Below are 72,089 nucleotides of genomic sequence, written 5' to 3'. Positions count from 1 at the left end.
TCATGGGAAAATGCTCATTAGAATGTTAAGAAAAGCAAGATTTGAATCTGTGGATGGTGCATACCATCTCAAGCCTATAAAAAAAACAAAACAAAATAAAGCAAATTCATGTAGACATAGTCATGAGAAAACCAGAAGGGAATATACTGATATGCTAGTAATTTTTATCCCTGAAAGTAGGGTTATGAGTGATTTTCATCATTGTCATCACTGTTTTGTTCTTTCAAGGAGTAACCTGAAATGCATGCATGCTTACCATCCATGTCACTTTCACACGTAATTTTCACCTCTGGCCACTGGCCCTGGGCCCCCAGTAGAAGCCTTTACAGCCTTCTTGGCTGTCACCTGCCACCAGCTGCAGACTGTTTGCTGCTGAGCCAGACTGAAGATCTGACAGCTAGAAGGCCCTGCTGAGCACACTGGCACCCACCGTCCTTCTTGGAAGGGATCTGGGCACCTCTGTATCAACCACAATGCCTGAGGAACCAAAGTCCCCAATACCAGACCCACCACAATGCCTTGGAGCTGCCCTAAGGTCTCTTGCCCCCTCCTGGGGCAACAGATAAGCCAGGAGGCCAGAGGTTGCAAATACAGACATCCCCTGTCCCTTGTGAGAGAGCTGGACTTCCACAACACAGAAATGACATCACTGTACTTAGGTTTCCAGGTTACAGCAAGCACATGCTCTAACACAAACCAATTTTAAAGGTGTCTTTTGTGGAACTGAAAGAACATTTTTTTTTTAATTTTTTTAAACTTTTATTTATTTATGATAGGCACACAGTGAGAGAGAGAGAGAGGCAGAGACACAGGCAGAGGGAGAAGCAGGCTCCATGCACTGGGAGCCCGACGTGGGACTCGATCCCGGGTCTCCAGGACCGCGCCCCGGGCCAAAGGCAGGCGCCAAACCGCTGCGCCACCCAGGGATCCCCTGAAAGAACATTTTTAAAAGGATCTTTTTGGCTTTATATCAGGGAATAGCAGGAACATTCCTCCCAGGAGTCTCTTAACTAAATAAATGAGGCCATAAGAGGAAGAGTTGCTATCATTTTACATTTCAATGGAAGAAGAGCACCCTGCTGTTAATTAAGGAGGGCTCTGTGTGTGTGTGTGTGTGTGTGTGTGTGTGTGTGGTATGCCTGTACTCCATGAGTTCCCAAATACATTTAAAAATGAACAAAAGCCAAAGTGAAGCTATGAAATGTGTGGCATGTTTTAAATACACATTGAGTTTTTTATGGTGACTCTGAGTAACATCATTTGGAGATTATCTAAAAAGCCTAAAATGCGTGGCCTGCGGGACCCAACAGGCCCCTGTCCTGCAGAGTTTCCTTAGAGTATTTGGGACCCTGGGAGAGGCCCATGTGTCATGGGGGAAGACACTGCATGAATTCCCAGCTGCAGGGACCAGATGGCAACAGGAGGACGGCCACAGGTCTGGGAGTGCTCTCAGGCATCCTGAGCCCGGGCACGTTGGCGGGGTGTTTCCCACCCTGGGCTGACCCACATGTGCTTAGAGGGAAGAGAGCAGACCAGATCGCATGATACAGACCATGTGGGCTTGACTGCACTGATCTCTTGAGCTTGGAATTTCCCCTCTGGGCATGGGTAGAGCCAAGTGCCAACCCTCCCACGGTACCAGAGCCAGAGCCCCGCCACTGCAGACAACCCGGGAGCTCCACGCATGGGAGCAAGCTTTCCCGAATCCCCAAGCGTGAGATTCAATTAGCTTTATTGAAGTTACAGAGCACAGCAGTGGTTCTACTTCTACTCTGTGGCCCCTGCCTGTCATTCTCTCTGGTGGCCACAACACTGCACATCCCGGTCACAACAGCTCAGAAAGCTCCCCAGGAGGATGGGCTCCGGCAGAGCCACGGGGCGTGGTAACCACAGAACCTGGCCCCCAGAGCCAGTCCTGCCAGGAGGGCACAGTGGCAGAAGGAAAGGGCATGGGGCTGCTTGTAGGGTGCAAGCTCTGCATACGGGTGGGGTTTGCAGATACCAGGGAAATTTCGTGCTAAGGTGGTAAGCGTGCAACATGTGGAGCAGCGAGAAGGGCTGGGCAGGCTGTGTCTGGGAGGCCCTGGCCGGCCAGAGCAGCTGAGGAGGGGAACAGTTGTAAGCACACTTGTGAGAACATAACATTTGCAGCTGGCCTGTTTTCTCCTCTCATCTCTCATGGCCGCACCCTCGAGGCCATCGCAGGCCCGCAGCTTGGCAGGCTGCTTTTAAACTTGTATCGCAGGCAAACCCTCACTCCCCTAGCCCGAAGCAGCTGCCCACTTTAGCACATGTCTTATCTAAATCTCAAGATGCTAGCTCAGTTTTGATAGACGGATAGGAACCATATTTTTGGCAGTTGTGCTAATTCATTTCTGGTAAAGTAGTAGCAGCCACCCCTGCTCCTGCTGCTTTCCCGGGCAATTCTTTCCTTTCTGTCTTGTGCCCTTTGGTGAGGCCCCATGAACGTGAGCCCCTGTGTCACCAGCAAGACAGAGATCCCAGAGCCTCGCTGCCTGTCCCTCCAACAGGGAACGTTCTGAATGATACCTGAGGGTGTATTTTTGTACCATGAAACTCAGGCCCTGGGGGTGATGGGCTGGACCTCCCAGGGGAGCCCAAGTGTGGTCTGAAAGTGTCACACAGTCAGGGTCCCAGCACCCTCGGGGGACCTGGGTCATCGTCAGATCCCTCGAAGCCCTCCATTAAAAATAACAAGGCTCTTGCGACCCTCCACAATCTGGCTTCCACTGCTTTGAGGGGGTTGGAGAAGTAAGTGGATACAAATGGGAGTCTGAGTCACCAGGCTTTCTTACCTAAGCCTGAGATCTGAGGTCAGCTGCAGCCCAATGGTGAGCTCATCCACGCTCCCTCCCCCAGTACTGTGGCTCCACTAAACCCACACGACACCCCTCAGCTCTACAGAGGTGTGTGCGTGGAGCACACTCCCTCACTGGGCTGGGCTGCCCTGTGGCTGCCCTGGCCCCCGGGGAGCCAGGAACCTCCAGTTCCCAGCTCCAGGCATGTTCCTTCCTCCTGAGCCCCTGAAAGTGCTTTAGTGTAGGTCCTTTCCCCCAGGGCTCACTCTCTGATACAGGAACGAGAGAGGTAAGTGCAGTAAGCTGCTGGGAGTACTGCTACCCCTGCCCTCCCTGCCCGGGACAGCTTGCAGCAACCCCTCTACAATCTCCCCTGCAACAGAATGTGGCCTCAGGCTTGGAGCAGCCACGGCCTATCCCTTGGAGCAGAGGCCTCTTGCCATTTCTCCCTGTGGGTTGTGTTAGTCTGGGAAGGCTTACTGGAAGAGGAAAACTATTTGGGGAAAACTATTTGGTGAACTTGAAAAGGTCCTAAAGAGATTGGCAGGATGACCTGATTTGGGTCCACTCAGGGACCCTCTGGAGCCAAATGTAACTGTTCTTTTCCCTCTTTTATTGGGAAAACCAGGCCTCAGGGTATAAGGAGAATATGTGTTTGGAGGCATAAGAAGCAAATTACTTGCTTCCTGGGTTTTCCTGTTCAACCTTGAAGGAGTGTCTTTGTAGATCAAAAGGAAAAGAAAGGCCCTAGCCAGAACCCTGCCCTAGAGGTCACCTGCAGACACCCCTACGTCTGCCAAGGGCTCAGTGTGTCTGCCCCGCTCTGCTCTTTGGCCTCTGGAGGGGGTGGGCCACAGGTGATGGGGACCTGCCTCCTTCGAGCAAAGTGTACACTATCAGGGCGGGAGCTGGTGAGTGAAGGTGCCAGCTCCCTGCCCCCCACAAAGCTAAGGCCTGTTAGTGGCAGGGTGTCTCCCAGGACCGGATGGGACTGAGCCTCAACTGCCCACGGACACCAGCAGCTCGTTCACCCCACTTTGTCATCATTCCTTTCCTCCCGCTTCCCTCCTGACCCTCCTCCTCCCCAGGCTTCCCAGTCCTCTCCTCAATACATGGAATATATCGCCTGTCCCCAGTGTGAGCTGTCGGCACCTCTTTCAGGGGAACAGAAACTGAGACCATGGATCATAAGGATCTCCTCCCAGTTTCCCCTGGGACCAAGGCAGGAGGAACGCTGAGGACAATTAGACTCCACACCGGGGCCTTCCCTGTGCTCTCCTCTGAGGGTGAAGCTGAGGCAGAGGATAGCGAGGTGTCTGACTCCTGAATTACTGCTGAATCTTCTGACCCTAGCATCAGAGGGTTGGGTTGTCAGGCCAACCCCTGCCCAGCCCTTGCTTCCCGAGGAACCCTGGGGAAGCCCGAGAAGGAGCCAGCCTGCCTGCTTTCCTCTCTGGGACCACTGAAGCCAGGTAATCAGGACTCCCGGTGGGGTTTCCCTTATTCAGCCTCTCAGCCCCTCCATCAAATCTGAAAAAGAAAGAGTTCTCACAAGAAGGGTGCACTGGGGGAGTATCATGTCAAGGCCTTAGGCCCGCAGCCCTCTGCCCTAATGGAGGGTTGTGGTGCAAAACTGAACTGTCATCACTTGCAGTGTCCTGGCTGTGAGACAAAGGAGGTGAGCAGCTGTTCCAGGTTCAAGGAAGCCAAAGGGATGACAGCAAGGACAACATGCCCTGGGAGCATTGTAGGCATAATTGCTGAAATCTGTAAGAGGTTTGTAGATTAGCTGATAGGTTTGTATTGGTCTTCTTTGTAGTGAGAGAACTTTCATGTTTTTAGGGGACACACATTGAAGTATTTAGGGGCAAGGGGAGGGAAGAGACAGAGAGACAAGACAGAGGGAGAGGGAGGGGGGCTAGCGCTTCACTGGGGAACATGGGGAAGCCTCCATGCAGGCAGCAGTGAGGTGGTGGGGGCTGGATTTTATTTTTTAAGCTTACTCATGAAGGGGCTCCTGAGGTCCAGGGGAAAAAAATGGCTTCCCCCACCCTAACTGGGCTTCATGGCGAGGGCCCCATACGCCAGAGCTCCCTGCTATGCTGGCAGCAGGGAGGCAGGAGCGGGCACAGGGAAGAGAACATGGCCTTTTATTTGTGGCCTCGTTAACCTTTACTGCAGCCCCAGGCCTCCGAGAGGGACTCCCTGGCAGCACGCGGTGGCTGGCACAGGCTCAGGGCCCCGCTCCTCTCATCTGGGGATGAGCCTCAGACATGGGGGCAATTGGCTCTTTCCCTTCCCAGAGCCCAAGGTCAGAGCAAAGTGAGGGAGCAGCTTGGGTTTGAGGGGAGCTCCATCATCCCCACCAAAGCCACTTACTTTCTGAAACGCCCTCAGTGGAGGGCTTGGAAGAGGTCAAAGGATCAATGTGCAACAGGGCTGTTGTTTGAATTCAGTAAGGAAACAAGGCCCATTCTTTCCAAGTGAGCCCCAGGAAGCACAGGTAGGCTTCCTGCAGAGGTCACTGCCCCCTCATGTGTGACACAAGGACCCCACCGAGGATGCTGGGGGACCCGACCCCACCCCACAGTGTTCATGTCTTGAGCCTGATTTCCAGCTTCCTCGGAGCAGAGCAACGCGTGTCACCACACAAGCCAGTGACTGGACCCCATCAGAGGGCTGGTGGTAGTTGGTACCTTATGAACCCTTCTAAGGACCTGGTTATCCCTCCGTGGTGGGTACAAGTTAGCCTTGGTGATGGGACTAAAAATTCTAGGATAGGTCCTCCTAATTTAGCAATGCCCTAAGTAATCTCATTAGTGAGAAGGGTGTGATCCCGCTGCTTTCTGGAGATCAGAAACTTTAGTTCTTCCAGGTCTGGGAGGCAGAGCTGCAGAAACAGGACGTGCTCGTCACCTGGAGTCAGGGGAGTTTCAGAGAAGAGGCCTTGTGGGTAGCACAGGCCCTGAGTGCCGTGCTGGACATACTACATGTCCCTACCCGTCCACCCCAGCCATTCTGGACTGTATTCACGGGACCAGAGTCCTGACATTCTGTCCCACGTGGCATCTCTGTAAAATGGGTATAATGACCACATGGCCTGGAGAGCTCAGTGCATTCATTCACACGAAGAATCGGCCATGGTACTGACTTGGGGTGAGCCTGGAGTGAGTTTGGGGTGAACCGTGTGCTGGTGCTGTCCCTGTCCGCAGGTACAAGCACATGGCTGGCCCCTTCCCTGGTAGGACACAGCAGTTTGAGTCCATCCGTGGGAAGCAGCAGGTAGATTCTCAAACGAATGAAGTAGCAGGAGCTGCCTTGTCATTCCCAAACATCAGCCACTTGCCTTCAAGCCAGGGACATCACCCTGCCGCAGTAGAAGCTGAGTTCTGGAATAACGTGGGGTCCACTCTCCCCACCTGACCGAATGCCAGGGCCCACACTCTGGGTTTTATGCTGAGAAACCTGAGAGCTGTGAGCTGCTTTCTACCAGCCTCTTTCTTTGCGACTCCCTGGCCCCCCGAGAAGGTGCAGATCCCCCTAGAGCTGGGGAGCCCTGTGTGAGGTGCTCTCTGCTGCCCCCAGTCTCCCTTTTACCTGGTTCCTCCCAGACATTCACAAAAGAGAGTGCCTGGGAATGTGTGCGAACGGCTTTCCCTCATCTCCCTGAGAAGGCTCTGTCATCCTCCATGCAGCTCACGTCCTTTTGCATGGATTATCATCCTTAGCTCATAGCATCCCTAAAAGGTTGGTGCTAAGCAGAGGTAAGATCTTAAAATTCACCTTAATTCCTTGTCTCCAACCGTGGAGCCATGTCCTAAAGGTCCTGTGTAGGTCCTTCATCAACAGTACACTCACCTTGGTGCTTTTGGCACAGGGATGACATAATGCTCCCCCACAATCTTGATCCTCAGAGCTTCATCATGGGGGGAGAGCACAGGCCTCTTTCTTTTGTACGGAGACAACAGGAGGTGGGGCTTGGCTCATGGCTCCAGATCAGCTTTGTATGGATACACTTTAAAAAAACTATTCCCATGTCCAGTTATGAAAAGCACTTGCAACAGCTGAAGGGAAGACATAGCTGCCAAACTGAGCCAAGCTTCCCTTAACTTCCAGTGCCCAGCTCTGGTCTGGCCTCAAGCCCTAGCCTTTATCCCTTCCTCCTATTTGCTAATTCTAGAATATACCATCTTTCCCCCATTCACCTCAGTATGCGCTGTGCCTACTCCATCTTTCCTGGACTTCCTCCAGGCTGCTTGTTGGCCTGGAAAGCTCCATTCCATGTCTAACTTTGCAACCCTGCCCATCCTTTGAGGTTGACCTCCATGTGCAGTCCACACCAACAATGTTGGAGCTAATCTTTTTTTTTTTTAAGATTTTCTTTATTTATTCATGAGAGACACAGAATGAGATGCAGAGACATAGCAGAGTGAGAAGCAGGCTCCCTGAGGAGAGCCCGATGCAGGACTTGATCCCAAGACCCCAGGATCAGGACATGAGACAAAGGTAGACATGGAGCTAATTTTTAAACCATGACTCCTTCCTTCCTCCCTTCTTTCCTTCCTTCCTCCCTTTCTTCCTCTTCCCTCCTCTCTTTCCTTCCTTCTTTCCTTCCTTTATCCTTCCTTCCTTCCTTCTTCCCCTCCTCTTTTCTTCTTTCCTTCCTTTATTCCCTCCATCTTTCTTCTTTCTTCCACTCTTTTTTTTTTCTTCCCCTCTTCCTCCTTCCCTCCCTCCTTCCTTCACAAAACACTTATTGAGCACCTAGGTGGGCCACATACATATGACACACGGAGCAGCAGGGTTGGGACCCTGCCCTCGGGGAACTTGTGGCTCAGCTGGAAATGAAGTCATGTGCAGCTAGATGTGAAATACATATATCACACAGAGAAGTGAACAGCTACAAGTAGTCAGTGAGATGGAAGAAAGGAACCAGTTAAAATGCAACCACAGGATCTGACTTAGTGTGAGGATCAGGGGTTTCCTGGAAGAACGACAATTCAAGTGAGGTCCTGGAGGTTGTGTACCAGTTAAATACTCAAAGAGAATAAGAGGACTTGAAGGACAATCCTAGCACATTTCTTCAATTCATTCATTCATTCATTCACTCATTTATTTAATCACATGTCAGTGCTTGCTATATGCCAAGAACATCAGAGGGCTGGCGAGAGGCTGGGGAGAGGCAGCTAGTGAACTTCAAACCGGTGCATGGTAAGACTGGAGAGGGTCTCAAGTCTTGCAAGGCCTACAGGCCAAGTTAAGGGTCAGGGTCTGGATTAGGAGCACAATAGCAAGACATTCCATGGTTTTAAGTAGAGGCTTTTAAAGATCAGATTTATGTTTTGAAAAATGTTTCCATGAGTTGGCTTCCTAAAGAGCAGACCCTGAAATGGTGCGTGTGTGCAGGAAGCTTTTCAAGGTCTTGGGTCCTGGATACTAGGATCTGGGATCAACACCTGTGCAGCAGCATTTGTTAGAGGAGCTGGACCCAGGGCCAACCCAGCCCCGCCCACCCCCGCCATGGAACTCCAGACCTGGCATGGCCCTTCAAAGCTGTCCCCAACTGGGGCTTTCCTATGCTCACCAGTCACTAGATAGAAGCTGTGGCCTACAGGGGCTGTGACTCTGGGTGGAGTGACTGTCAGCTGATGTGTTTGGAAGGGTCTGACAGCAGTTCCAGCAACAATGGTAATAAGTCCTGTACTTTCTCAGGGGAATCTGGCCAGTTCATCCCAGCATCCACCACAATACTGACATTATAAATCTACCAGCCATGTCTCCTTTCTGACCATTTGTTTATCTGTGGTCACTAAACTCTCATGTAACATTTAATTATTGGTTGATCTTCCTTCTCATCCCACCATTTACATATATTTCTCCTTCAGAGTGTAGACCATCTCTTAGGCTGAAATGTGGAACCCAGCCCACGGTCCCTCCATTACTCCTTGGTGAGTGATGCATTATAGTTCTGATCAAAAGATCCAGATGACAGTTTGCAAACCCAGAATAACACAGAGCCTCAGCCTTTAAAAGTAGCTGCTTGTGATTACTTACTGAATGATGGATGTGGAGCAAATCTTCCAGCAATGTCCTAATATGTGACTTTTTTCATAGTAAGCTTTCCCCATGAGCTAAAGAAAAATCTGTTGCAGGATCTTGGGCAAAGCCACCAGGCCCTACACTTCCATCTCCTTAGGTCTCTCCCTTGTCCTCCTCCACTAGCTCCCTGACCCAGGCCCCCTCTGAGCCACCTCTTCTCCATGTTTGATGTTTTACTGGACTTCCAGGAGAGCCATAAACACAATGCCAGAAAAATAAAAAGCTTAGTATGACAGTGTAGAGTCAGCAGATATGGGACCCAAAAGCATGGAATATCCTCTCAGGCAGTTAATTTAGGATAAGAGGAAATACCTCTTTTTCAGGATCTCACAAAGGCCCTCCCCTTCCTCCCACATTTGCTTCAGTGATCATTACTTGGGGATTTATAGTTCTTTGTGCCTGCCAGGACAGTAGCATTCTTCCATATTGACTCCTTGTAGTTACTTATTTTTCCCTCTTTTAAACTGAGAGCTTCCTTTCCCTGGACCTGCTCTGGGATCCATCACATGACCAGCAAGCAAGTCCTCAACACAGCAAGGTCCAGAGAGACTCCCAGGAGAGGGCAATTCTCACCACATGAGACTGGTGTTCAATGGGTATTCTTAGGCCCCATGACTCTGAGGGATGGTTGTATAAGGGCATTTGGGAGACTGCAACATGAACTGTTGTTTGGTCACTCCAGGCTATTATTCCCATTTCCCCTGGGAAAACATACAACTCTCTGTCTTGACACCTATTTGCACCACATTATTCCCTAGTGTGTAAACTGCAGGTGGGTGGGCATCATTTCTACCTCAAATCTGTGCAGAATGTACCTTTGGGTCACTGGGTACATGCGACTATATTCTAATGCATACTAAAATCCAATAGCATATACTATGCCCTTAGCAAGAAACAGCTTAATTATGTACTGAACTCCGTGGTTTAAAATATTTATAATATGTCTAAAGAAAAGCAGAATAAGGAATAGACTTTGAAGAACTGGAATTTTTTGAAAGAACACCTAAGCAAGCAGTTCAAGAAAGACTCAATAGGGAAAAGTGTTTAGAAAGTGCCACAAGAGGGGCACCTGGGTGACTCAGCGGTTGAGCATCTGCCTTCAGCTCAGGGCATGATCTCGGGGTCCTGGGATCGAGTCCTGCATTGGGTTGCCTGCCGGGAGCCTGCTTCTCCCTCTGCCTGTGTTTCTGCTTCTCTCTCTGTGTCTCTGTGTCTCTCATGAATAAATAAATAAATCTTTAAAAAAAAAAAAAAGAAAGAAAGAGAGAGAGAAAAAGAAAGTATTCACAAGAAATCCAGCAGGTGTCATTCCAGGTTCTGAACCTGAGGACACCCAATAAAAGAGGACACCCTCTGCCGGGGGTGGACTGGAGAGACGAGGGTCTCTAGGTCCTAGCAATTTTTGTCGGTCACACTGCTAGCACAGTTTACACAGGCAGGACTGAGGGTGGAGAGTCAGCACTTGGCTCCTATTTTCTGTTGATGTCAGGATTCTCTTGCTTTGTAAATTGAATGTAGATCCTTAGATAGTTTGAAAATTAGACCTAGACAGGAGGTCAAGGCACCAGGGTCATTTAGCCTTGAGAAAAGAAGACTGATGGGCGATCAGATGACATTTTCCAATAGGAAAAGTCTTATTGTACAGATGGTGACCAGCTGTTCCATTTATGGAGTCAGGGTAGACATGGGGATTAGGTTTAGACAAAGACTGCTCAGATTGGAGGCTCTACTGGTGCTGGAGGGAGAACCCACAGGGACCTGTAATCTCCTTTCCAAGAGATAGAGGCTAATGAATAAGACTATTACTTGTCTATTTTTTAGCCTTTGTTAATAGAGTGTTCTCTGAGACAGAGCCTAGCATTTTATGGAAGCTTATTGCAGTATGTTGGAAATATTTATTAAACAGAGGATTTGAGGATACATATGTGCATGTTACATTCAGGAAATTTGCCCGATTGTGAATGGTTATGAAGATATGAGTGAAGAAGCCAGCCCTTTCTCCTCTTCCATCTCTGAATTGCACCTGGTTTCCATCCTCAGTGACCCCGTTCACTCTGCTGATGCCTGTGTGTTTTAATATCTTTACGAGTTCCTCTTTTCTCCTTATGATTTTTAAAAAACAACCAGAGGGCAAGACTTAACAAAGGCCAGGCCTGTGGGAATCCCTGTGTCCCACTGTGCTGAGAAGTGCTGGCAGCTGCTGGATACTTATTAACAACTTCCATTTCATAATAGGCTTGGGGAGAAAGCTCACCAAAATTGTAACAAGAGCACATTTGCAACATTTAAAACACTCACCTAGTACATAGTTGGGCCATTTTAAATTTTACCCTAATAAAGTAAGTTCAAATAGGATATAATATGAAATTTATAAAATAAAGTTTATTTTGCAGAATGCATTTGACAACAGAGACAAGAATGTTTGGATACAGTGTCTCCAGTTGCCTCTCCTTGCTCTGTCTGCTGGAAGGATCACAGCTGGGCTTCCCTGAGAATAGACATGCAATAACAAAAATTTGTTTCATTTTGCTCTTTATGCTTTTTCAGCAGCTGTTGAAGACACTGACCCACTGTAATGTTAGTTTCTCAGCAAAATAGAAAAGGAAGTTAAAGAAAATTACTTTTACTGCTTAAAAACAAAAGTATAAATTGGTTTTAGAGAAAAAGAAAAACGAAACATAAAGGAAATTTTTGTGGGTGTTAAAAAGTTTAAAAAAAATAAGGAGTGAGGGAAAATGAGCTAGCAGAGGCAAGGTGAGCTTGCAGCCCCACCTATGATATGATAAAGATGTAAAAGTCCACAATTTTAAAGAATCAAAACATAACTTTATAGGTCATACCTTTTTTTAAAGATTATTTATTTATTTATTCATGAGAGACACACAGAGAGAGAGAGATCACGCCCTGGGCCAAAGGCAGGTGCCCAACCACTGAGCCACCCAGGGGTCCCCTATAGGTCATATCTTACAACCATATGTTCCATTAGATCACTCGGTATTTTTCTCATTGAGTTTAATGCTATTTTCCCCTTCAAAAAGAACATTTTTCTTTTTATTTTTGCCCGTATCCAAAACTTCCAAGAATACTTAGGAAATTTTTTTTTTAAAGTTTCTCCTGAAACCTATGACAAAGAAAACCATGACAAAGAAATTGCTCACAATTCGATGACTGCAGGGAAAATCCTAGAAGGGATGGCTGTACTGTGTTCTTGTACCAGCTATGGGGATTTCAAAACAATCCAGTAGTGGAACAATAACTGAGAAAATCAACTCTCTGAGCTTACCATCTGTCCTCTCCAAGCTCAGATTTTGCAAACATCTAGCTCAGAGAGTCCACACCAGCTAGCCAATATCTTTATGCAATCTACTTGAAAACAAAAATGGCAAATATACCAATTAATACTTTGCAAATAATGTTTCTTTTACTTTAGACTTTAGCTCATGAGCTTATTCTGAAGGCAGTGCAGAGCTGGGTTTTCTAGTGGTGAAACGCCCACAGCAGTCACGATGGGGCTTCCAAAGAAGGGGCAGCCTGGGTGGCTCAGCGGTTTGCTGCCGCCTTGGCCCAGGGTGTGGTCCTGGAGACCCGGGATCGAGTCTCATGTCGGGCTCCCTGCGTGGACCCTGCTTCCCCCTCTGCCTGTGTCTCTGCCCCCCCCCCTCTCTCTCTGTGTGTGTCTCTCTCATGAATGAATAAATAAAATATATATATAAAAAAGAAGGGCTAAATCATCCTTCTCCCACCTGCTGAGCCCTTAATACCTGGTTATCACCTAATACGGTTTCTAATTATATAACAAAGAAAACTAAGACTTTATTCTCTGAGCATGGAATGCTAAAGACATAGTGTCAATTCAGAAAGAAACAATCATGAACTTGTAACTTGGCTTCCCTAAAAAAATAACAATACTATATTCCTTGATCACCACACATTTTACAGGGTTTGAAACACTGGCGAATGATATCCATTCTATGGTGAACATCAAGATCAAGATGGAAGCCGATCAAAATTTTACTCCATATGATTTATGTCTTTATTGGTTGGATTTTTAAGGTCTCACATGGCAGGTTTTGGTGTTGATAAAGTCCATGTTTGTTCTGACTTGACTCTCTGCCCTGGGGGTTACGTTCTGAGAAGCAGGATTTTGTTTAAACCCCTTGCTTTACCCACCTTCAGAATGCAAACAAGGGGCTGTTTTCCCTTTCTCTTTGTCCAGCAGCTGAGAGTTTATCTTTGGGGCTCTGTATAGCTTGCTTTCAAGAAGCCACATACATACTTGGACTCATTCTCCTGTAAGCCTAAACTTTTAGCATAAAACACTCTATAAATTGGGAGATTATTTTTTCTTTGAGAAGATGCAACTAGGGCAGCCCCGGTGGCGCAGCAGTTTATCGCTGCCTGCAGCCCAGGGCCTGATCCTGGAGACCCGGGATCGAGTCCCACGTCGGGCTCCCTGCATGGAGCCTGCTTCTCCCACGGCCTGTGCCTTCTCTCTCTCTCTCTGTGTCTCTATGAATAAATAAATAAAATCTTAAAAAAGAGAGAGAGAGAGAGAAGATGCAACTAAAGTAACAAATGTCCTGATAAGAGTAATCTTTAAAATCTAATAAACAATTTTTAAAAATCAGAAAAACCACACCCATAGGGTCAGCATTTCATTTTTAGAAAAAATGCTCTGGAGCTGCAGTGGGGAGACCTCAAAACAGCAACCTTTATCCAGAAGGATAACATGTCTTGTTTTTAAGGCAATAGGATCATCCACTTTTCCAGGCCTTCATGAAATGATAGAAAATGGCCTTTCTAAAGTGAACCCCAGCACTTTCTCTATTTACCAAATTACTGATAGACCCATAGAAGGGATTTTGGACAAAGAACCATGTCTTGTCATGCATTACCCAAAAATGGAAAACATTGACTTTTAAGCAATCATGTGGTCCACTTTGTGATGCTACCTTCCACTAAAATTCTTTTCATCCATGTCAGGGTTCACACCTGAAGTACAGGAGATTGTCCACCCATGAGGGTTCTCGGTACACCTAACGACCTTGACCTGGTAGTTTATTTGCAACACCCCTTAAACTCTTGTATTTGAAAAATAACTCCCTTTAGGGTACACTGACAAAGCAACAGTTACCGGGCTTCTGAAGTATGAGTTATCCAGACGATTGGAAGGTGCCTCCCTTTCTTCAGCAGGACCACCTCATCCTCAGTATTCTAGCCCCATATTCTTGGCTCTTGCCTCAGTTCCCCCTTAGTCCTTTCCTGTTGTCTCTCTCTTCATGCTTCTCTCCTGCCCACTTCACCACTCCACTCCTACCTGGAAGGGAGAGCAGCATCAACCTACTTCTGTGGAGGGCACAGACGACACATGGGAACCAGGGGGCTCTTCTCCTGGCGCACGCTGATGGGTCTGGGAGATGAAGTCAGCCCTAGGATCACCACCAGGACCTTCTGGTGGATTCTCTGGAGATTCCCAACTGAAGCCTGAACAGAGCTGGATGCCACAGGGTTCCTAAATGAGGATGTCAAAGGGCTGGGGTGATCATAAAATTAAAAGTGGTGCTTTTAATGATTCAACCAGAAAAACAGTTTCATAAACCTGGCAACCCTGAGCCAAGCGGCTCAGAAAAGACCTGGTGGACAGGAAGTGATACACGGTGTTAGAAAGAGCCCAGGAGGGTACGTGAGTGGCTCAGTCAGTTAAGTGTCTGCCTTTGGCTCAGGTCATGATCTCAGGATCCTGGGATTAAGTCCTACGTCAGGGTCCCCGCTTAATGGGAGGTCTGCTCCTCCCTCTGCAGCTCCCCCCAGTTGTGCTCTTTCTCTCTCTCTCTCTGTCAAATAAATAAACATTGAAAGAAAAAGAGATGAAAGGGGGAAGGAAGGAAGGAAGGAAGGAAGGAAGGAAGGAAGGAAGGAAGGAAGGAAGGAAGGAAGAAGGAAGGAAGGAAGAAGGAAGGAAGGAAGGAAGGAAGGAAGGAAAAAGGAAGGAAGGAAGGAAGGAAGGAAGGAAAGAAGGAAGGAAGGAAGGAAGGAAAAATGAGCCGAGGAATGGGAGTTAGTTAAGCTGCTCTCTTAACTCCCTCTCTGAGGACATTGTTGACCAGAAGGAAATAATGCATGAAATCATGCGAAAGATCTTTAGAGAAGTAAAAATGTAACACAAATGTGGGCCCACTTCCAAAATCTTTGCTGCAGCCAAGGTCAATGGTGGGGCTGCAGCCAAGGGACAGAAGGCTTTGGTCTTATCAGAGTTACGGCCATGAGTCACGACGTGAGTGAGGGTATGACCCTGCAGGGCCAGCCTGGACTAAGCCTCTCAGCACAGGGCATGGCATAGAGTAGGTGCTTAATGTGTGTCAGTGGGACACATGAAGCGCCATAGAGCAAGAGTAGCAGCCTGCATCTCGTGTGCACCATATGCATGCACAGTTTCCGTCGAATGCAGGGAAACCTGAGACTGCACTCTTTGTTGATCAAGCTACATATGAGAAGGAATCCTGCCTAGATTATCCTGAGAATAGGCCCATCACGTCCTCATCAACATTGAATAAGAGTGGACTTTTACCAAATGCAAACTGTGTGGCATGTGTGTGCCTTTTCATGTACTCAGCAGAATGGGTCAGGGAGTTCAGGGACGTGGATGATCAAAACAGGGGGTATGAGCAGAAATGCTAGGCTCATTCCCACATCCAGCTGGGCAGCAGAATCCACAGGGGACCTCCATGAGGGAATGACAAGACCAGCTGTTGAGGAGGAAGCAGGGAAGCCAGCGTCTGTGACCAGGGACAGGTCAGGAATCCGGGAAACAGAGGGAAGAATCTCAGAGGCAAGCAGGAAGAAAATGCAAGTGCGCGCGCACACACACACACACACACACACACACACACACACACAACGTGCTTTCAGCTCATGAATGATAGGTACTTCCCCTGACTTTCCTGTATGGCACATGTCTTTTGCGACCTAGTAGCCAGGAAGTGTAGGGAAAGGAGAACTGGAAGTGCACACAGGTCACCTTCTATGGCCTTGAGTCAAGGTTACATAGTGGTTCGTCTGGAATCAATTACACATTCCCTGAATTTTACAGATGAGGAGACCACACATGAGCCAAATTCAGTTTCTCTTCCAACATCTTGCGAGTTGTGTCATTGCATGTGGTGTGGATCGTGGGGGCAATGAGCACGTGGCACCAATGCCTTACTTGGTCCTAACTGCTCATTTCACTCTTCCTGTGAGATGGGTAAGTCAGGGCTCATTTTCTCACTTCCCTTGGGGTTGCAGGTGCATAAGGGAGGTTGAAAAGACCAACAAACAGTGAATGGGAGCAGATGGGAATCCGCCTGGTGTTCTTTGCTCTCAGTGGATCATAGTGGCTGAAAGGAAGCATCTGTGGGGTTCTCTGCAGGGACAGTCCTGGAGCATGGAAGATTAGAAGGAATACCAATGTGGGTTGAATTGGGTTCCCCTAAAAAGACATGTTGGAGTCCTAATCCCTTATATCTCATCTTACTTGGAAATAGGGTCTTTACAGAAATAGTCAAATTAAAATGAAGTTTTTAGGGTGATCCCAATCCAGTATGACTAGTGTATATAAAAAAGAGAAATGTGGACATAGACATGTGCAAAGGAAAGATAGTGTATAGACACAAGAAGAAGGCAGCTACTTGACTGGAGCAATACACCTGCAAGCCAAAGAGCACCAAGGATTGCCGACAAGCATCAGAAGCTGGAACAGGCAAGGAAGGATTCTCCCCATCAGAGGGACCATGGCCCTACACAACCTTGATTTTGTACTTCTGGCCTCCAGAGCTGTGAGAGAATAAATTTCTGTTTTAAGACACTTAGTTTGTGGTATTTGTTACAGCAGCCATGACAAGCTAATATAGGCAGGTCTCCTGAGTAGACACTCCAACTCTCTGTGCTGGCAAATCCGGTATAGTGACCAGCACCCTGATTAGCCTCAAGGAACAAGGACATCACAGGACATGGCCTCAGCTGTGCTTCTCTGGTTTGGGGGAGCACAGCCCATGAAGCCCAAGGACAGCACAGGGTTTATGGATCGAGTGGGCAGGAAAGCTTCAGGCCTCTTCAGCACTAGCCAACACACCCACCCTCTGTTGGCAGGCTGCTTGCAGAGCCAACCTCATAACCTGATTCCCTGTACTATGGCAACAGGGCATCTCCACGTTTAGTTAATGTCCTGTATTATTAATTAATTAATTAATTAATTATATTATTTGGGGTGACTTCTTAAAATATTATATAGTACTAATTCATTCTCTCTCTCAAACACACATGCACACACACACACACACTTAATACGGAAAGCACGGTAACTCAAACCCCTTTTGAGTCAGAGTCAGAAGACGTCTACTCCAGTTCTGTACTAGGACTGGCCCCTCACAGGCTGTATTAGGGAAGAGACTTAGCACCTCTGGGCTGGTTCTTCATTTGTAAATGGGAAAAATAGCCCCTCGGGTTTGGTTCGAGATTTAAATAGAATTATGTCTATAAAACAGGCAGTGCAATCTTGTTTAAGAGACCACCTCTACATAATACAACGAATACCAATCAGAAGCACAGAGACCTCAGAGCACTTGGGTGGCTCAGTCTATTAAGCCTCTGACTCTTGGTTTTAGCTCAGGTCATGATATCTGGGTCCTGGGACCAAGCCCCATGTCAAGCTTTGGCTCAGCACAGAATCTGTTTGGCATTCTTTCTCCCTCTCCCTCTGCCCGACCCACCACACTCAAGTGCTCTCTCTCTCTCTCTCTCTCTCTCTCTCAAATAAATAAATAAACTGAGAGGGAGACAGTGAGACACCAGGGTTCAAGCTACTTGCAAGGTGTGCAATCTTAGCAAAATTACCTCACCTTTCTCTATCAGACTTCATCACTATCAGACCTCTCCAACAAACATAAGCACAGTATTTGAAGAATATATAAGATATATTTAGAAGCACGTTGGAAACTATGATATAAACACATATGAGCTGTGTCCCTGTATAGTTACTCTACCATTATCATGTACAATATTCTCAATTTTATTTATACCTCACCAGCAACTCAATTTCAAAGTAAAAAAGACATACCTCGCTAGTAGAGAAGGCAGCATATGGCAGGGGTGGGGTGGGGGGGTGGAGAACTATGGAATATACATCATGTGGTTCTCGGAGTTACATAGCTATTTTTGCTTCACCAAGTAGAACAATGTGCAGCTCAAGCAGTTTCAGATCTATATTGTTTTTAGCACTGAACTTTTGCTAGGTCAAGATTGAAAAGTATTTAGCAGTCTCAGCTCTTTTCAGAATCCTTAATTTCCTCCAGGTTTATGAGGTGCCTGTCAAATAAAGTACACTTGACATCAAGTGTAAAAGAGAAGCTCATTTATTGAGATTCTCTATGCTTTGAACAAAACGTTAGTAATGGCAGAAACTTCCAGTGTCTTCTTTCATCCTCAAGTGACAGGACCATCTTGGAAGTGCACCCTCAAACTTGGATTCAGGACCAACAGATGAAATAGCATGAGTTCTTTGTAGGCCAGAAAAGTGGTGGCGACCACATGCATTTTTCAGGCAGATGTAAAGAATAAAATTGGGTCTTAGCTGGTGTCATGTGAGATATGCCAAATATATCCCAAGCACAAAGCTTGAAGTTTGTAATATTTTTTAACAGGGAAGAGACCAATTTGTTTCTTGTGTGCCATGTCCCCACCTCACACTGTATCAAAGACATTCCTCTAAGTATATTTTATCCCCCTTTGTGTTTGGTCACCAAGGGGTCTTTAAGTGTCTGGGCCCTCTCCATACCCATTTCCCCTTCCATACACTTCTGACCTACATTTGTGACTCATGAATAAGATCTATGAACATATCGGGTATACATCTAAGTCTAGATATTTATAATTATGTTTAAGAAAAGGACTCCAATAGAGGGCAGATGTTATAAGCAGAGAAGCATATGTGAGAGAAGAAACATTTCCTGAGCATCACTTGACTGTACAGGCATGAATTGACCCATACACTTGAGGTACAGAAATATCACATCTCTTCATTTATTTAAGCTAAATAAAATATAGTTTTTGTCTAATATTTTCATTTTCCAAGATCTACTCTTCGTCCTTGAGATTGTTCATGAGTCCCAGGAGTCCAGGGTACTAGAAGGGACATTTCAGCCTTGGGTTGTCATGATGGCTATTGCTGGCAACCCCTTCACCCCTTTCAATATCACTGATGCCTTGGTAGTGGGTCCTACTGGACAATCATGCATGGCTCATAATCTCTGCAACCATCCTGACCATGGTGGGGGTGAGGGACAACTTGGAGTATTCCCAGAGCTGTGGCTTCTTTTCCCAGTTCTTACCGGACCACTCAGCTGCCATGATGCCTTTTCCTTCTTCAGCCTCATCGACACAAAATGTCCATCTCTGCTTGGTCCAGTCTAGTTTTATTCCCTGGAGACACTAGGCCTTCCAATACAGTGAAAATTTTAATCTCCTGCAACATGCAGAGACTGGGCCTTATGTGTAATGACAATGGGGAGTGGGGAAACCCACCTCTGAGTGGTCCACAAGGATCAAAGGAAAATGTGACTGAAAGACTTCTGGTTTCAGTTTCAACACAGAGAACTCAAAAGTTGTCAATCCCAATTTCATAATAAGGAAAAGAGATTAAAAAACCAAACAAACCAAAACCAATGACATTTCTTGAACCCATCAAAGAACCAAGATCACAGAGCAAACCCAATGTTCCAAACTCTGAGGAGACAGGTACATCCAGAAAGTTACAGTGGGGTCTGCTCATCTGGAGCAGATGCTGCTAGAGCTATTAACTGGTAGGGGCATTTAAATGATGATTTGATGAACTTCTGGAGGCTTAGTATGGGTGGCCCAATGTGAGAGTGAGAAATCTTGGAGGAACATATTCTCAGTGAGGTCCCCTACTTTTTGAGGGTTTTACCTTTAGAAACCTTACCAGATTATTTCACTGAAGAACTAAAACAAACGACAAAAGCCCTTCTCATTTCTTGTGGAGAGTAGGAAAAAAAATGATCAATTTGAAATACAGGCTTACCTTGTGTTATTGTGTTTCACAGATACTGCAGTTTTGACAAATTGAAGGTTTATAACAACCCTGCATTGACCAAATAAGTCAATCAGCACAACTTTTCTAACAGCGTTTGTTCACTTCATGTCTCTGTGTCATATTTTGATAACTCTTGCAATATTTCATGCTTATTCATTATTATTATATTTGTGACAATGATCTCTGATCAGTGATTATGACTCACTGAAAGCTTAGATGATAGTTAACATTTTTTTAGCAACTGTTTTTCGAATTAACGTATGCACTTTTTTTAGACATAAAGCTATTGGATATTTAATAAACTACAGTATTGTGGACACATAATTTTTATACATACTGGGAAACCAAAAGCATTTATTTGACTCTCTTTATTGTGATATTCACTTTATTGCAGTGGTCTGGAGGCAAACCTACAATATCTCCAAGTTATGCCTGTACCTTCTTCACAATAAAAGCCAGCTCAACAGAGGAAAATACCTAACCAGAGTATTATCCAATGTGAGAGAAGGGAAATCACCCAAGTTGAGCCCCTGCTAACCTTCCTGTCTCATCTAAAGCAGAAAAAAATGTTAAGACACCATTACAAAGTCACAGCCCAGGACCACAGACTCACTGAAAAATTGAGACCTTATCATAGAGTTACAGAATACTTCCTCTCCCCCAACGTTTCACTGCCATACCAACAGGGCTCTGGTGCAATACTAGTGGGTTTCTTCTAAAAGAGCTACACAACTCAGACTCTATTTAAGAAGGAGTTCTTAGGTAAACACAAAAACAACAAGGAGACAAAAGCAAGAATATTAGAGGAATTTGAGGCCAGTGACATTCACAGCCTCATAAAACATTAAACATAGCCCACTTCCTAGTCAGACTCACATAAAATCTCACACTAAAGTTTTGTTTAACTCAGTTCTGATACCTAATAATATATCATTCTGACATTCAACAAAAAACTACAAGGCACAATAAAAGGCAAGAAAAAGCAGTCTGAAGACACAAAGCAAACATTAGGACCAAAGTCAGATATGGCACAGATGTAGGAATTATCACACCAGGGAATTTAAAATAATCACAATTAATACGTTAAGGCCCTAATGGAAAAAGTCAACAATATACATGAACAGATGGGTAAAGTAAAGATAATGGTGAGAACTCTAAGAAAGAATCCAATGAAAATCATAGAAATCACAAACAGTATAGCAGAATGAAAAATGCTTTTGATGTGTCCAGTGGTAGACTGGATGAGGCTGAGGAAAAAAAAAAAATCAGTGAACTTGGAGACATGTCACCAGAAACTTCCCAAACTGAAAAGAAAAAAAGATAAAAGAATGAAAAACAAGACAAAAGAATATCCAAGGCCTGCAAGGCAAATTTAAAAGATGTAACATGTGTGTAATTGGAATACTAGAAGAAAGAAAGAACGCACCAGAAGAATTATTCAAAGTAATCATAGTGGAGAATTTTCTGAAATTAAAGGCAGACACAAAACCATAGATCTAGGAAGCTCAGAGAACACCAAAAGCTCTACACCTACGCATATCAGATTCAAAGTGCAGAAAATCCAAACAAAAGGGAAAATTCATGAAAGAAGCTAGGCGTTGGGTGAGTGATAACATGGGGACATCTTCCTTGTAGAGAAACAAGTGTCAGAATTACATCAGAATTATCTTCAGAAACCATATGAGCAAGAGAGTGGCATGAATATTTAGCATGGTGAAGAAAAATAGATAAAATACCAATTTAAGATCGAGTCCTACATCAGGTTCCTTGCAGGGAGCCTGCTTCTCCCTCTGCCTGTGTCTCAGCCTCTGTGTCTCTCATGAATAAATAAATAAAATCTTTAAAAAAATACCAATTTAAAATTCTACATCCAGTGAAATTATCCTTTAAAGGTGAAGGAGAAATAAAAGGTTTCTCAGACCAAAAAAAAAAAAAAAAAAATGAAGGAAAAACAAGAACAAAACAACAACAAAAAAAAAAATGAAGGAGTTCATTGCTATCAGACCTGCCTTGTAAGAAATATTGAAAGTTAGGGGGGCCTGGCTGGTTCAGTCAGTAGAGCATGCTACTCTTGATCTCAGGGTTGTAAGTTTGAGTCCCACTTTGGAGGTAAAGATTACTTAAAAAAAAAGTTTTTTGTAGTGAAAGAAAATTATATAGGTCAGAACTTGGAACTACATAAAGAAAGTGTCAGAGAAGAAATGAGTGAAGGTAAAAATCAAAGTTTGTTTTGTTTTCTTGCTTCTTTTTTTTAATTTTTGTATTTATTTATGATAGTCACAGAGAGAGAGAGAGAGAGAGAGAGAGGCAGAGACACAGGCAGAGGGAGAAGCAGGCTCCATGCACCGGGAGCCCGACGTGGGATTCGATCCCGGGTCTCCAGGATCGCGCCCTGGGCCAAAGGGAGGTGCTAAACCGCTGCGCCACCCAGGGATCCCCTGTTTTCTTACTTCTTTAAAGTAGCAATAGTAGCAATGCATTAGGTGATCACAGATATGGATAAATGACATCAGTGACAGGCTAGGAGTGAGGACTTGGAAACATTGTGATAACACACCTGTGCTACCTGTGAAGTGGTGTACTGTTGTCTGAACATGAGCTTAAATCAGTTGTCAATGTATATTGCAAACTTCAGGGAAATTGCCCCAATAATTTAAAAAATGTATAATTTTGTATGCTAAGAGAAAAGGAAATAGAATCATATGAAATGCCCAATTAATGGGGGATCCCTGGGTGGCTCAGCGGTTGGGTGCCTGCCTTGGCCCAGGGCGTGATCCTGGAGACCCTGGATCGAGTTCTGCATCGGGCTCCCTGCGTGGAGCCTGCTTCTCCCTCTGCCTGTGTCTCTGCCTCTCTCTCTCTCTTTCTCTGTCTCTCATGAATAAATAAATAAAATATTTTTTTAAAAAAAGAAGTGCCCAATTAAAACCAGAGAAAACAAAACAAAACAAAACAAAAAGGTAGGAAGATTTACCTTTAAAAAAAAAAAAAGAAAAAACAAGAGCAAGAATGGAAAACAGTGATAGCCATGGCATATATTAATCGAACTATATAAATAATCACTTTAAACGCAAATGATCTACACCAATGCAAAGACAACAACTGTCAAAGACAATGAAAATACAACACCTCAACATGCATCATCTATGAGAAACCTTCTTTAAATCCGAAGACTCAAAAAGATTGAACAATCAAGAAAGAAAACTGTGCTGAAATGAGGTAAAAGAAAGCTAGGGTAGTCATATTGATTTTACACAAAGTAGACTTAAGAGCAAGGACAATTATCAGGGATGCAGAGGAGCATTATGTAATGATAAAGAAGTCAATTCTTCAAGAAGACACACAACCCTTGATGTGTGTTGAAGTATGTAAGTTAAAAACTGGTAACACTGCACAGAAAAACAGACATATCCAGAATTACAGTTGGAGATTCCAACACCCTTCTATGGAGTGTAGTTCAAGGTAGTAACAGTAATACTTCATTACATGATTGGGTAAGTGAAATGAAGGACAACAATATTATAAGCATGGGAGGGAGGAATTGGGAATGCTCTGTTGTAAGGTCCTATCTACAAAGTGGCACAGTGTTATTTGAAGGCAGAGTTAGAATCGTGGTAAATGTATTTTGCTAACTCTGTCCCATAACGGACAGATTCAGCAGAAAGTGAGTAAAGACACAGTTGAACTCAATAGCACCATCAGTTACTTGTGACTTTCTCCCTGGGCAGAAGGTGGAGGAAACAGCACAGTGATTTGAACAGGGTTTCATCTTAGTTACTGACTGGCAAATTTAAGTTTAAAGAAGCTGCAAATAGCAAGAAAGGATCATGGAGCATGCCAAGAGTAAAGATCATCGTGTCACTGGATCAGAGGCTTAAAGCCCAGAGGCTTTAAGTCCATATGGGCTTATAGCCCATACCAAGGGGGTATGATGTCTTCAGAGCTTGCTTAATGATCTGACAAGGCTCAGTGGTGTATGGGTTTTCACAGCACTCCTATCTATCCCCGGTGTGGATCACAACGGATGCATCTGTGGGATAATCACCTATAATTCTGAATGATGAAAGCATTTCCTCTACTCCAAAATACTCATTACAGAGTTGCTGGACAAAGCAGTGGGCACTATTCAAAACTCATAACATTATATCTCATTACCTAAAAGTGAGTAACATTGCCTAATGGAGAAAAAGATTCAATTAAATGAAAGTTAGCAAAAGGTACGGGAGTTTGTGGAAACCACAAGCAAATGCCTGCAGAATTTGGAAAATGGTCTTTTCCATCTTGCAAGGTGGCAGGCGAAAAAGCCGAGAAGCCCAATACTAAGGAGAAGAAACCTGAAGCCAAGAAGGCTGTTGCTGGTGGCAAGGCAAAGAAGGGTAACTTCAAAGCTAAAATGCCAAAGAAGGGAAGCCCCACTGCAGCTGAAACCCTGTCCTAGTCAGAGGAATTGGCAGGTATTCCCGATGGGCTATGTATTCCAGAAAAGCCATGTACAAGAGGAAGTATTCGGCAGCTAAATCCAGGGTTGAAAAGAAAAAGAAGGAGAAGGTTCCTGCTACTGTTACAAAACCAGTTCATGGTGACAAGAATGGTGGTAAGCTTCACAAAATGCCTAGGTATTACCCTACTGAAGATGTGCCTCAGAAGCTGTTGAGCCATAAAAACCTTTCAGTCATCATGTGAGAAAGTTGCGAGCTAGCATCACTCGTGGGACCATTTTGATCATCCTCACTGGGTGCCACAGAGACAAGAGAGTAGTTTTCCTCAAGCAACTGGGCAGTGGCTTGCTACTTGTGACTGGACCTCTGGCCCTCAACCAAGTTCCTCTGCATAGAACACACCAGAAATTTGTCACTGCCACTTCCACCAAAATTGATATCAGCAGTGTGAAAATCCCCAAACATCTCACTGACGCTTATTTCAAGAAGAAGAAGCTGTGTTAACCCAGACACCAGGAAGGGAAGATTTTTGACACAGAGAAGGAGAAATATGAGATTACAGAGCAGGGCAAGGTTGATTAGAAAGCTGTGGACTCCCAAATTCTGCCAAAAATCAAAGCTGTTCCTCAGCTTCAGGGCTACCTCCCCTCTAGGTTTTTTCTCACAAATGGAGTTTACCCTCACAAATTGGTGTTCTAAATTTCTTACAAAGAACCTAATTAAACAACTGATCCATTTCCTTTCTGTCGTTTTAAATTTTTACCGGCCGGGAAGTGTGATTTGACTCGGCCAGCTTGTGGGATCTTAGCCTCTGCTAAGAGGAGTGGGAGCTGAATGGGTAGTACCAGCTGTAGTGCAACCTTCTCTTTGTTGGCTCTGGACCAGCATTTAGCTCCCTTAGTGTCTGGCTTGTCACCCAGCACCCACCCAGTATGAAATTGCATTTTTCCCCAGGTCATCGTTGAACCAGATAACACTGGACTATGAGGACAAGAAACTGCACTGCTCTTTAGGCCATAGACTTCCATGTCTCCCCCATTGGCCCAACTCTAAATCCTTCCCCCATAATCATTGCTATTAGTCTTGTGTATCTAGTTTTTTAAAGTGTACACAGCAAATGAGTATAATGATTCATCATCTTTTTCTTATTTTAAGTTGAAAACCTTGTAGACTATATATACTATTACATAGATAACAATGTGTTCTGGTCCTTCCATGAAGCCCATTATCATTGATGCAGAGGCTAAAGTGCCATTATACGATATTTGGGTTTACATCATTTGTAAGTATATACAAAGTAGTAAATAAGCTCAAGTGTGCACACAGATGAGTATCAGGTAAGAATTATTTTTGGCTAAGAGTTTCTGCAATTTTTTTTTAGTAGATTGTGCCAAACTGCCTTCTGTGAGGTTTGAGCCAGTTTATGCCCTTGTACCAGACTGTCCATTTCTCTACAGGCTCCCTTAAATATTGGGTCATCAAATTTGGGTTTTTGACAGTAGATAAGTGAAAGATTGCCCTTGTGGACTTTTGAAGTGTTTTTATTGAAAATTTACTTTAGGTGAGATTCATAATTTGAGTATAATTCTGTGACATCTGTGTGGTTTAGTTAAATGTCATCCCCATTATAAAAGTTATGCATAAAATGCATATTTTCAGACCATAATGCTGTGAACTAGAACTAAACCACAAGAAGAAGTTTGGAAGGATTTCAAACATGTGAAGGTTAAAGACCATCCTGCTAAAAGATAAAAGGGTCAACCAGGAAATTATGGAAGAATTAAAAAGATTCATAGAAACTAATGAGAATGAAGATACAACCATTCAAAACCTTTGGGATACAGCAAAAGCAGCCCTAAAGTACATTGCAATACAAGCATCCATCTAAAAACTGGAAATAACTCTAATACAAAAGCTAACCTTGAACCTAAAGGAGCTGGAGAAAAAACAGCAAATAACCCCTACACCCAGCAGAAGAAGAGAATTAATACAGATTCGAGTGGAACTCAATGAAATAGAGACCAGAAGAACTGTGGAACAGATTAACAAAACCAGGAGTTGGTTCTTTGAAAGAATTAATAAGATAGATAAACCATTAGCCAGCCTTATTAAAAACAAAAGAGAAAAGACTCAAATTAATAAAATCGTGAATGAGAAAGGAGAGATCACCACCAACAAGGCAATACAAACGATTTTAGAAATTTATTATGAACAGCTATATGCCAATAAATTAGGCAATCGAGAAGAAATGAACGCATTCCGGAAAACCACAAACTACCAAAACTGGAACAGGAAGAAATAGAAAACCTGAACAGGCCAATAACCAGGGAGGAAATTGAAGCAGTCATCAAAAACCTCCCAAGACACAAAAGTCCAGGGCCAGATGGCTTCCCAGGGGAATTCTATCAAACGTTTAAAGAAGAAACCATACCTATTCTACTAAAGCTGTTTGGAAAGATAGAAAGAGATGGAGTACTTCCAAATTCGTTCTATGAGGCCAGCATCACCTTAATTCCAAAACCAGACAAAGACCTCACCAAAAAGGAAATTATAGACCAATATCTCCGATGAACACGGATGCAAAAATTCTCAACAAGATATTAGCCAATAGGATCCAACAGTACATTAAGAAGATTATTCGCCATGACCAAGTGGGATTTATCCCCGGGATGCAAGGCTGGTTCAACACTCGTAGAGCAATCAATGTGATTGATCATATCAGCAAGAGAGAAAACAAGAACCATATGATCTCTCAATAGATGCAGAGGAAACATTGGACAAAATACAGCATGCATTCCTGATCAAAACTCTTGAGAGTGTAGGGATAGAGGGAACATTCCTCAGCATCCTAAAAGCCATCTATGAAAAGCCCACAGCAAATATCATTGTCAATGGGGAAGCACTGGGAGCCTTTCCCCTAAGATCAGGAACAAGACAGGGATGTCCACTCTCACCACTGCTATTCAACATAGTACTGGAAGTCCTAGCCTCAGCAATCAGACAACAAAAAGACATTAAAGGCATTCAAATTGGCAAAGAAGAAGTCAAACTCTCCCTCCTCGCCAATGACATGATACTCTACATAGAAAACCCAAAAGCCTCCATCCCAAGATTGCTAGAACTCATACAGCAATTCGGCAGTGTGGCAGGATACAAAATCAATGCCCAGAAATCAGTGGCATTTCTCTACACAAACAATGAGACTGAAGAAAGAGAAATTAAGGAATCAATCCCAGTTACAATTACACCCAAAAGCATAAGATACCTAGGAATAAACCTAACCAAAGAGGCAAAGGATCTATACCCTAAAAACTACAGAACACTTCTGAAAGAAATTGAGGAAGACACAAAGAGATGGAAAAATATTCCATGCTCATGGATTGGAAGAATTAATATTATGAAAATGTCAATGTTACCCAGGGCAATTTACACGTTTAATGCAATCCCTATCAAAATACCATGGACTTCCTTCAGAGAGTTGGAGCAAATCATCTTAAGATTTGTCTGGAATCAGAAAAGACCCCGAATAGCCAGGGGAATATTAAAAAAGACAACCATAGCTGGGGGCATCACAATGCCAGATTTCAGGTTGTGCTACAAAGCTGTGGTCATCAAGACAGTGTGGTACTGGCACAAAAACAGACACATAGATCAATGGAACAGAATAGAGAATCCAGAAGTGGACCCTCAACTTTATGGTCAACTAATATTCGACAAAGCAGGAAAGACTACCCACTGGAAGAAAGACAGTCTCTTCAATAAATGGTGGTGGGAAAATTGGACATCCACATGCAGAAGAATGAAACTAGACCACTCTCTTGCACCATACACAAAGATAAACTCAAAATGGATGAAAGATCTAAATGTGAGACAAGATTCCATCAAAATCCTAGAGGAGAACACAGGCAACGCCCTTTCTGAACTTGGCCACAGCGACTTCTTGCAAGATACATCCACGAAGGCAAGAGAAACAAAAGCAAAAATGAACTTTTGGGACTTTATCAAGATAAAAAGCTTCTGTGCAGCAAAGGAAACAGTCAACAAAACTAAAAGACAACCTACAGAATGGGAGAAGATACTTGCAAATGACCTATCAGATAAAGTGCTAGTCTCCAGGATCTATAAAGAACTTATTAAACTCGACAGCAAAGAAGCAAACAATCCAATCATGAAATGGGCAAAAGACATGAACAGAAATCTCGCAGAGGAAGACATAGACATGGCCAACATGCACATGAGAAAATGCTCTGCATCACTTGCCATCAAGGAAATACACGTCAAAACCACAATGAGATACCACCTCACACCATTGAGATAGGGGAACATTAACAAGGCAGGAAACCACAAATGTTGGAGAGGATGTGGAGAAAGGGGAACCTCTTGCACTGTTGGTGGGAATGTGAACTGGTGCAGCCACTCTGGAAAACTGTGTGGGTGGTCCTCAGAGAGTTAAAAATAGACCTGCCCTAGACCCAGTAATTGCACTGCTGGGGATTTACCCCAAAGATACAGATGCAATGAAACGCCGGGACACCTGCGCCCTGATGTTTCTAGCAGCAATGTCCACAATAGCCAAACTGTGGAAGGATCCTCAGTGTCCATCGAAAGATGAATGGATAAAGAAGATGTGGTCTATGTATACAATGGGATATTCCTCAGCCATTAGAAACGACAAATACCCACCATTTGCTTCGACGTGGAGGGACTTGAGGGTATTATGCTGAGTGAAATAAATCAATCGGAATAGGACAAATATTATATGGTCTCATTCATTTGGGGAGTATAAAAATTAGTGAAGGGGAATAAAGGGAAAGGAGAGAAAATGAGTGAAGATGACAGAACATGAGAGACACCTAACCCTGGGAAATGAACAAGGGGTAGTGGAAGGGGAAGTGGGCGGGGGGTTGGGGTGACTGGGTGATGGGCACTGAGGGGGGCACCTGGCAGGATGAGCATTGAGTGTTATGCTAAATGTTGGCAAATTGAACTCCAATAAAAAATATGTTTAAAATGTGTAGCAAAAGTTCAACAGCCTTTGGGTTTAAGAACTGACTTCAGGTTTAAGCAAATCATTTGCAGGAGCCAATTCCAGAAATGTCTATAGGCAGCTGACATTTACAACAACATAGGCACAAGCAAACCACTGAAGAAATTAGTTAAAAGTTTGTTTTTCTGGGGCATCTGGTGGCTCAATCAGTTAAGCACCTGATACTTGATTTTGGCTCAAGTCCTAATCTCTGGGTTGTGAGATCAAGACCTGTACAGAGCTCCTTGGTGAGCATGGAACCTGCTCAGGATTCTCTCTACCCCTCCACCCCCTACTCACTCACACTCACTCTAAAAAATATATTTTTTTTCTTTAAGTGAATGTTGTTCATGATCATAGTCATAGAATAAGAACTTTTTTTTTTGCAAATATTACCAAGGGACATTGCTTAAAACAGCAATGTGATGGTCCAGATAAGATCAGGTTGGGCCAAGAAATGGATGAGAAGAGCAGAACCAAAAATAAGGAAAAGGCAGTATGATTGAAAACAGGAAATTTTCCTTCATCTAGGAAAAGTGGAATGCTTGTGGCAGAACCCATTTAGAATCACCTTTTTAAGTTATTTTACGTTTAAATTAATTATATAGTAAAACGCACATGGCACACTTCCTTAATTTGGACACTGTTAGATGGAAGAAAATCAACTTAGTAGCAGGGTTTTTCTTTCTTTTTCTTTTAAGAGAAAGGAGCATAACATTAAATTTAAACTTTGCATCTCAATTTCAGGAACATAAAAAATATGACAGAAACAGGGTGTGTATTGGAATCAGAGAGACTACACAATCTCTCTAATGTTTCTTTTCCATAGCACAAGCTCACTAATGCTCTATAAAATGCAAACTGCTCCAAATTAAAGAATATGTGACTTGTTTTTTCCTCTCCTGAGTATTACTACAAGGACCTGAGGACACTGTGTCCAGACTGGACAGAAACAGGTAAGCAGAAGCTCTTGCAGAATCTCATTTTCAAAGCCTAGTCACGTCCTGGATTCTATCTAATTAGAAGAGGACAATAGTGACTTTCATGTTTGGATTCTTCATGCAGGCGTCAGGAAACTGAGTTGTGTAAAGGAGCTCAGAGTCCTAAATTATGAGTCCTGTCCTAGTCATGTGTCTCTCTAAGTCTTTGTTTTTCTAGGAAAAGCCATGGCAGGGGCCTGAGTGTCTGCATCTCCAGCAGGGATCCTTATGATCACAAGGTTTGAAGGCTGGAGCTGTGCTGCCACATTCCTTTAGCTTAGTGCAGATTTTGGGGCTTCAGCACTGAATGTGTATTTCCCCACAAATACCAAAGATTCAAATGAGGATAACTAGAGATGGTGCAGTGTTTCCGTCCAGAAGGCAACATGTTCCTACAGCAAAGTTGAAAACGAAAACCAAAGTATAATTGGCTGGAAAGAAACCCAGGAGCCTGAACTGTTGGATGAGATGCAAGTACACATTGTGGCTAATTTATGTATGGGTTCCTGTGCCATAGAATCAGCAGTTCTGAAAGGGCTTAAATGCGGACAATGTCTAGAAATGTAACTGATGGGTTTAGCTTTCATTAAGGACAAGGAGTAGGCATCTGAGAAGTTAGCATTATGGGGAAATGGATACCTGTCACATTATGAAGAAAACTATTGTGCCCAGAGCTAACTCCTGCTTTGTAAGTATACTGTGGATAAGCAGGATATCCTCCAAGATGATAGGACTTAAACCTATTAGAAAGGACAAATGGTGAGGTGCCTGTCCAACTCAGTCGATAGAGCATGGGATTCTTGATCTTGGAGTCATGAGTTCTAGCCTTGCAGGGTGTAGAGATTGTTTAAAACTAAGATCTTAAAAAAAAAAAAAAAGAAAGAAAGAAAAGAAAGGACAATGGTTTGGCCAAATATTGTTGTTTATATGCTTCTTTATTATCATTAGCTGTTGTTGAACAGATAAACTGAAACACAGAGCACTTTTAATCCTTAATTAACTTTGTGAATTCAGAAAAATCCTGAATCCACATTCCTTCTGTTAAGTGCTTGCAGATTATCTAGACCTGTAAGAGTACATCCTTTGACCACTTTTCTGCCAAGATGTTTGAAGTGGGCCTCAGGTATGAGAGAGAATTGAGGACATTTTCTGAACTTTAGGCCATAAGAACCTCGGAAGCAGAGTGTATCCATATTAATATATATATATATATATATATATATATGTATATATATATATATATATATATATTCTTAACATATATTTTGTAAGTGCTGGAATTTTCCTTGAAGGTTAAAGGTAAACTAGCAGTGTCCACCTTCTCGGACACAGATGGTGAGCAGAGACTGGGACGGCCTGCTCTTTCTTGTTGAGCCAGAAAACAGTGTGTGAGTGCAGGGAACAGTGCCATTTCCCATTCCTTTAGAAGAGGATATTGTCACACCCTTTCCTTTGGGTCATAATGGGGATGGGCTGTTTCAGGAAACGTGGCTCCTCCTTAGTGAAGCTCAGGATACAATCCCACAGCCATACCCACACATCGCAGTCCTTTCCTGTTCATCTCTTCCAGCCTCAGCACTGCTTTTGAGCTTCCAGGGGATCTGGCCAATAAATAGCCCTCTGATCCTGGAAAGAAGCAAACCTTGCCTGGCCTTCTGTTTCTTGAAAAGGTTAAGTCATATCTTGTTGTTGTTCCACAGATAATAAACATTCTTTCTCTGATGTGTTTATAATTGAATCCAATCTCCACACCATTTACAAAAGTTGTCCCAAGTATCTCTTAACCATTTGTAATGCCTCTTTTGGAAAAATGCTTTAGTCCCTCTGTTCATTTGGGTGGGGATGCATTGTTTTTCTTTCTTTTTTTCTTTTTTCTTTCTTTCTTTCTTTCTTTCTTTCTTTCTTTCTTTCTTTCTTTCTTTCTTTCTTTCTTTCTTTTTTTTGCTATTGAATTGTATGAGCTCCTTATATATTTTCGATATTAACTTCTTATCAGATATAGGGTTTGAAAATATTCCTCCCCATGCCAGACTGACTCTTCATTCTCTTGTTGCTCTTGCTGTGCAGAAACTCTTTAACTTAGCCCTATTTGTGAAGTTTTGCTTTTATTGTTTCTGCTTTTGATGTCGTATCCAAAAACATCATTGTCAACACCAATAGTGAGGAGATTTCCTTCATTTTTTCTTCTGAGTTTTATGGTTTTAGGCCTTGTTTGAGTCTTTAATACATTTTGAGAGAATTTTTGTGCCCTGGGTAAGATAAGGCACAAAATTTTGTCCAATTTCATTCTTTGTCCAATTTCATTCTTCTGCATGTGAATTCCAGTTTTCTCCACATCATTTATGGAAGAGATCATCCTTTGCCCACGGAGTATCTTTGACTCCCTTGCCAATTATTAATTGACCATATATGTGAGCATTTATTTCTGGGCTTTCAATTCTGTCCCATTGGTCTGTCTATTTTTGTGCCAGAACCATACTAAATGCACATCTCTCATGACATCTTGCATTGAGCAGCTCAGTGGTTACCTGCTGCTCCGTGATCTAGTTTAACACCCGAAGGCTTATTGTTGGGACAACAAGGGTCATATGGACAGGTGTGGGACATAGCACACATGATGTGACTTCCTCATCTTCACTCTAGCTTCATGTCCAGCTGCTGTAATGTTGTGACACAACTTTAAATTGTTGATAGTTCAGACTGCAAGTGGATTCCTGGTAACTTGTCACTGTTTCTCTGGCTTAAGGATGGATGCTATCCTGAGTGGAATGAGGATGCAGATGGCCATGGCCTCTGCTAGGTTCATAAAAATCTAATTTATAGTCAGATAAAACAGAAGGAAGGATTCTTTCTCTACTTGTAAAAAAAAAAAAAAGTTCCTTACATAAATCATTCTCATATGCCTCACTTCTCCACACTACAGCATTCCCCAGCAGCAAAACAAATGGATTTTCCAAGTATATTGTACCTTGTTTTGATTACTTGGGGATTATTTAAGACATGAGGATAGCTTCCATACTAGTATCAGTAATGAAAAAGCCATGGTGCTGATGTAATTGTTGCTTATTTTTGAGCCTCAGTAGAATATTTAGTGTTTGCCACAACACCAGACAATGCAGTTTCTTACTGCAAGAACTTCCAGTCTTGTACTGTGGATAATGCACCTATGATGTAAGCTGAAACAAGCCACATGGCATGTAGCAAAAAGGCAGTGTTTCTCATTTTTAGTTTTCTACTCCTCTGAATCTTGCTGATCATTCAGTACCAAACTTTCATTCCAAAGATAGAATACTGCAGGTATCTCCTGGGATGTTTGTCCAGCATGCCACTACCATATTCATCCTCCACCAACAATCAGAGGTGTGCCTCACCTGCCTTACATTTCAATTCAGTATAACTTCTCAATGCCAGCCATTGTTCATTGAACTCCAGTGTGCTTTCACTCAGCTAGAGTGATCAGGGTCTTATTCTAGGAATTAAGGTTTGAACTCAGGTTCTTAGTCAATCTGAGTGATCTCTTGAATAAAGGAAATGGGGTCATGGACTTATACCCACTGAGTTTTCTAAGATCACAAAGAATGTGTGAAATGGCCAGAAGGAAGTATCCTGCTTGCCATGCATTTGGCTCTGACCCATTAACAGTTGTGACTTTGGGTTCAAAGACACACATTCATTTTGACTTAAGCTACCTCAAAGCGGTTGTTTATTGAAAACTAAGAGTCCTAATCCAGCCCATCTCAATAGGGTATGCTAATATAATAAGAAATTTATATTTGGTCCTTGTTCTTGGTTTCTAGCATAAGGGTCGGTAAATATTTGGAATTTCCTGGGTGATGAGGATGAGAAGACTATCTTTGGTTATTCATAATAAGCCCCTTTCAACCATACTTGAGTTTATCCTAATGAGGTGGTGACAATTGAAAGATGGTGCTTGTCAGGGAGTTGGAACATTCAGCCCTGTGCCTCACCTCCTGGCAGGGCAGATAAGCTGGGGATTGAGTGAATCATCATAAGCCAATGATTTAATAGATCATACCTACGTAATGGAACCTCTGTAAATACCCTACACAGTGGGGTTCAGAGAGTTTCTGAGTTGGTGAACACACCTATGTACTCAAAAGGAGATGTACCCCAAGCTCCACAGTTATAGCACCTCTTGGGCTCGAGACCCTTCCTGACCTCAATGTGTGCACCTTTTCACCTGGTTGCTTATTTTGTTAAATAACAAAAACTCAACTGAACACATTGTAAAGATCTATTTGGCTTTATTAATCAATTCATGTATCAGGTGGCATACTGTCCAGCCAGTAGAAGGGAGCTCCAAATGGACTACAGATATGGAAAGGTTTTTTTTAAGGCAGGGCAAAGAAGTCATAAACAGAAAAAAACCAGAGGACTATTTCAGGTGAGATCCTCTTCATTTTGGGACAGAGGGGTCTTAGTAGGTGGATTACCTCATTTTCCTTTGGGATTGGAGAGGGTCCCTGTGACAGATTATCTTATTGGTGGTGACCACAAAGTTCCTGACTAAGCAGTGGATGCTGCATTCTGGGGAAGGCTGAATCTGCAGCAAGGCTAGTTATTAAGCCTTGGTCTATTGACTTTGGGCCTTAACCTAGGTGATGCCATTTTTGGCCTGTGGTTTTCTTTTTAATAATTTGTATGTTTTATGATAAACCAGCAACAGTGCATAAAGTGTTTCCCTGATTTCTTTGAGCTGTTACAGAATATTATCAAACCTGAAGGGGAGGTCATGAGAACCCCCATTTGTAGCTAAATTGGACAAAAGTATCGGTAATCTGGGAACTCACTACTTGCAGTTGGCATCTGAAGTGGAGGACAGTCCTGCGGTGTTACCTAAGACCCGACCTTTACTGCCCACCAGCTTGTACTCACTAACCTTTGTCTTATATTTTCTCTTAAACTCTTCTTTCTGGCTTCTCCTCCTAACTCTGGCAAATGAAACCAGAAAACACCTGTCAAGTGACAGACCTCCTGCCAGCCTAGACCACCCAGACCTTTTGAGACCACCACCCCTTACTCTTGCTTGCACAGATGGACCAGGGACTGACCTCTAGAATGACCCAGGACTACCTTTACCTCATTACAATACTAAAATCTCCACCCAAGGAGGAAACTCAGCCTCATTTAATAATATAAAATAATGTATAGTCGTGTTTCCTTAAGGTACAAGCCCACCTCTACACAATATGACGTCTTCCCTATTGAAATATTCATCCTAACCCTAATCAAAAAGAACCAATTCATCTGTATTCAGAGTCACCGCTTTTGAAACCATTCCCTGTGATCAACTTATTTGCTGCGAATAAAGTTTTCTTTATGTGACAACTCACCTGGTACAGTTTCTATTGACATGCCAAAAACGAAACTCAGGGTGGTTGATGACAATAGACTGAGTTTGTTTTTTTATTATTGGAGTTCAATTTGCCAACATTTAGCATAACACCCAGTGCTCATCCTGCCAGGTGCCCCCCTCAGTGCCCATCACCCAGTCACCCCAACCCCCCGCCCACTTCCCCTTCCACTACCCCTTGTTCATTTCCCAGGGTTAGGTGTCTCTCATGTTCTGTCATCCTCTCTGATATTTTCACTCATTTTCTCTCCTTTCCCTTTATTCCCCTTCACTAATTTTTATATTCCCCAAATGAATGAGATCATATAATATTTCTCCTATTCCGATTGATTTATTTCACTCAGCATAATACCCTCAAGTCCCTCCATGTCGAAGCAAATGGTGGGTATTTGTCGTTTCTAATGACTCAGTAATATTCCATTGAATACATAGACCACATCTTCTTTATCCATTCATCTTTCGATGGACACCGAGGATCCTTCCACAGTTTGGCTATTGTGGACATTGCTGCTATAGACATTGGGGTGCAGGTGTCCCAGCGTTTCATTGCATCTGAATCTTTGGGGTAAATCCCCAGCAGTGCAATTACTGGGTCGTAGGGCAGGTCTATTTTTAACTCTTTGAGGAACCTCCACACAGTTTTCCAGAGTGGCTGCACCAGTTCACATTCCCACCAACAGTGTAAGAGGATTCCCCTTTCTCTGCATCCTCTCCAACATTTGTGGTTTCCTGCCTTGTTAATTTTCCCCATTCTCACTGGTGTGAGGTGGGATCTCATTGTGGTTTTGATTTGTATTTCCCTGATGGCAAGTGATGCAGAACATTTTCTCATGTGCTTGTTGGCCATGTCTGTCTTCCTCTGCGAGATTTCTCTTCATGTCTTTTGCCCATTTCATGTTTGGATTGTTTGCTTCTTTGCTGTTGAGTTTAATAAGTTCTTTATAGATCCTGGAGACTAGCACTTTATCTGATAGGTCATTTGCAAGTATCTTCTCCCATTCTGTAGGTTGTCTTTTAGTTTTGTGGACTGTTTCTTTTGCTGTGCAGAAGCTTTTTATCTTGATAAAGTCCCAATAGTTCATTTTTGCTTTTGTTTCTCTTGCCTTCATGGATGTATCTTGCAAGAAGTCTCTGTGGCCAAGTTCAGAAAGGGTGTTGCCTGTGTTCTCCTCTAGGATTTTGATGAAATCTTGTCTCACATTTAGATCTTTCATCCATTTTGAGTTTATCTTTGTGTATGGTGCAAGAGAGTGGTCTAGTTTCATTCTTCTGCATATGGATGTCCAATTTTCCCAGCACCATTTATTGAAGAGACTGTCTTTCTTCCAGTGGGTAGTCTTTCCTGCTTTGTCGAATATTAGTTGACCATAAAGTTGAGGGTCCACTTCTGGGTTCTCTATTCTGTTCCATTGATCTATGTGTCTGTTTTTGTGCCAGTACCACACTGTCTTGATGACCACAGCTTTGTAGCACAACCTGAAATCTGGCATTGTGATGCCCCCAGCTATGGCTGTCTTTTTTAATATTCCCCTGGCTATTCGGTGTCTTTTCTGATTCCAGACAAATCTTAAGATGATTTGCTCCAACTCTCTGAAGGAAGTCCATGGTATTTTGATAGGCATTGCATTAAACGTGTAAATTGCCCTGGGTAGCATGGACATTTTCACGATATTAATTCTTCCAATCCATGAGCATGGAATATTTTTCCATCTCTTTGTGTCTTCCTCAATTTCTTTCAGAAGTGTTCTGCAGTTTTTAGGGTATAGATACTTTACTTCTTTGGTTAGGTTTACTTCAAGGTATCTTATGCTTTTGGGTGCAATTGTAAATGGGATTCATTCCTTAATTTCTCTTTCTTCAGTCTCATTGTTAGTGTAGAGAAATGCCACTGATTTCTGGGCATTGATTTTGTATCCTGCCACACTGCCAAATTGCTGTATGAGTTCTAGCAATCTTGGGATGGAGGCTTTTGGGTTTTCTATGTAGAGTATCATGTCATTGGCGAGGAGGGAGAGTTTGACTTCTTCTTTGCCAATTTGAATGCCTTTAATGTCTTTTTGTTGTCTGATTGCTGAGGCTAGGACTTCCAGTACTATGTTGAATAGCAGTGGTGAGAGTGGACATCCCTGTCTTGTTCCTGATCTTAGGGGAAAGGCTCTCAGTGCTTCCCCATTGAGAAGGATATTTGCTGTGGGCTTTTCATAGATGGCTTTTAGGATGCTGAGGAATGTTCCCTCTATCCCTACACTCTCAAGAGTTTTGATCAGGAATGCATGCTGTATTTTGTCCAATGTTTCCTCTGCATCTATTGAGAGGATCATATGGTTCTTGTTTTCTCTCTTGCTGATATGATCAATCACATTGATTGCTCTACGAGTGTTGAACCAGCCTTGCATCCTGGGGATATATCCCACTTGGTCATGGCGAATAATCTTCTTAATGTACTGTTGGATCCTATTGGCTAGTATCTTGTTGAGAATTTTTGCATCCATGTTCATCGGGGATATTGGTCTATAATTTCCTTTTTGGTGAGGTCTTTGTCTGGTTTTGGAATTAAGGTGATGCTGGCCTCATAGAACAAGTTTGGAAGTACTCCATCTCTTTCTATCTTTCCAAACAGCTTTAGTAGAATAGGTATGGTTTCTCCTTTAAACGTTTGATAGAATTCCCCTGGGAAGCCATCTGGCCCTGGACTTTTGTGTCTTGGGAGGTTTTTGATGACTGCTTCAATTTCCTCCCTGGTATCAGCCTGTTCAGGTTTTGTATTTCTTCCTGTTCCAGTTTTGGTAGTTAATGGCTTTCCAAGAATGGGTCCATTAATTTTTGATTTCCTAATTTATTCCCATAAAGCTGTTCATAATAAGTTTCTAAAATCGTTTGTATTTCCTTGGTGTTGGTGGTGAAAATGAGAAAATTCACGATTTTATTAATTTGAGTCTTTTCTCTTTTGTTTTTAATAAGGCTGGCTAATGGTTTATCTATCTTATTAATTCTTTCAAAGAACCAACTCCTGGTTTTGTTAATCTATTCCATAGTTCTTCTGGTCTCTATTTCATTGAGTTCTGCTCAAATCTGTATTAATTCTCATCTTCTATTGTGTGTAGGGGGTATTTGCTGTTTTTTCTCCAGCTCCTTTAGGTGCAAGGTTAGCTTTTGTATTAGAGTTATTTCCAGTTTTTAGATGGATGCTTGTATTGCGATGTATTTCCCCATCAGGGCTGCTTTTGCGGTATCCCAAAGATTTTGATCACTTGTATCTTCATTCTCATTCATTTCCATGAATGTTTTTAATTCTTCCCTAATTTCCTGGTTGACCCTTTCATCTTTTACTAAGATGGTCTTTAACCCCCACGTGTTTGAAATCCTTCCAAACTTCTTCTTGTGATTTAGTTCTGGTTTCAAAGCATCTTGGTCTGAAAACATGCAGGGTGCGATCCCAATCTTTTGGTATCAGTTAAGACCTGATTTATGACCCAGTATGTGGTCTATTCTGGAGAATGTTCCATGTGCACGTGAATGTTCAATGTGTGTTTGGATGTAAAGTTCTGTAAACATCTGTGAAATTCATCTGGTCCAATGTATCACTTAAAGCTCTTGTTTCTTTGGAGATGCTGTGCTTAGAAGACCTGTCGATTGCAGAAAGTGCTGTATTCAAGTCTCCAAGTATAAGTGTATTATTATCTAAGTATGTCTTAACTTTGGTTATTAATTGATTGAGACACTTGGCAGCTTCCACATTTGGGGCATAAATATTCATGATTGTTAGGTCCTCTTGTTGGATAGATCCTTTAAATATGATATAGTGTCCCTCTTCATCTCTCACTTCAGTCTTTGGGATAAATTTTAATTTATCTGATATAAGGATGGCTACCCCTGCTTTCTTTTGAGGGCCATTTGAATGGTAAATGGTTCTCCAACCTTTTATTTTCAGGCTGTAGGTGTCCTTCTGTCTAAAATGAGTGTCTTATAAACAGCAAATAGATGGGTCCTGTTTTTTATCCAGTCTTAAACCCTGTGCCTTTTGATGGGGTCATTAAGCCCATTCACATTCAGAGTTACTATTGAAAGATATGAATTTAAAAAAAAAAAGAAAGATATGAATTTAGTGTCATCGTGATACCTATTCAGTCCCTGTTTTTGTGGATTGTTTCTTTCGGCATCTTCTTTCTTTTACAGGGTTCCCCTTAATATTTCTTCTAGAGCCAGTTTGGTGGTCACATATTCTTTCAGTTTCTGCCTATCTTGGAAGCTCTTTATCTCTCCTTCTATTCTGAATGAGAGCCTTGCTGGATAGAGTCTTCTTGGCTGCATGTTCTTCTCATTTAGGACCCTGAATATATCCTGCCAGCCCTTTCTGGTCTGCCAGGTCTCTGTGTAGAGGTCTGCTGTTATCCTAATGCTTCTCCCCATAAAGGTTATGGATCTCTTATCTCTTGATGCTTTAAGTATCTTCTCTTTATCTTTGGAATTTACAAGTTTCACTATTAAATGTTGAGGTGTTGAGCGGTTTTTATTGATTGGGGGAGGGGAATCTCTCTATCTCCTGGATCTGAATCACTGTTTCCCTTCCCACCTTAGGGAAGTTCTCAGCTATCATTTGTTCAAATACAGTTTCTGGACCTCTGGCCCTTTCGGCGCCCTCGGGAACCCCAATTAAATATAGATTTTTGGAGAAGGGGCAAGATGGCTGAAGAGTGGGGTCCCCAAATCACCTGTCTGCACCAAATTACCAAGATAACCTTCAAATCATCCTGAAAATCTACGAATTCGGCCTGAGATTTAAAGAGACCAGCTGGAATGCTACAGTGAGAAGAGTTCCCGCTTCTATCAAGGTAGGAAGACGGGGAAAAAGAAATAAAGAAACAAAAGGCCTCCAAGGTGGAGGGGTTCCCCGAGGAGCTGGGCTGAGGCCGGGGCGAGTGTCGCCAGGAAAGGAGAGCCCCGTCCCGAGAACCAGGAGCTGCACCGACCTTCCCGGGCGGAAAGGGGCTCGCAGGGAGTTGGAGCAGGACCCAGGAGGGTGGGGATACCCTCGGGCTCCCTGGGACACTAACAGACACCTGCGCCCCAGGAGAGTGCGCCGAGCTCCCTAAGGGCTGCAGCGTGCACAGCTGGACCCGGAGCAGCTTGGAGGGGCTCGGGGGTGGCTCCGCGGAGGGGGCTGTGGGGCGGGAGCAGCTGGGGGGGGCTCGGGGGCGGCTCCGCGGAGGGGGCTGCGGGACGGGAGCAGCTCGGGGGGCTCGGGGGCGGATCCGCGGAGGGGGCTGTGGGGCGGGAGCGCGAATCCAACAGAGCAGGCCCCGGAGCACAGGGCGCCGGGACACAGCCAAGGATCCGGCCTCCCCCCCGGGACAGGCAGAGGCCGGGAGGGCCCAGGACAGCAAGGACTCTCCCACCCCGAGCTGAGCAGAGCAGCGGCCCCGCCCCGGAGGCTCCAGGCCCTGCAGACGGAGAGCTCCGGAGTTCCTGGGGGAGCTGAATCCAGGGCTCCAGAGCTGGCCCCGCCACTGCGGCTGTTCCTCCTGGGGCCTCACGGGGTAAACAACCCCCACTGAGCCCTGCACCAGGCAGGGGGCAGAGCAACTCCCCCAGGTACTAACACCTGAAAATCAGGACAACAGGCCCCTCCCCCAGAAGACCAGCTAGAGGGACAAGTTCCAGGGGAAGTCAAGGGACTTAAAGTATACAGAATCAGAAGATACTCCCCTGTGGTTTTTTTTTTTTTCTTTTTGATTTCTGGTTGCATCCCCCACCCTTTTTTCCCTTTCATTCTTTTTCTTTCTCTTTCTCTTTTTCTTCTCTTTTTTTCTTTTTTCTTCCTTTTTTCTTTTTTCTTTTTCTCTTTTCATTCCTTCTTTCTCTTTTCCTCCTTTTCCCAATACAACTCGCTTTTGGCCACTCTGCACTGAGCAAAATGACTAGAAGGAATACCTCACCTCAAAAGAATGATCAGAAACAGTCCTCTCTCCCACAGAGTTACAAAATCTGCATTACAATTCAATGTCAGAAAGCCAATTCAGAAGCACTATTATAAAGCTACTGGTGAAAAAAAAAATAAAGCTACTGGTGGCTCTAGAAAAGAGCATAAAGGACTCAAGAGACTTCATGACTGCAGAATTTAGATCCAATCAGGCAGAAATTAAAAATCAGTTGAATGAGATGAAATCCAAACTAGAAGTCCTAACGACAAGGATTAACGAGGTGGAAGAACGAGTGAGTGACATAGAAGACAGGTTGATGGCAAAGAGGGAAACTGAGGAAACAAGAGACAAACAATTAAAAGACCATGAGGATAGATTAAGGGAAATAAACGACAGCCTGTGGAAGAAAAACCTACATTTAATTGGGGCTCCCAAGGGCGCCGAAAGGGACACAGGGCCAGAATATGTATTTGAACAAATCCTAGCTGAAAACTTTCCTAATCTGGGAAGGGAAACAGGCATTCAGATCCAGGAAATAGAGAGATCCCCCCCTAAAATCAATAAAAACCGTTCAATACCTCGACATCTAATAGTGAAGCTTGCAAATTCCAAAGACACAGAGAAGATCCTTAAAGCAGCAAGAGATAAGAAATCCCTGACTTTTATGGGGAGGAGTATTAGGGTAACAGCAGACCTCTCCACAGAGACCTGGCAGGCCAGAAAGGGCTGGCAGGATATATTCAGGGTCCTAAATGAGAAGAACATGCAGCCAAGAATATTCTACTCTTAAGGGGGACTCTTAAAATTTCCCTTTAATAAGAAGTTCAGTGGAACAATCCACAAAAACAAGGACTGAATAGATATCATGATGACACTAAAATCATATCTGTCAATAGTAACTCTGAATGTGAACGGGCTTAATGACCCCATCAAAAGGCGCAGGGTTTCAGACTGAATAAAAAAGCAGGACCCATCTATTTGCTGTCTAAAAGACACTCATTTTAGACAGAAGGACACCTACAGCCTGAAAATAAAAGGTTGGAGAACCATTTACCATTCAAATGGTCCTAAAAAGAAAGCAGGGGTAGCCATCCTTATATCAGATAAACTAAAATTTACCCCAGAGACTGTAGTGAGAGATGAAGAGGGACACTATATCATACTTCAAGGATCTATCCAACAAGAGGACTTAGCAATCCTGAATATATATGCCCCGAATGTGGGAGCTCCCAAATATTTAAACCAATTAATAACCAAAGTGAAGAAATACTTAGATAATAATACACTTATACTTGGTGACTTCAATCTAGCTCTTTCTACCCTCGATAGGTCTTCTAAGCACAACACCTCCAAAGAAACTAGAGCTTTAAATGATACACTGGACCAGATGGATATCACAGATATCTACAGAACTTTACATCCAAACTCAACTGAATACACATTCTTCTCAAGTGCACATGGAACTTTCTCCAGAATAGACCACATACTGGGGCACAAATGGGGTCTGAACCGATACCAAAAGATTGGGATCGTCCCCTGCATATTCTCAGACCATAATGCCTTGAAATTAGAACTAAATCACAACAAGAAGTTTGGAAGGACCTCAAACACGTGGAGGTTAAGGACCATCCTGCTAAAAGATGAAAGGGTCAACCAGGAAATTAAGGAAGAATTAAAAAGATTCATGGAAACTAATGAGAATGAAGATACAACCGTTCAAAATCTTTGGGATGCAGCAAAAGCAGTCCTAAGGGGGAAATACATAGCAATACAAGCATCCATTCAAAAACTGGAAAGAACTCAAATACAAAAGCTAACCTTACACATAAAGGAGCTAGAGGAAAAAAAGCAGATTGACCCCACGCCCAGCAGAAGAGAGTTAATTAAAATTCAAGCAGAACTCAACAAAATCGAGACCAGAAGAACTGTGGAACAGATCAACAGAACCAGGAGTTGGTTCTTTGAAAGAATTAATAAGATAGATAAACCATTAGCCAGCCTTATTAAAAAGAAGAGAGAGGAGACTCAAATTAATAAAATCATGAATGAGAAAGGAGAGATCACTACCAACACTAAGGAAATACAAATGATTTTAAAAACATATTATGAACAGCTATACGCCAATAAATTAGGCAATCTAGAAGAAATGGACGCATTCCTGGAAAGCCACAAACTACCAAAACTGGAACAGGAAGAAATACAAAACCTGAACAGGCCAATAACCAGGGAGGAAATTGAAGCAGTCATCAAAAACCTCCCAAGACACAAAAGTCCAGGGCCAGATGGCTTCCCAGGGGAATTTTATCAAACGTTTAAAGAAGAAACCATACCTATTCTACTAAAGCTGTTTGGAAAGATAGAAAGAGATGGAGTACTTCCAAATTCATTCTTTGAGGCCAGCATCACCTTAATTCCAAAACCAGACAAAGACCCCACTAAAAAGGAGAATTACAGTCCAATATCCCTGATGAACATGGATGCAAAAATTCTCAACAAGATACCAGCCAATAGGATCCAACAGCACATCTAGAAAATTATTCACCATGACCAAGTAGAATTTATCCCCGGGACACAAGGCTGGTTCAACACTCGTAAAACAATCAATGTGATTCATCATATCAGCAAGAGAAAAACCAAGAACCATATGATCCTCTCATTGGATGCAGAGAAGGCATTTGACAAAATACAGCATCCATTCCTGATCAAAACTCTTCGGAGTGTAGGGATAGAGGGAACTTTCCTCGACATCTTAAAAGCCATCTACGAAAAGCCCACAGCAAATATCATTCTCAATGGGGAAGCACTGGGAGCCTTTCCCCTAAGATCAGGAACAAGACAGGGATGTCCACTCTCACCACTGCTATTCAACATAGTACTGGAAGTCCTAGCCTTAGCAATCAGACAACAAAAAGACATTAAAGGCATTCAAATTGTCAAAGAAGAAGTCAAACTCTCCCTCCTCGCCAATGACATGATACTCTACATAGAAAACGCAAAAGCCTCTACCCCAAGATTGCTAGAACTCATACAGCAATTTGGTAGCATGGCAGGATACAAAATCAATGCCCAGAAATCAGTGGCATTTCTCTACACTAACAATGAGACTGAAGAAAGAGAAATTAAGGAGTCAATCCCATTTACAATTGCACCCAAAAGCATAAGATACCTAGGAATAAACCTAACCAAAGAGGTAAAGTATCTATACCCTAAAAACTATAGAACACTTTTGAAAGAAATTGAGGAAGACACAAAGAGATGGAAAAATATTCCATGCTCATGGATTGGCAGAATTAATATTGTGAAAATGTCAGTGTTACCCAGGGCAATTTACACGTTTAATGCAATCCCTATCAAAATACCATGGACTTTCTTCAGAGAGTTAGAATAGATTATTTTTAAGATTTGTGTGGAATCTGAAAAGACCCCGAATAGCCAGGGGAATTTTAAAAAAGAACACCATATCTGGGGGCATCACAATGCCAGATTTCAGGTTGTACTACAAAGCTGTGGTCATCAAGACAGTGTGGTCCTGGCACAAAAACAGACACATAGATCAATGGAACAGAATAGAGAACCCAGAAGTCGACCCTGAACTTTATGGCCAACTAATATTCGATAAAGGAGGAAAGCCTATCCATTGGAAGAAAGACAGTCTCTTCAATAAATGGTGCTGGGAAAATTGGACATCCACATGCAGAAGAATGAAACTAGACCACTCTCTTGCACCATACACAAAGATACACTCAAAATGGATGAAAGATCTAAATGTGAGACAAGATTCCATCAAAATCCTAGAGGAGAACACAGGCAACACCCTTTATGAACTTGGCCACAGTAACTTCTTGCAAGGTACATCCACGAAGGCAAAAGAAACAAAAGCAAAAATGAACTATTGGGACTTCATCAAGTTAAGACGCTTTTGCACAACAAAGGATACAGTCAGCAAAACTAAAAGACAACCTACAGAATGGGAGATGATATTTGCAAATGATGTATCAGATAAAGGGCTAGTTTCCAAGATCTATAAAGAACTTCTTAAACTCAACACCAAAGAAGCAAACAATCCAATCATGAAATAGGCAAAAGACATGAACAGAAATCTCGCAGAGGAAGACATAGACATGGCCAACATGCACGTGAGAAAATGCTCTGCATCACTTGCCATCAGGGAAATACACATCAAAACCACAATGAGATACCACCTCACACCAGTGAGAATGGGGAAAATTAACAAGACAGGAAACAACAATTGTTGGAGAGGATGCGGAGAAAGGGGAACCCTCTTACACTGTTGGTGGGAATGTGAACTGGTGCAGCCACTCTGGAAAACTGTGTGGAGGTTCCTCAAAGAGTTAAAAATAGACCTGCCCTACGACCTAGCAATTGCACTCTTGGGGATTTACCCCAATGATTCAGATGCAATGAAACGCCAGGACACCTGCTCCCCAATGTTTATAGCAGCAATGTCCACAGTAGCCAAACTGTGGAAGGAGCCTCAGTGTCCATAGGAAGATGAATGGATAAAGAAGATGTGGTTTATGTATACAATGGAATATTCCTCAGCAATTAGAAATGACAAATACCCACCATTTGCTTCAACGTGGATGGAACTGGAGGGTATTATGCTGAGTGAAGTAAGTCAATCGGAGAAGGACAAACATTATATGTTCTCATTCATTTGGGGAATATAAATAATAGTGAAAGGGAATAGAAGGGAAGGGAGAAGAAATGTGTGGGAAATATCTGAAAGGGAGACAGAACATAAAGACTCCTAACTCTGAGAAACGAACTAGGGGTGGTGGAAGGGGAGGAGGGCAGGGGGTTGGGGTGAGTGGTTGACGGGCACTGAGGGGGACGCTTGACGGGATTAGCACTGGGTGTTAATCTGTATGTTGGTAAATTGAACACCAATAAAAAATTATTTTATTAAAAATAGATAAATAAATAAATAAATAAATAAATAAATAAATAAATAAATGTAGATTTTTCCTTCTGAGGCTATCATTTATTTCCCTTAACCTATCCTCAAGATCTTTTAATTGTTTTCCTCTTTTTTACTCAGTTTCCTGCTTTGCCATCAACTTGTCTTCTATGTCACTCACTCGTTCTTCTACCTCATTAACCCTTGTCGCTAGGATCTCCAGTTTGGATTACATCTCATTTAATTTATTTTTAATTTTGGCCTGATTAGATATAAATTCTGCAGTCTTGAAGTCTCTTGAATCATTTAGGCTTTTTTCTAGAGCCACTAGGAGCTTTATAATTGTGCTTCTGAATTGGCCTTCTGACATTGAATTGTAATCCAAATTTTGTAACTCTGTGGGAGAGAGGACTGTTTCAGATTCTTTCTTTTGTGGTGAGTTTTTCCTTCTAGTCATTTTGCTCAGTGCAGAGTGGTCAAAAACAAGTTGTACTGGAAAAAGGAGAAAAGGAGAGAAAAAAAAGAAAGAAAGAAAAACAAAGGGGGGGGGACAAACAGAAAAAAAACAAGGGTGAGTATCCTCTGATTCTATATACTGTAAATCCCTCGACTTCCCCTGAAACTTTCCAGTGCTGCTTGGTCAATAACTTGCTTTTCCCCTGTCCTTCCAGCTGGTCTTCTGGGGGAGGGGCCTGCTGTGCTGATTCTCAGGTGTGTGCTCCTTGGGGAGCTGTCCCGCCCCCTGCCAGGTGCATGGCTCAGTGGGAGCTGTTTATCCTGTGAGGCCCCTGCTCAGTCCCAGGTACAAGGTGACACCAGGGGAACAACAGTGGCGGTGGCCAGCTCTCCAGCTGTGGAGTCAGCTTCCGCAGGAACTAGCACAGCTCTCAGTCCTCAGGGGCCTGGATGATCCGGGGCGGGGGGCGCCAATCTGCACAGCTCGGGGGTAGGAGCATCCTCGCTGTCCTGTGTCCTCCTGGCCTCTGCCTGTCCCGGGGGGAGCGCCGGATTCTGGGCTGTGTTCCCCGGCGCCCTGGGCTCCGGGGCCTGCACCGCTGGAATCGCGCTCCTGGGGCTGCGCAGCCCCCTTCCGCGGAGCCGCCCCCGAGGCCCTCCGAGCTGCTCCGGGTCCCGCCGTGCGCGCTGCAGCCCTTAGGGAGCTCGGCGCACTCTCCCAGGGCGCAGGTGTCTGTTACTGTCCCCGGGAGCCCGAGGGCATCCCCGCCCTCCTGGGGTCCTGCTCTAACTCCCTGCGGACGCCTTTCCGCCCGGGAAGGTTGGTGCAGCTCCTGGTTCTCCGGGATGGGGCTCTCCTGTCCTGGGGACACTCGCCCCGGCCTCAGCCCGGCTCCTCGCGGGGCCCCTCCCCCTTGGAGGCCTTTGTTTCTTTATTTTTTCCCGTCTTCCTACCTTGATAGAAGCGTGAACTCTTCTCACTGTAGCATTCCAGGTGTTCTCTCTTTAAATCTCAGGCCGAATTCGTAGGGTTTCAGGCTGATTTGAAAGTTATCTAGGTAAGTTGGTGGGGACAGCTGACTTGGGGACCCTACTCTTCCACCATCTTGCCCTGCCTCGAACTTTTGCTACACTATTGCCATGCCCCTGGTCATAGATGAAGTGTTTTTGTTTTTTTGAAGTGAAGAGGCACAAAATGTCTGGATCTTGGGCTGAAAGTGCATCTGGTGATGGGCAGGATGATGAGATTCTGGGTGTTTCTGATGTAGCACCATCAACCATTTCCCTATGCCTTTCCCTTGCCTCCTCCCACCCCCCGCCATACTTTCAGTAATATAGTTGCTCTGGAGACATTGTTCCTAAATAATTTCCCTTAAATGGAATACTCACTGAACTATATATAGATATGTAATATATATTCTATATATAGATATACATATATGGTGCAATTAGTGTAATATATTATATATATATGTATATATATAGTGTGTATGTGTGTGATTAGATAAATATCTAAAGTAACTATCTTGTGTTGGATGTCATAGGGATGATCAGGATATAAAATGGCACAAAAGGTTGTTTTTTTTGCTTTATTTTGTTTTGTTTTTGAGTGTAAAGGCTCTGATCCCATAGGCCATTTATGCACTTATTCTGGAAGATCATGTTATACACAGAAAAGTTCTTAGGGTATAATAGAAAACTCTTGGAGAGGTCCTTAAAAATTTATAATAGAACTATCATATGATCCAGCAATTATACTTCTGGGTATATTCAAAAAAAACAAAACACTAATTCAATAAGATACATGTACCTCCATGTCTATCGCGGTTTTATTTATAATAGCCAAGGTATGGAAAAAAAACTTGTGTCCCTTCATGAATAAATAGATCAAAAAATTATGATATTTATATATATATTATATATATGAATATTATTCACCCATAAGAAAAAAATAAAATCTTGCCATTTGTGGCAACATGGGTGGACTTCAAGGGTAATATGCTAAGTCAGTAAGAGAAAGAAATGTCAGTAACAGAAAAACAAATATTGTATGATCTCATATGTGGAATCTTAAAAACAAAAAAAAACAAGCTCCTAGATACAGAGAACAGATTAGTGGTTGCAAGAGGAGGGAGTGGGGTGCAGGAATGGCAGAAATGGGTGCACATTTTTTTAAGTTTAAATAAATTGATTCAATTAAAAATAGATTCCAAAGACTCCATTTGATTTTATTTTAAATCAGTACACTCCATAGTCAAACTGAAAAACAACCCTCTTCTTAGATTCATCAGGGAATTGATGTTACAAACTACTGCCCCAAAACCGTGGAGGCAGTGGAAATACAGAGGATCATAGCTTACTGGAAGCAGAAACCACCAGTAGAAAAATTTAATCAGGAATTGACTAATTGCTGATGAATGAACGTAGGCTCCTACAGACTCAATGTTGAGGGGACCCCACACATTCATGAGTTTTACCTCTATGAACTCTACCAGGTTTTCAGGATAAAGATCAGGGAAAACTTCCCTTATGCTTCCAGCAGGAGGAGGCAAGTAACCAGAAGGAGAAAACATGCCCAGAGCATTCTGTTCTCCTTACCAAAGAACTCGTTCAAGAAAAACCATTTGAGCCTACCCCAACATGGGTTAAGGGAAATATCAGCTCTAACCTAGTCTACCCTTGCTGTTCACCTAAAGGGAGGGGGAAAATGAGCAGTACTATGCAAGTCAGAGGTCAGAGGCACAGACCCACTAAGAGGCTGAGACTTAAGTATAATGCTTCCTTTCCCCTTGCCTAATTCACCATGGTATCAATACAAACTCAGTATTATAACAGGGGATATAACTGAAAAAACTGCAAGTATCAGACCTTATTTAAGAAAAAGTCTAAGCAAACCCAAGCCCAAATACCAAAAGGAGACAAAAAAAAAAAAAAAAAGAGGAGCACTAGAGGAAATTAAGCTTCTGATGCTAACAGCTACAGAAAATATAAACACGGCCTAATGACTAGCCAGTTAGGCAAAACCACCTCACACTAAAGGTCTATTTCTATTTCTGTTTCTTTTACTCAATATATCATGTGATGATCCAAAAAATTACAAGACATACTAAAAGACAAAACTAAACACAAACAAACAAAACAACACAATCCGAAGAAACAGTACAATCAGCACAGCCAGATTCAGCAAAAATTTTGGAATTAGGGAATTTAAATTAACTATAATAATAGGCTAAGGGCTTTGATGTAAAGACAGTATGTAAGAACAGATGGGTAATGTAAGAAGAGAGATGGAAACTCCAAAAGGAAATGTTATAGGGGATCCCTGGGTGGCTCAACAGTTTATCACCTGCCTTTAGCCTAGCACGTGATCCTGGAGTCACCGGGGATCGAGTCCCATGTCGGGCTCCCTGCATGGAGCCTGCTACTCCCTCTACCTGTGTCTCTGCCTCTCTTTCTCTCTCTCTATGTCTCTCATGAATAAATAAATAAATAAATCTTAAAAAAACCCTTCCCCCCTTTTTTTTTTAAAAAAGGAAATGTTATAAATAAAAAAAAACTCTAGCAGAAGTGAAGAATGCCTTTGGTAGACTTGTCAGCACACCAAACACAGACAAAGAAAAAAGTCAATAAGCTTGAGTATATATTATCAGAAACTTTCTGAACTTAAAAAACAAAGCAAAAAAAAAAAAGGAATAGAACATCTGAGGACTGTGCGACAATTTCAAAAGATGTAGCATACATGTAATGGGAATACTAGCAGAAAAAAATATAAAAAGAAGAGAAGAAATATTTGAAGTAATAATGGCTGCGAATTTTCTAAGATAAATGACAGATACCAGCTATAGAATCAAGAATCCCAGAGAACACTAAGCCAGATAATACCAAAAAAAAATATTTACACTTAGACATACTACATTCATAATGCAGAAAATCACAGACAAAGAGAAAATCTTGAAATCAGAGGGGAACAAAGCCACCATACCTACAAAGAAACATGGAGAAGAGTTCTATCATAGTTTTTTTTTTAAAGATTTTATTTATTTATTCATGACAGAGAGGCAGAGAGAGAAGCAGGCTCCACGCAAGGAGCCTGATGTGGGACTCAATCCCAGGACCTCGGGATCAAGCCCTGAGCCGAAGGCAGACACTCAACTGCTGAACCACCCAGGTGTCCCTATTTTATCATAGTTTTTACAGAAACCATATGAACAAGAAGAAAATGGAATGGATATTGAAAGGAAAAAAATACTAATTTATAGTATTGTATCCAATGAAATTATTCTTCACAGGTAAAGGGGAAATAGGCTTTCTCAGACAAAAACTGAGAGAATTCATCACATTGACCTTTTGTTTAGAGGATTTGGTATACTCATCTATTAATTTCAGGAGTATGTTGCTGTTTATTCTTGGGTCATCTGTGAACAAGGATATTTTTATTTTTCCCTTTCCAGTCTATATATCTTTTATTTCCTTTTCTTGTCTTATTGTATTTGCTAGGACTTCCAGTAGGATGCTCTCATATACTTTCTCTTTTCTCACAGTGTTCACTCAATTGTTACCATCTTTCAATAATGTGGCATATTTTACACATTTGATGAGCTAATACTGATATTATTTTAATAATATTAAATATATTATCATTAACTAAAGTTCATATTAAGGCTCATTCTTTTTGTTGCACAGTTCTGTGGGTTTTGACAAACACATAATGTATGTATCCATGATTACAGTATCATATTGAATAGTTTTGCTGCCCTAAAAATCCCCTGTAATCTACATATTCATCTCTCCCTCTGGCAATCTTCTTACTATTGCAATGGTTTTGTCTTTTTCCTGAATGTCATATAGTTGGAATCCTACACTATGTAGCTTTTCCATATTGGTTTATTTCAATATGCATTTAAGATTCCTCTATGTTTTTTATTGGCTTGATTGCCCATTTCTATTTATCCCCAAATTATATTCTATTGTATGGAAAGTATGTACCGCATTTTATATAACACAGTTTGTTTATCCATTCACCTGTTGAAGGATATCTTAGTTGCTTCCAAATTTTGGCAAGTATGAAGATACTGTAAATGTTTATGTGCAGTCTACTGTGTAAACATAAGTTTTCAATTCATGGGCTGTCTACCCAGAAGCATGCAAGATTGGTGTATCTTATGGTAAGCCTATGTTTAGCTTTGTAAGAAGATACCAAACTATATTCTAAATTTATAATTTTGCATTGTCACCAGCCATAAATGAAAGCTCCTGTTGCTTCACATTCTCACCAGCATTTGGTTCTATCACTGTTTAATATTTTAGCCAATCTAGTAAGTGTGTACTACAGCATCTCATTGTGGTATCTAATCATTGTTTTAATTTATAATTCTGTAACGATGTATGTTGAGCGTCTTTTCTTATGCTAATGTACCACCTGCATATCATTTTTGGTGCTGTATCTAATCAGATTTTTTGTTTTCTTATTGTTAAGTTTTAAAAGTGCTCTGTATATTTTGGATTCAAGTCCTTTAACAGATAGGTGTTTTGCAAATATTTTTTCCAGTCTGTGGCTTGACTTTTCATTCTTTTAAGAGAGTCTTTCATAGAGCTAAAATTTTTAATTTTAAGTCCAACCTATTAACTTTTTTCTTTCACAAAAAGTCATTTCCAATAGGTCTGGCTGACATTATAATTACCAAGAATAGGTCACCCTAGATTTTCCCCTATGTTATCTTCTGAGAGTTGTATAGTCCACCTTTTACCTTTATGTCTATAATCCATTTTGAGTTAATTTTTATGAAATGTCTAAGGTTTGTGTTTAGATTTTCTTTTTCTTTTTCTTTTGCATATGGACAGTTATTCCAGAACCATTTGATGAAGACTATTGACTCCATTGACTTGTCATTGGTCCTTTACAAAAATCAGTTGACTTTATTTGTGTGGGTATATGTGGGTTCTCTATCTTATTCCATTGATCTATTTGCCTATTATGTTACCAATATTATACTATCTTGACCACTGCAACTTTATAGTAACTCTTATAATCAGAAAATATGAACCTATATACATTTTAGAATAAGTGTGTTGATATTCCCAAAGCAACTTTCTGAGAATTTGATTGGAATTGCATTGAATCTATAAATCAATTTGTGAGGAATTGACATCTTAACAATGTTAAATTTTCCTACTCGTGAACATGAAATATCTCTCCATTTATTTAGATCTTCTTTGGTTTCTTTCATCAGCATTTTTGTGGCTTTCTTCATATAGATCTTGTACATCTTTTGTTATACGTATTCACATTGTTTTGTTAGAATTCTACTGTCTCTGAAGGAGATATTGAAAACTCTAGTTTTAGAAATATTTCATAAAAACAATTACACAGCTCCATTTTCCCTAATAAAAGTGAATTTCATAAAAACTTAATTTCCCAGGAGTTTGGAAAGAGAGAGAGGGGGCTAAATAGGTGGAACACAAGGAATTTTTAAGGCAGTCAAACTATTATATATGACACTCTAATGGCATATATATGCCATGATGCATTTGCCAAAACCATGGAATTGTACAACACAAAGAGTGAACCCTACTTAAAACTAATATCTTTTAAACTAATAATGTATCAATATTGCTTCATCAATTATAAGAAATATATCACACTAATGAAAAATGTTGATGAGGAAACTATAAGGTGGGGAGGGAGTAGGTGGGAATTCTCTGCACTTCCTGTGCAATTTTTTTGTAAGCCTAAACTTTTTAAAAACAAAGTATGGGGGACTGCCCGGGTGGCTCAGCGGTTTAGCGCTGCCTTCAGCCCAGGGCGTGATCCTGGAGACCTGGGATCGAGTCCTACATCGGGCTCCCTGCATGGAGTCTGCTTCTCCCTCTGCCTGTGTCTCTCTCTCTCTCTCTGCGTCTCTCATGAATAAATAAATAAAATCTTAAAAAAAAAAAAAACAAAGTATGGGACGCCTGGGTGGTTCAGTTGGTAAAGTGTCCAACTCTTGATTTTGGCTCAGGTTATGGTCTTAGAGTTGTGAGTTCGAGCCTTACATCCTGCACCACCCTGGGCATGGAGCCTGCTTAAGATTCTGTCTCCCTCTCCCCAACCCTCCTCTCCTCAGTCTCTCAAATAAATAAATAAATAAATAAATAAATAAATAAATAAATAAATAAAGTTATTTTTTTAATCGCCCATTTTTTTCTATAAGGTTTAAGAATAGGATGCTTAGCCTAAAACTTATTTTTTAAAATTTAAAATAAATCCCAATTACTATATAATCCTTTCTTTGTTAAGATTACTTCTTGTTTTATGAATTGCAACAACACAACAACCACAAGACATGAAAAGAGAAAAGCTAGCTTCTGTTTTTCAAGACAATTCCCATTAAACAATATAACAAAAAAATAAATGAGTATCATTTATGCAAAAGCTATGTGCTTTATGGCTCTTAGCCCACAGAAAATGTGACTTAAGGTATGAGCCATCATGCTCCTTGGAGTCTAATCACTGAGTTTTAAGTGCTGACCTACTTATTATGGCTTTATAGTAGGTTCAACAGGAATAGTTTCTCATATGGATGTCTTTCAACACTCCTTTCCTTTCTCTATCACTCCACCCACTCCTACACCTACCCTGAACAGCTCCAGCTATCAGCAGCATGAGGAGTGGGAATGTCTAATTATAGCCATAGAAAGTGATTGGTAGGGGAGTTACAGCCCATTCTGCAATGTGGCTTTGGTGGTACAGAGGACTCAAAGCTGATGCCAATTTTATTTACTTATGTCTCAAAGTTCAAAACAGTACACGGAAGGAGTTATCAGTACTGGAGTGGAGAAGGGTCAGTGTAAAAGTGTCTAAGCTCTTCTCTTTCCCTGCACAACTGCCATTCCTGGGTAGAGTTGGATTAACCAGAGTGCTCGGTTCAGTGCACAGTTCCAGCAGTAACACCATTGGTCCATGCAGTGCCCTTGGCTTCCTCTCACTGATTGATTGTTTGATTAATTCATTCATTGTTTTGCACTTTATTCTTACTGCTGCTATTCTCCTTCTTCCTCAGTAAAAATACATGCTAATAGGTTTAATAGATGTCCTCATATACATATATATCTTTGAATGGGAGTGACTTTTTGTTCCTTTCTATTTTTTGTCTATTTTTTATTATTACAATGCCAAAAAATCTCATGCAACAAATCATCTCCATAGGGAACCTGGATTGAAACTACTTAAAATGAGTCACTTTGCCAGGACTGCTGAGCAAGTGACACAAGGAGACACAGAGGACATAGGATAGACATCCTGCACAGGTAGGGGAAGACACCAGCTGTGGTCAAGACTCAGAGATGATCTTCATGAAGACCAGATTAAAACCTGGGAATTGTGATTAATTTGGATCAGGGTGGAATTTTATATGAAGTAAACTAGCTATTGACCATAAAATGAGGTCCTTGTAGAGTGGCAGAGTACACAACCCTGAAATATGCCAGTTTGGCATAAAAATTATTTTAAGCTAAAGGCACTTAAATAGTTGCAAGAAAGGCATTTTAATCTTTCTTTACTTCTTAAAATGAGGAGGTTAAAAACTCCCATGTGAAACATGCCATTCCTGTACCAGAAGGAAAGGAACATTCTTATCATCAAGGATGAGAAGTTGAAACCTGGAGAATTCTATACAAACAGACCTTGTTAAAAAGAATTCTTATCTTCCTTTAGCCTCCCCACATAGTTTAGTTGTTTTTACACATTTGCCTCTCTTTGCTCAACCCAATATAAAAGAAGGCAGGTTTTGCCATTTCTTTGAGTCTTCATTCCTTATGAAGTTTCCTAAGTACTTGTAAAAATTTGTGTGCTTTTCTTCAATTAATCTATTTATCAGTTTAACTTCCAGGCCCAGCCAACAACACTCTAAGAGGGTAGAGGGAGGATTTTTAGAGTGTAGTTTTCCCTACACTCTGAAATGAAAAGTGGGAGACTGGAATGTTATTTTCAAAGGTCTCTTCTCCGGCAGCCTGGGTGGCTCAGCGGTTTAGTGCTGCCTTCAGCCCTGGGGATCGGGTCCCAGTTCAGGCCCCCTGCATGGAGCCTGCTTCTCCCTCTGCCTGTGTCTCTGCCTCTGAGTGTGTGTGTCTCTCATGAACAAATAAAATCTTAAAAAAAGAGAAAGGTCTCTTCTCTCATCCCTCACCACTCCTGTTTCCTGGGATAACCCTTTGACAAGTAATGGCTCTGTTCAAGATCATAGCTGACTTAGCAATGTCAGAAGAAGAACCATATTCAGAATTAGGGTTCTTTCAGTTACTCTGGAGACTGCACCTCATCACTAGGATGTGCTGGTATAGAATCATGGGAGGGACATGCCTTGAGCAGAGAGCTCACACGGATAGGATTAAGAATTCAGGTTGCTGGAATGCCTCATAGATCCAGACACTTGGTTGTTAGTACCCTCCAAACAAATGGTTTTGGAGTAATTTGGGAATTACTTTCTCACCAGAAGCCAGGAGAAAAAGTGTCTAGCTTATGTAGATATACTGAGGCTGAAGGCCTTTGCAGAGAAAGCTTTGAGCAAAGGATAGTTTAATTGAAGAAATGTAATACAAGCACCATTTAGACCAAGTAGAATCTAGAGCTATTCCAAATTTAAATCCTTAGTCCTACATGTAAGAGGGTAGAATCTAACCATTATCATCCCACTTTCTTTTTGTTTTAAAGGTGGTCAAACATTATATGTTCTCATTCATTTGGGGAATATAAATAATAGTGAAAGGGAATATAAGGGAAGGGAGAAGAAATGTGTGGGAAATATCAGAAAGGGAGACAGAACATAAAGACTCCTAACTCTGGGAAACGAACTAGGGGTGGTGGAAGGGGAGGAGGGCGGGGGGGTGGGGATGAATGGGTGGCGGGCACTGAGGGGGGCACTTGACGGGATGAGCACTGGGTGTTATTCTGTATGTTGGCAAATTGAACACCAATAAAAAATAAATTTATTATTAAAAAAATAAAAAAATAAAGGTGGTCAAGTAAGTAGGCATAGGAAAAAAAGAAAATATCCACAAGAAGAGCAAAGAAAAGCAAATCTTAAAGGAAGCAGAGTTGATGATAATGGCCAAATTTTAGTAGCCAGGATGAAGGTGGAGATAGCAAGTCAGATGGCAGCTGCAACGAAAGCTTCTGGAAGCTTCTTGGAGCCTTAGGATAGCAGCAAGAGAAAACTCCTTAACAAGTCTCTATTCTGTGTCTATGTCTGCTCTAAGAAATGTAACCACATTGCACGTGTTCACACAGCATGCATTGTAGGTTTATAGTTCAGAGGTGCAAAATGGGTTTCACTGGGCTAAAATCCAGATGTAAGCAGGACTTCATTCCTTTCTAAAGGCTCCAGAGAAGAATCCTTTCCCTTGGCATTTCTGGCCTCTAGAGGCTTCCCACATTTCTTGGCCCATAGCACTCTCCCCATCTTTAAAATCAGCAACACTGGGTTGAGATCTTCTTAGGATGAACTCTGACCTCTCCTTCCTTTCTTTTCTGCATTTAAAGACTCTTGTATTTATGCTGGTTTCAACTAGATGACCCATGATAATCTTCATATTTTTAGCAATCTTAATTCCATTTGCTACCTGAGTTTGAGTTCTTCTTTGCCATGTAACATAACATTTTCACAGGATTTGGAAATTAGTGTGTGGACATCTCTGGGGGGCAGGGGTGGTCATTATTCTGCCTTCCACAGAGCACTTTAAAAATCAACCGTTGAGTTAACAGGATCTCTGTAACTCCTGAGCTAACAGAGGGATCTAGCTTGATCTAGTATGATGAAGAAGAGAATGTGTCTCAAAAGGCTGCCTAACTAAAACAAAGTGGAAAAGTAGCAGGGGGAACTGAGGTTTTCCTGAGCCCTATTGCCATAGGTTCATGCCAAGTGGCTCACTGGCATTTTGTTTTTCCTATATGATCAAGTAGGTATCAGGTAAGTATTTTCCCAGAGTGGCTGTAAAGATAAAAAGGGCTGAAATTCAGGATACTAGACAGTGGATCCCAAGTGGTCAGTGTGTCCCTGACAATTAATTACAGAAAGCTGAGCCACTATCTGAGGTAGAGGTAGGATGGGCTTGGCCAATTTAGCCAATTTAGGCTACGGACTAAAACCCACCCAAACTATGTCTGTGTAGTTGTTTCTGAGGGGGAGTGGGGAATGGTAAGGAGGTAAGGAGGAAGCAGAAACCAGGTAATGTCAGAGCCAACAAGGACAACTCCCATCTCCTCAGTTGTTATCTGGGGTTTGTACCTCCAGAAAACAGACTTTGGAACAAATACTTGAATGTGAGAAGTTATTGGAGGTGATCCCAGCAAGTACTCCTAGGTAGGGGGAGGTGTGAAATGGAAGGGGGGCAGCCAATTTAGTGTACATGGGTAAGCAGGTCAGTGTATGGGGACCTGCAACTATCCAGTGGGGACATCTAGAAGACTGGGTGGAACATGCCTCCGAGTTATCTCACCCAAGGGTAGGGAAGCCGAGGCATTTATTCACCACCTTCCACTTCTCATTGATGGAAGTATCCTCCAAGGGCATTACACTTCATTAGTTTCGGTCTGCTCTATATACAGGCTGAGCATGCCTCATTGGCCAGAAGAAGCAAGACCTTGTAGCATAGAGCAATACGCATGAATGCTAAATAGTGAGGAAATAAGAGAAGGCCACCAATAGTATCTGCTCCAAAGATAGAAGGCAGAAAGAAGGGGCACTATGGGATCTCTTCAGGCCAGAGAGGTTTATAGGTGGGTTATAGACAGATTTCTAGATAAGAGGCTTGGGTTTGTCTCTAGGGACCTTTTAAAAGTTCTGGCCCAGGATGGTGACCAACATGCAGATATGAATATCTAGATGCTCTTTATATTTGTCTTCCATTTGCAGATACTATATAAAGATGGAGACTGAATGGGGTGCCTGGGTGGCTCAGTCAGTTAAGCATCTGCCTTCAGCTCAGATCATGATCCCAGGGTCCTGAGATGGAGCCCTGCGTTGGGTTCCCTGCTTAGCAGGGAGCCAGCTTCTCCCTCTCCCTTCCCTTCTGCTCTTGCTCTCTCTCTCTCTCAAATAAATAAATTAATAAATAAAATCTTAAATTAAAAAAAAAAAAAAACATAGGGACTGAACAAAGGCACACTGTCCTGTTTCTCCTGGGAGAATATGTATGGGACCTTCCCCTTCAAACAGAGTCTGAGAGTTTCTATGCTAATGAATCCTCATTGCTGGGCAGCCCCGGTGGCTTAGTGGCTTAGCACCATCTTCAGCCCAGGGCGTGATCCTGGAGTCCCGGGATCGAGTCCCACGTCAGGCTCCCTGCATGGAGCCTACTTCTCCCTCTGCTGTGTCTGTGCCCCCCCACCCCATGAATAAATAAATAAAATTTTTAAAAAAGAAAAAAATACTGAATCCAAAAAAAAAATTGCTGAACACTGGAAAGAGAAATGGAGACAGATATTCCAGGGATGGGATGTAAGCTGCCATTAGAATAAGCAATGCAGGAGAGAGGAAAACAATATTAACCTTTTGCAGAGAAGCTCATTGTCTAAAATCAAGGACTTGCAAGAGCACATTAAGGAGGTGCTGTTTAAGAGCACAATATCAGAATCCTACAGCATTCAATAATATTTGAGCCTCTATTTTTGTGGTGCAGAAGGAATCCAGCCAATACAGACTTCCTAATATGTACTAATACATTTGATAAATTTCAGCTTGACTTTAGAAGACCTTGGACTGTTGCTAAGGAATCGGAAGCTTGCACTGGTTACTAAGGAGTCAGGAGTCAATATTAAGTAGAGAACTTGGGGACTGCCCTTGACTGATGAGAACTAAGACACAAATTACCTTCATTTCCCTGTTGGGTTTTAGCAATTTATAAAGAGGCCTGGAGGCAAAAGAAAAGATTAATAAGGATGTGAAATACATTTTATTTATTTAGATGAGATAGGAGTTTTGGAGAAGAATATTTTCAGGATGGTAATCTACACAACCATTTAAAGCAGGTTTTCTTATGAAAGCTTTCAATGAGGAGGAGAAAGCCTACCGGCAGTTGCTTCCTAGGACGTCAGGGAGTCTGTGATAAGGCTTCTGCTGTTATGAGCAGATGAGCAGAGTTGTAGCTGACTGTCCAGTGTAGGTTTGTCTGGGCACTTTACGCCTCTGATGAGGCCTTCATTACCTATGTGGAAGCAAGCTCTATGAGTCTAGAAAGACATAAGTGGGATCAAAGCAAATATTAGCCAGGACTGTTCTGATCCTGAGGCTGTCATATTCAAAACTTAGAAGTTCTGGGCATCAGTAACTACTCTCAAGAGCATATGTTTGAGGTGCCCCTTGAGTCACAGACTGGCCACAGTAATTGTTCCCTAGTGCTGAGCACAATGCAGGTGGGTGACTGGTGAGTGGCTGCACAGGCTCATCTGCACTCAGTAGTCATTGAAGATTGGATTCCAACAACAAAATGTGGGTCACCCTGCCCTTGGGCAGACCTATATGCAAACTACTGGGACTACACCCCAAGATCAGGTCTAGGCAACCTGGGACTCAAGTGGATGTGCTTCAGAGCATTAGAAGGATCTAAACTGTCTGCTTTCTCTAAGGTGGTGTCCCAAGGAGATCTCTATTAGGACTGGGAGGGTCTTCTACTTTCTCTTGAGTTTGGGGAAGTAATAAAAAGGAAGGGCCAGGGGTTCTTGGTTGAAGTGTCCAGGATTATCTCCAAACATATCAGAATCCAACTGCACTCTTAGAGCCAACTAGAACTCATTAAATATGTCTTGTGCCATGTTTCCCCAAGCCCTGGTACCCAAGCAATAGAATCCACTGTGTCACTCCCAGAGGAGTGTTCTCCATGGATGTCTGTGGTCTGCTAGTGGTGAGGAGTCAATTGCGGTTTCAATGATGGACTTAAGCTGTCTGTGATAAAATGAAAAATGCTGGAAGAATATTTTAAAACACACTTTTAAATGCATAGCAGCTCTTGTAAGAAAATAAGGGGAATACCCTGATGGCAGAAATGAGGTGAGATCAGAAGTCTCAGGAGATTAGATTACCTATTAGATTAGGTGCTAAAGCCATTATCTGACTTGGGAAATCTATTTTTCATAGGAAGCCCAGACCTGTTTGAACAGCTGCAAGCATTGGGGACAGAGAACAAAGTTGAGAAAGTTGACATTCCAGATATTGAAGGATTATAAAGCCATAGTAATTTGAGAAAGGTTTCAGCATAGGGAGAAATCAACTAGTGGAAGAGCAAAGACTCAGACCCACACGTGTAATCAATAAGCAGTCTGGGACAATTGCATTTTCATGTGGAGAACAAGCATGCACACTACCTCATACCATGCACCTCAGGGAAGTAAAGACTTAAATACAAAAGCAAAATATTACACTTGAAGGAGTACATACACAAGTGTATCTTTGGGACTTCAAGGTCAGAAAGGATTTCCTTAATAAAAGTAAAAAACATGAACCAAAGGAAATATTGCAAAGCATTCAAGTTAGTTAAAACCAAGAGCTGCTCTTCACCAAAAGACCTCAAAGAAAGTGAAAAAAGGTGTCATACAGATAAATGGCAATGGAGTAGGGGAAGGGGAGAGAAAGAGAGAGAGAGAGGGGGAGAGAGAGAGGAAAAAGGCTCAGATATAAAATCAAAAGAGAAGACAGCCCCAGGGGGGAGAGTTGGCAGAGATATGGATTGGCATTTCATAGGTGAAGAAACACAAATGGCCAGGAAACATTAAAAATGCTGATCATTAGTTACCATGGAAATACACAAATAAATTGCATTATATACATGCTATCTGGCAAAGTTAAGACACTTGATCACACCCACTGTCTGGCAGGGCTGTGGAACTGCGTGGAATGGTACAACAGTACATGTATTGCTGTTTAGACTGTAAATTATGACAATTTGGCATTATCTGGTGAAGTAAAGCTGCACATACTCTGCCATTGAACAATTTCAGATGGGATCATCTATGCTGGTGAAACCGGTCCACATGCAGCAGGAAACATGCTAAAGAATCCTCACAATAGCATTCTTCTGATAGCAAAAGCCCTGGGAGCAACCCAAACCTCCACAGACAGGAGGGTGGCAGCTTCCCCTGGGGCTGTGCAGGGGTCGGGTCCAGGTAGACGTCTAGGGGCTAATGATCTGTTTCTTAAACTGGGTGCTGGGCATATGGTTTATTTCTGGGCTTGATGACACATAAGTACATATTGTAGTTGTATCTATCAAATCTTTCATGGCTTAAAAAAAAACCCATCATTTAGAAAGATCTAATCCAGGCTCATTACTGGGGTGGGTGGGAAGTGGGAGGATCAAGAGTTAAGTGTTAAACCCCAGTATGAGAATTATCTTGTACTTGTAATGGAAGCCTGGCTCAAGGACCATTTTCCCACTGGGGTAACTCTTCTAGGAACCTAAAGGGGTGTTGACTATTCATTTTACACCTTGTCTGCAAGCCCACTTCACCTGGGGTCAGAAGGCACACACCCAGGCCCAGGTACTTCTTGGTTCTGTGATTCTTGTCAGGTCACCTGTGGGATGTCAAGGCTTGTGGGAAATACTTTCGCTCACTAAAATCTGGATATACAGATTTGTTCTGTCTCACCCTTGAAGACCCACCACTAAAGGTATTTTCTCTGACTGTGTCCCTCATTAGAAGGTTGGGGACTTCCCCTGAGCAGATGATACAGTGAAGTTAGCCTCCAATCCCTACAGGGCTGACACTTCTGCAGAGTGCCTTAGGCACATGCCCAGATCCAGTGGGGGAGGTGAGCAGCCCACCCAGTCCCAGCCTCCTTTGCTTGGTGCTCGGGGAGCTGGAGGATGATGCCCACTTGTGCTTGCTGCTTTCTCTGCTTGTCTCAAATAATCCTCAGGAGAAAAATTTACACAGAGGGTCTTTGTCATCTTCATGATGACACCAGAGATTGCAGAGAGTTTTTTTTTTTTATGGAAACAAAAGTAATTACCAGAAAGAAAAAAAAGGGGGGGTTGGGAAGGGGTCCTTCAACCCTCAACACACATACATGCATGCACACACATGAACATGTGCGCACATATACACATGTGTACATACACACGAGCACCCACACAGAGCCTACGGAGCTAGACATATGTCATTCATCCTAAAAAGAAAACACAAAAGATCCTTGATTCTTAAGTTAAAAATCTCACCCTGGGTGGAGGAGGAGGGGACAAAACAAAATCACTAAGCCTGGGTGCCTCAGTGTCTTCATGTGCACTCCATCTGAGTCCTCTGAGGGTTCATGAGGGTTTTTAAGGTCTGGCTACTCACTTTTCCCACCTCACCTCTCCTTGCCCTGCACCCACCATCTGTGTTTCTGTCATGCTTTCCATTTCTTCATGTTTTGCCTTGCCTCGGAATCTCTCACAAATAGATCCCTCAAAGAGTAATCCAGAACATTCTCTTCCCTTATCAGCTCTCATTCCCACAACCCAACACTGTGTAGCTTTAGTTTCCCTTTACCTCTTCTTTTGTCTTCAGCCCACCTCTCACTCAGAATGAAATGCTTATTTGGCCTAAGCCAGTGAAACCCCAAGTGCCCCGACCATGTTACTTAATGTGAACACACATCTGCTACAACATGCTGTGTCTTTAGAGCTTCAAGTGGTCACTGGTGTCAGTACCCCACATGACTGCCAGGGAGGGATCTTGGAATCCAAAGCTGACAAGTGGAAGAACTGGCACAGGTGCAATCTGTTGCTTTTGCTGGACAAGAAATGAAAACACTATTTCCCAGTTGCTTTCCATGCAGGCCACCTTGCCAGAACTCCCTAGGACTTAGGATGAGTGTTCTTTACAAGTGGCTTCAACAAGGCAAATTAGGAAGGATACTTCATGGCACACAGTAGCAATGACCAAGCCATTCCCATTTCAGGGACACACTCTGAGATGCCCATCACATCCTCCAGGCTTGGCCTGCCATGATGGGCACATGATGGACCGTGCGACAAAACAGCTATCTGGCCCTCTGCAAAAGCTGATGCTGAGTGTGGACTACACTTACCACTAAGTATAAGGGATATATCTCTAGGAGTTTGTGGTTTCTAGCTGCAGAGATGACCACTACTTTTCTCCTTCCCCCATGAAACAAAACAAAGTAAAAATGGCAAAAACAGCAAAGAACTGACTTTTCTGAGTTCCTGTCTTTAAAACACCTACGTGGTTTGTAGGATGGATAGACCAGGGACTTCAGAAACTTCAGGAATCACAGTCCTGGCAGTTGGAGCACCCTTTTATGCTAAATCCAAAGCTGCTGTTTTGTTTATCTGCTTGTTACCAGCTTGTTCATGTTTTGTCTTCCAAAGTGGCACAGAGCCCATGGATACCCTTTTTTCAAGACAGTCCTTTCAATAACTGAATGTCTCATAATTCCCCTGATTATTTTCCTTTCAAAAAATATTTTCTGCTTCTTTGGTCATTCTTTATGGGAATTGATTCTTAGGTTATTCACCAGTTTATTTGCAATCTCTCAAAAGGTGCAACACCCAACTCTCCAGCATGTGCCTCAGGTGTGACCAAAGAGGAGGCATTCCCTTAAAATGCCATGTTTGACAAGCTGCCAACCTGACCTATTCTCTAGCATCATTAATTCTCCAGCACTTCCAGCCTGTTGTGCTTGGGCAGAGCAGGCTCTGGTATGCCAGAGGAAGTAGTCAGGCAAAGAAACACAGATGCTGGTGGTGGGAAGGCAGATGTGCTGGTCTGGATTTCCTCATCAGGGAGAGAGTGGAAAACAGACTGAGCTCATGAGTTACTGAGGGGATAAAGGAGATGGTACTTGTGATAGGTCAGCTCTTCAGCTACAGGGAGCAAGCAGGTGATGAATGTCCTGCTAGTTGTCTGCTTACCTGCTAAATAGCAAGGGCCAGAAGTCCACATCTTTATCAAAACAAATGATTATACCTGCCTGATTCTTGATACACTTTCCTTCTTCCTCCCTTATTTCAAAGAAATCTCAAAATTCCTTGCCAAAGGCACACTTAATCCCTTTTGCAGCATTGCAAAAGATGGTAAGATATCAGTCTTAAAGATTTTGTCCTGTCACTGTCTAATTGCCTTAAGAATCTAATCTATCATAATGCAAAAGCTTTTTTAAAGACAGTTTTCTATTCCCATCCTAACTTTTAATACAATGCTAAGATCACTACATCGCTACGATGTAAGACGGCTAACATTGCCCACCAAGCCCCATTGAGAAGTGAGAAGGATAGGTTGTCTTATATAAATTGAACAAGAAGAACTAAAAACATATATGAGGGAAAAGAAGAAAGCCTAGGATTCCACACAAAACTGAATTTCGTCACTCTAATGTAATATTTCAATTTTTGAAAAAGGCAAGGTCGATGGAAAAGACATGGATCAAGACTTTATTAGGATAATTTGAAATTGCCTTAAGTAAAGCAGCACAAAATCCTCCTTTATTTCTTTTATTTTTGATGTTGGGCTTATTTTATCTTTCAGCTGTCTTCCTTCCAACAGCCTATTTCTTTTTTCCTTCCAGCTGTGTCAGAAGCAGTGGCTGGAGGAACTCTTTGCCATAAGCTATAAACATTATTGATTTATCAGCCACTGCAAAAATCAAATATTTTTTTCTGTTCGTAATTGGAAATGTTTATATTTAGCTAAAAGGATTTTCATGGAAATGAAAAAGACATTCAATCCAAGGAAAGATTACAGAATTGGTTTTATTCTCCATGCTCCTCACTGGCTATATTTACCTCGTTCTTTTTTTAATGATGGGGGGTACAGAGTTCTGGTTAACTGGCTTTCCTGATTAATTACACACTATAAATGAAACTATATTAAACATCCTCTGTGATGAAAACTCATCTGAAGAAAATTTGATTCCTCCTTGATGATCTAGAAATGCTTCTAATTAAGACTAACCATTATGTTAATGGAGTTTTAAATGTTTGGTTATCTGAATTATGACTGAGAGTCTGGATGAGTTGTTTCTGATTGATAGATCATTGAAAGACCATAGGTAACATATTGTTCTGATTTTGGTCTCCTGAAAGACTATGCATTATTTATAGGTTGTCTTTAATTATATATACATTTTATGATTCTTCCACAATATTGTTCCTTTTAATTTTCCACAGTAATTATCAATGAAGGGCCTGATGCATATTTGCCATAAGCATTGTATTATTGTGATTTACTCTAGAAAGAAAAAAAGGGTAGTAGAAGCAAAGGAAATCTTTTTAGTTATCCATACCATGGAAGTTAAATCCCTCCCTGTGTCACAGTGACTGATTGTATCTTTGATCCTGACATTATTTTTTTTCTTGTTTATGGTAATTACCAAGTTTATTGGTTCCCAACCTAACTGTGGAATTTGTTTATTTTTTTATTTATTTTTATTTTTTTATTGGAGTTCAATTTGCCAACATATAGCATATCACCCGGTGCTCATCCCATCAAGTACCCCCTCCAGGCCCGTCACCCAGTCACCCCATCCCCCCACCCACCTCTCCTTCCACTACCCCTGTTCATTTCCCAGAGTTAGGGGTCTTTCATGTTCTGTCATCCTCACTGATATTTCCCAGTTGTTTTCTCTCCTTTACCCTTTATTCCCTTCCTCTGTTTTTTATAGTCCCCAAATGAATGAGACCATATAATGTTTGTCCTTCTCTGATTGACTCATTTCACTCCGCATAATACCCTCCAGTTCCATCCACCTTGAAGCAAATGGTGGGCATTTGTTGTTTCTAATGGCTGAGTATTATTCCATTGTATACATAAACCACATCTTCTTTATCCATTCATCTTTCGATGGACACCAAGGCTCCTTCCACAGTTTGGCTATTGTGGACATTGCTGCTAGAAACATCGGGGTGCAGGTGTCCCGGTATTTCATTGCATCTGTATCTTTGGGGTAAATCCCCAGCAAGGCAATTGCTGGGTCGTAGGGCAGGTCTATTTTTAACTCTCTGAGGAACCTCCACACAGTTTTCCAGAGTGGCTGCCCCAGTTCACATTCCCACCAACAGTGTAAGAGGGTTCCCTTTTCTCCGCATCCTCTCCAACACTTGTGGTTTCCTGCCTTGTTAATTTTCCCCATTCTCACTGGTGTGAGGTGGGATCTCATTGTGGTTTTGATTTGTATTTCCCTGATGGCAAGTGATGCAGAGCATTTTCTCATGTGCTTGTTGGCCATGTGTATGGATCTTGACATTATTGTTAAACATGGGATCCCTGACCCATCCAAATCAGTGAGGTAGGCCTTCCAGATTTCTCAGTCCTTGATTAGACCCTATCTTTATCTTCTCTTCTTCTCCTTAGCCTAAGTTCCAAAGAAAAGCTGTCTTTGTATGTGGTTTCCATCAGCTCATAAGGTGGCTCCACCCTAGGGCTCTGTGGTTCAGGAACATCACCCTACTGTCCATTCATTTCTATCTGAAAGGATCTTTATGGGAATTAAAAGTGGTGATACTTTTATTGGCACGTAGAATATTGGTATTATTTTTAATCTACTGTAAAGAGTTTTATATTGGCTTTCCCAGAAGGACACCCTAAGACAAGGATATGAGAACGAAAGACCTATTTGGGAAGTAATCCCAGGTGGGTGAGTGAGGAAGTGAGGCAAGACAGAGGAGAGTCAGTACAAATGAGGTGATGAGCAGGTTACATCTGTGGGTACCTGGGCTCAGTCCTGATGAAGATCTCTGACAAAGTAGGTAGGACATGCTTCAGAGTTGTTATTTATATCTGATATTTGAGGAATCTGGATTTTTATTTTACAAGTTATATCTGCCATTGGTTGAGGGCTCTTCCCTAGGGTACTAACTCCCCAACACTTCTGACCTGACTCATGCTTATAGTCTGTGGTCTGTGCACATCTGTGGGCTGAGCACACCCAAGAGCAAGCCCTCAGGCAGAGTCCCAGGTGCCTGCAGCAGAAAGTAGTAAGCATGCATGGAAAGATGTGTGCCTAGGTGAGTACTGGAACCATGTAGAAGGCTCATTAACACACACTGCAAGGCCTCTTCTCCAGAAGCTCTGATCTAGTAAATCTGGGGAGGAGCCAAAAGTTTGCTCTTCTAATATTCTAACATTAGGTGATCCTCATGATCCTCATCCAGGGACCAATTTTTGAGAACCACTGGCCTAGAAGACAAAGGTAGAACTTCAAAGGTATCTGCTACAGAGTGTGCTAGTAAACTCTTCAGAGCAACTAGTCTGTGTTGTGGGCAGTGGATGAAACTCAGGGAAGGAGAGAGATGATGGCATAAGAGGGAAGTGAACTGATGCAACACGTCTTTTCTCTCTGTCATAAGAGATACAATGTCTTGGCCCAGTGATCAGCTCTACAACTCCACTCCTGAATGTCACCTGCATTTATGATGGAGAAAACGGTCCAGTTTTTGAAAATCATAGGGGACATGGTGAGTCTTAATCTTTTCGTATAGACATGTGCACTAGACACAATGGTCCTGAGTGTGACACCCTCCTATGGATGTGCCCAAGTTTTGATAACAATCTCTCAGATGTTGAGAACTAATAAAACACTGTTATTGTTTGTAATTACCACTTTACTCATGGTCAAAGTGCAAGAATACCTCAAGAAGTGCCTGAGTAAGAATGGAAATTGGTCAGTGTTTATTCTTAGTTCTGGCCCTTCTATCCCTTCCCAGCCACTCAAGCAAGTCTAAAGGAAGGTCCAGAGTAGGATGTCAGGCAATATGCATGGCTTCTCTGTGCAACCACTAGCATGACTTCCTGGAGCAAGAGGGTAAGTGGCCCTGGTGCCAGGCCCATAGCACTGAATTCAGAGAAATCTTTGGCTCACACTATGTGAGGTTGGGTTGTCTACTGAGACTTGGATGTTGCATTGTTGTGGTCATGTGTGTCTCATCCAGTTCTCCCATTGCCAGGGAGCACCCAGCCTAGGTACAGTGGCCACCATCTTCGATTCAGGCAAGATAGCTTCCTGGACTGTATTAGCCTCATGTCTATGAGGCAAGGCCTGAGGAGGCAGCTGAGTTTCAGAAATCTCCCTCATCTACAACTGTGTGTCTTTTGGTGAGGGCTTTTGTGGGAGTGGGGGAGGACAAGGAGGTTAAACTTCCATCTGTCACTAGAGAATATTTCTGCTAGGCATCATGACAGTCCAGCTCTTCTCCATGTGAGTGATATAAAGCACTGCCTCCCATCTCTACATCCTTTGAACCCATTCTTGGCACTTATGTACATGGTTACTGGGCAGGGAGTAATGTTGTTATAGTGATATCTAAAAATAGCTCTAATTTTATCAAGGAAATAATTTCCAAGCTTTGGCACTTTTTGTATTAGTTGTAATTGTTTTTGACACATTTCCCATCTGATTGCAATGTGCAGGTGTGTAATGGGACCCATGCCCTGCTGGCTTAAACCAGTTCCAGGAGCATGTTTTTGTTTTTTTTTTTAATGAGAATGGTTCAGCACTCTGCTTAGTAATATGAATTTCCAATTGCTATTAGAAACTCAAGATCATGGCATGTTAAAGATACACAGAGGCTTAAAGAGCATGTATCCCAGTGTCTTTATGAAAACAGTGAGAAGGCAGAGGTACTAAGCCACACCAGGCTAATAAATAGAAACTACAGTGGAAACCAAATTCCAAGCTCCACTGTTTCCCATATGAGTCCAGCCAGCCAGCCTCAAACTCTCAGACTCGTCTGACTTTTATTCCCTTTCCTCCCCTAAATGCAGTTGTTCATGTCCTGCCATTATGTCTTTTCTTATTTCTCCTACAATCCTTCAGTTCCACTGCTATCACTTTTAGCCCTTCACTCATTTCTGTATTTCTACTTCAGTTGTCACCCAACTTGTCTCCCTGGTGCTCATCTTTATCTGCTTCAACCCACCTTCCATTCCGCTTCCAGACTAGACTTCCCCCATACATTGCTATGCTTTCTTCTTTTTAAAGTAAGGCCATTCCAAAGTTACATAGGTAGACAGTTAAAAGGCATTTCTAATAAATGCCCATTAAGTGCTATAACAGCAGACCCTTTTGGTGTCCTGCCCATGTCACCTCCATTCCCACCCATGCTGATGGTTTCCTACTGTGACCCCCGGTGACTTAGCCTGAGGCTATCTCTGGTTGAGAAGGATGCTTCTCTTGATGCAGAGCAAGCAGGAAACACCAGGGGATTGAGGCTTCAGGGAGCGCTTCTCAACCAGTGATGTGTGGGACATGGTGGAACATATCTCAACTTCCTAATTCTTCCAGGGAAGTGTTCCAAGTCTCCTCCCAAGGTCTCCAGTTAGAATTAACTGCATTTTCTCACAGTGACAACCTGTCTGAGTATGTCAATTCCTTTCTCTTCCCTCTCTAATTTGTCAATTTTCCACCTGGTGCTTCTTGGGATCACCTCCCAGATGAACAGCTTGCATTCCAATCCTTGTCTCAGAATCTATATTTGTGGGAAGCTAACCTAACATATATGGGAAATAAAAGGAGCCCATGGCTCAGGCCTGGGATCAGGGAAAGAGAGTCAAGATGAAACCTGAAGGCAGGGAGGGATCAGCCCACTGGAGCAATGGGAGGTGTCAGAGGGACTTTTTAAAGACCTGGGGAGGACTGAGCATGACTCATTTAAGGAAAACTAGAAGAATTTCATAGAAGGCAACCTCCTACAGATTTTCTCCAAGACAAGGTACAGGGAAGTGAAAAGTGAAAGTTTAATAAAGTGCTGACAACAATCTTGGAAAGGTCAGTGTTTTTTATGCTGAGGGAAATGGGAGGTCATAGAAAAGGTTCACACAGGAAAGGAACATGATCATATTGGCAGTTTTGAAGGATTTCCGTCTCCAATCTGGATGACAGACTGGAGTAGAGGCCAGACTAGAGGCAGAGAGACAACTAAGAAGCTGTTATAGTTATTCAGGCAAGAGATGATGGGTTTAAAGAGCATATAGCAAGTGGAGATGAAAGGACTTGGTTTGATGAGGTGATAGTTGGGGAGAAGGAAGAATCCAGGATGATCCTACAATGGTGGCTCAAGAAACTAGGTGGATAATGCTTCCATTCACTGAATGAGGGGATGGAGCAGGGGGATATGTTGGGGAAGAAGATGGTGGGTTCAGTTTGGGGTTTGCCATATTTGAGCTTTAAGTAGGAATGCTTATCTTTGACATATACATAGGAACACTGAATTAGTTTATGGGATTATATGGATCAGAAGTTTAGGAAATAATCACCACACATGTTCTAAATGAAGACATACAAATGGATGAAATGTTTCAGGAAAACATTATTTGACAGAAAGTGAGAAAATACAAGTGTCAGGGCATTCATGAGAACAACAATATTTTATAGGTGGCTAGTAATCAACAAAGGAAGCCAAGTGGTGATGGCTCAGAAGGATGGATAGAAAATCAGGAAAGTGGGAATGCCTCAAAGGACAAGAGAAGAGACAATGTTGTCAAAGATGAAGTGGAACTAAGGGCTGAAAACTCTCTGTTGGATTTCATGGCAAGTAGGTCTTTCATGATATGGGGAAAACGATTTCCATCCACTAAGTGGTGGGTACCCAAGCCAAGTAACTCAGGCTTGAGAATGTAATGTGAAGGAGTCAAGTGTAGACAGCTCTCTCTATAAATCTGACTGGGGGGATCCCTGGGTGGCGCAGCGGTTTGGCGCCTGCCTTTAGCTCAGGGCGCGATCCTGGAGACCCGGGATCGAATCCCACGTCGGGCTCCCGGTGCATGGAGCCTGCTTCTCCCTCTGCCTGTGTTTCTGCCTCTCTCTCTCTCTCTCTGTGACTATCATAAATAAATAAAAAAATTAAAAAATAAAAATAAATCTGACTGGGAAGAGGCTAAAGGATGTGGAGTAGCAGAGGAAGATGTTAACTTTAAAATAGAAATTAAATCTGTTTTTTGACACTGACCATTAGAGAAACACAGAAAGTTGCTGTAATGACAATTGTGGAGCCTGGTGGAT

The 72,089-nt window shown here is 42.5% G+C and overlaps 1 pseudogene; it reads left to right on the top strand.

The window, feature by feature from the left end:
- The first annotated feature begins 24,303 nt into the window (after positions 1-24,303).
- On the top strand, positions 24,304-25,273 carry LOC144298767 (large ribosomal subunit protein eL6 pseudogene; annotated as a pseudogene).
- The last annotated feature ends 46,816 nt before the right edge of the window (positions 25,274-72,089 follow it).

Source organism: Canis aureus, chromosome 26 (genome assembly GCF_053574225.1).
Source record: "Canis aureus isolate CA01 chromosome 26, VMU_Caureus_v.1.0, whole genome shotgun sequence".
In the NCBI taxonomy this organism is placed as follows: domain Eukaryota; kingdom Metazoa; phylum Chordata; class Mammalia; order Carnivora; family Canidae; genus Canis; species Canis aureus.
Note: the sequence above shows the minus strand (reverse complement) of the source record. Positions and strands in the feature narration are given on the sequence as shown.